The 72,089-nt window shown below is 43.9% G+C and overlaps 2 protein-coding genes across 5 annotated transcripts; one reads left to right on the top strand and one right to left on the bottom strand.

Moving 5' to 3' along the window:
* Window positions 1-40,300: 40,300 nt before the first annotated feature.
* Window positions 40,301-49,921, bottom strand: LOC123157033 (two-component response regulator ORR22). The gene is made up of 6 exons (XM_044575256.1): window positions 49,132-49,921; window positions 48,486-48,638; window positions 47,971-48,360; window positions 47,787-47,863; window positions 40,985-42,055; window positions 40,301-40,800 (listed from the first exon to the last, which is right to left on the bottom strand). Exons 1-6 carry the CDS (start codon window positions 49,289-49,291, stop codon window positions 40,765-40,767), a joined length of 1,887 nt encoding a protein of 628 aa, XP_044431191.1. The 5' UTR covers window positions 49,292-49,921; the 3' UTR covers window positions 40,301-40,764.
* On the top strand, window positions 42,478-47,002 carry LOC123157034 (probable LRR receptor-like serine/threonine-protein kinase At1g63430). 4 transcript variants are annotated; one of them, XM_044575260.1, is made up of 8 exons: window positions 42,478-43,052; window positions 43,263-43,328; window positions 43,438-43,892; window positions 44,927-45,091; window positions 45,215-45,346; window positions 45,436-45,593; window positions 45,684-45,832; window positions 46,702-47,000. In XM_044575260.1, exons 3-7 carry the CDS (start codon window positions 43,859-43,861, stop codon window positions 45,702-45,704), a joined length of 510 nt encoding a protein of 169 aa, XP_044431195.1. In that variant the 5' UTR covers window positions 42,478-43,052; window positions 43,263-43,328; window positions 43,438-43,858; the 3' UTR covers window positions 45,705-45,832; window positions 46,702-47,000. The 4 variants fall into 4 exon arrangements, with proteins under 4 accessions (XP_044431195.1, XP_044431193.1, XP_044431194.1 ...); XM_044575258.1 differs by adding an exon at window positions 45,969-46,033 and having other exon boundaries at window positions 42,478-43,892; window positions 46,702-47,002; XM_044575259.1 differs by having other exon boundaries at window positions 43,263-43,892.
* Window positions 49,922-72,089: the final 22,168 nt, after the last annotated feature.

Below are 72,089 nucleotides of genomic sequence, written 5' to 3'. Positions count from 1 at the left end.
CACCTTTCTAAAATGTTTAAATACTATAAGGTGAAAAAAAACATCAAAACAATTAGTTATACTCCTAATATATTTTACCAAATACTAAACTATTTTTATTCCGAGGTAAAACTTCTTAGAACAGTGGATTATTTTGACACACTATTTTTGGGGCTATTCTCATATTTTACTAAACCAAAAAAATAAAGTGCAACTAAAATAAAACAGAAAATAAATAAAAAGAAAAGGGCAAAACAAAATCACATACCCCCCCGGCCAAATTGGGCCAAACGGCCCAGCCGGCCAGCCCAACTGGACCCAACCGGCCACCCCCCCACTCCCCTTACCCACCCCGAGCCGAACCCTAGCCGGTTCCATCCCCACTCGCCCCCACTTCCCTCCCCCACGATCCCCTCGCTCTTCCCCCTCCCCCTCGATCCAGATCGGGCGCCCCTGGCGCCGATCGAACCAACCTCGCCGCCGCTTGGACCCCGCGCTCCCCGACACCGGCACCAGTTCCCAGCGCCGCCCCGCTGCCGCTGTGGCTCACGACCTCGACACGCCGAGCCTCGTCACCGTCACCTCACCGCCTCGACCCCGACGCCACCGCCGCGTGGAGCTCGCCGTCGTCCGCCCCGTCCTCTCCCTCACCGGACAGCGCCGTCCCCGCCTCTCCCCGCGACAACGGTCCTCCCCGAGCACGCGTTTGCACCACTACAGGGCTGGTGAGCCCCTCCGTCGATCCCCCTCCTCCTTCGCATGGATCCGTCGCCGTTGACGCCGTACGTCGCCGTGGCCGAGCTCACTAGAGCTCGTGCTCACCCATCCGCCCACGCCCATGGACGCGCTCCCGCATGCTCCGGCTGCCCCGCTCGTCTGCCATGTGCGCGACGCCCTCCGCTGGCTCCACCCGTCGCTGACTCCTCCGTGCTCACCGCCGTTCACCTTGCCCCGCTCCTGCAACCCCCCTGCACCGTTGACGTCGCCATGTCCGTGGCCAACTCCGGCGCTCTGGCCGCCCCGCTCTCCTCCTCTCGCACGCGGCCTTGCCGCGCTGAACGCCCGTCTCCGCCTTCCGTGGAGCCGCCCTCCGTTCCCTTGGCCGGCGTCGTGGGCGCCGGCGGCCACGCCGGCGGCCTCGCCACGCCCGTGGCTTGCGCCCCCCTGCCTGTCGATCTGGGCACTCGCCCAGTCGGGCGCCGACGCCGAGCGCCCGCACCCACGACAACCGCAGCGCCCGCAAACCCACTAGGCCCCCTGGGCCAATGACAAGGGCCCCCCACCCCCTGAATGTATTTAGAAAAATAAAAATAAAAATAAAAATAAAAATAAAAATAAAAATAATTAATTAATTAATTAGAGAAATAATTTACTTAATTAATTTTGTTTAATTAAACTAAACAACTAACTAGACTAATTAAACATTAGTTGTCTATTTAACCGGTTAGTTAATTAGTATGATAGTGGGGCCCACCCTTAATTAATTCTAATTAGATTAAATTAAATTTGGATAATTAACATGTGTCCCTGACAAGTGGGACCCACTGGTCAGGTTGACCAGTCAACTCTGTTGACTGCTGATGTCAGCATGACATCATGCTGATGTCATTAAATCATTTTCGAATTAATTAAATAATTAATTAAATCCCAGAAATTAATAAAATCTTTAGAAAATCATATCTTTTAATCCGTAACTCGGATTAAAATATTTTCAACATGAAAGTTGCTCAGAACGACAAGACGAATCCGGTTACACCCTCCGTTCGTCCGCCACACACTCCTAGCATAGCGAACCTGGAACTTTTCCCCTCCAGTTCGTTTGTCCGAAAATGCTAAACCTGGGGAAACATTTCCGGATGTTATCCCCCTTCGCCGATAACGTGTAGCACCACGTTAGAACACGTCTAGCTTTGCTTGTTGTCCTGTTATGCACTTGTTTGCTATGTATTTACTGTTTCTTCCCCCTCTTCTCTCCGGTGGACCCCATGACGATGCTGATGCCCCTGTGGTCGACTACGTCACCGACGACCCCTCCTTGCCAGAGCAACCAGGCAAGCCCCCCCCCCTGATCACCAGATATCGCCTATTCTTCTCTATACTGCTTGCATTAGAGTAGTATAGCATGTTACTGTTCGGTTACTCCTATTCTGTTGTATAGCCTGTCATTGTTGCTACAATCATTGATACCCTACCCGCAATCTTAAATGCTTAGTATAGGATGCTAGTTTATCATCATTGGCCCTACATTCTTGTCAGTCTGCCTTGCTACACTATCGGGCCGTGATCACTCGGGAGGTGATCACGGGTATATACATATATACATACTATACAGATGGTGACTAAAGTCGGGTCAGCTCGATGAGTACCCGCAAGTGATTCTGATGAGGGGGCTGAAAGGACAGGTGGCTCCATCCCGGTAGAGGTGGGCCTGGGTTCCCGACGGCCCCCGACTGTTACTTTGTGGCGGAGCGACAGGGCAGGTTGAGACCACCTAGGAGACAGGTGGGCCTGGCCCTGTTCAATGTTCGCGGATACTTAACATGCTTAACGAGATCTTGGTATTTGATCTGAGTCTGGCTACTGGCCTATACGCACTAACCAACTACGCGGGAACAATTATGGGCACTCGACGTCGTGGTATCAGCCGAAGCCTTCTTGACGTCAGCGACTGAGCGGCGCGCGCCGGGTTGGACTGCGTTAACGCAACTTCCTTTGTAACGGAGGTTGCTAGGTCTGCTCACCGGCCGCATACGCAACGTGCAGGTGTGCAATGGGCGATGGGCCCAGACCCCTGCACGCATAGGATTTAGACCGGCGTGCTGACCTCTCTGTTGTGCCTAGGTGGGGCTGCGACGTGTTGATCTTCCGAGGCCGGGCATGACCCAGGAAAGTGTGTCCGGCCAAATGGGATCGAGTGTGTTGGGTTATGTGGTGCACCCCTGCAGGGAAGTTAATCTATTCGAATAGCCGTGATCTTCGGTAATAGGACGACTTGGAGTTGTACCTTGACCTTATGACAACTAGAACCGGATACTTAATAAAACACACCCTTCCAAGTTCCACAGACAACCCGGTGATCGCTTTTCCACAGGGCGACGAGGGGAGGATCGCCGGGTAGGATTATGCTATGCGATGCTACTTGGAGATGCTACTTGGAGGACTTCAATCTACTCTCTTCTACATGCTGCAAGACGGAGGCTGCCAGAAGCGTAGTCTTCGATAGGACTAGCTATCCCCCTCTTATTCTGGCATTCTGCAGTTCAGTCCACTGATATGGCCTCCTTACACATATACCCATGCATATGTAGTGTAGTTCCTTGCTTGCGAGTACTTTGGATGAGTACTCATGGTTGCTTTCTCCCCCCTTTTTCCCCCTTTCCTTTCTTTCTGGTTGTCGCAACCAGATGTTGGAGTCTAGGAGCCAGACGCCGCCATCGACGACGACTCCTACTACACCAGAGGTGCCTACTACTACGTGCAGCCCGCTGACGATGACCAGGAGTAGTTAGGAGGATCCCAGGCAGGAGGCCTGCGCCTCTTTCGATCTGTATCCCAGTTTGTGCTAGCCATCTCATGGCAACTTGTTTACTTATGTCTGTACTCAGATATTGTTGCTTCCGCCGACTCGTCTATGATCGAGCACTTGTATTCGAGCCCTCGAGGCCCCTGGCTTGTATTATGATGCTTGTATGACTTATTTATATTTTAGAGTTGTGTTGTGATATCTTCCCGTGAGTCCCTGATCTTGATCGTACATGTTTGCGTGCATGATTAGTGTACGGTCAAATCGGGGGCGTCACATCTTTGCTCTACTAGTCGGGGTGAAGATACCCCGAACAAGCCCATCAAAGGATTACTTTCCATAGTAACAAGTGACAATAAATTTCAGCACACTATATAAATTTTTCCTTACCAATTTCCACTTACCAAAGGCGCTTCACTCCCCAGCAACGGCACGAGAAAAGAGTCTTGATGACCCACTAGTATAGGGGATCTATCAAAGTCCTTTTGATAAGTAAGAGTGTCAAACCCAACGAGGAGCAGAAGGAAATGACAAGCGGTTTTCAGTAAGGTATTCTCTGCAAGCACTGAAATTATCGGTAACAGATAGTTTTGTGATAAGGTAATTTGTAATGGGAAACAAGCAACAAAAGTAAACAAGTTGTAGCAAGGTGGCCCAATCCTTTTTTTAGCAAAGGACAAGCCTGGACAAACTCTTATATAAAGGAGAACACTCCCGAGGACACATGAGAATTATCGTCAAGCTAGTTTTCATCACGCTCATATGATTCGCGTTCGTTAATTTGACAATTTGATATGTGGGTGGACCGGTGCTTGGGTGCTGCCCTTCCTTGGACAAGCATCCCATTTATGATTAACTACTCTTTCAAGCATCCACAACTACGAAAGAAGAATTAAGGTAAACCTAACCATAGCATGAAACATATGGATCCAAATCAGCCCCTTACAAAGCAACACGTAAACTAGGGTTTAAGCTTCTATCACTCTAGCAACCCATAATATACTTATTACTTCCCAATGCCTTCCCCTAGGCCCAAATAATGGTGAAGTGTCATGTAGTCGATGTTCACATGACACCACTAGAGGAAAGAGAACATACATATTATCAAAATATCGAATGAATACCAAATTCACATGACTACTTATAGAAAGACTTCTCCCATGTCCTCAGGAACAAACGTAACTACTCACAAATCATATTCATGTTCATAATCAAAGGGGTATTAATATGCATTAAGGATCTGAACATATAATCTTCCACTGAATAAACCAACTAGCATCACTACAAGGAGTAATCAACACTACTAGCAACCCACGGGTACAAATCTGAGGTTTTGAGACAAAGATCGGATACAAGAGATAAACTAGGGTTTGATAGGAGATGGTGCTGGTGAAGATGTTGATGGAGATTGACCCCCTCCTGATGAGAGGATCGATCGTGCTGATGATGGTGATGATTCCCCCCTCCCGGAGGGATGTTTCCCCGGCAGAACAGCTCCGCCGGAGCCCTATATTGGTTCCGCCAAAGTTCCACCTCGAGACGGCGGAGCTTCGTCCCGAAAGCTCTTCTGATTTTTTCTAGGGCGAAAGACTTCATATAGCAAAATATGGGCACCGGAGGCCTGCCAGGGGACCCACGAGAGAGGGGGGCGCGCCCAGGGGGTAGGGCGTGCCCCCACCCTCGTGGCCAGGGTGTGGGGCCCCTCTGGTTGATTCTTTCGCCAATATTTTTTATTAACTCCAAAACGTGCCTCCGTGAAGTTTCGGGACTTTTGGAGTTGTGCAGAATAGGTCTCTGATATTTGCTCCTTTTCCGGCCCAGAATTCCAGTTGTCGGCATTCTCCCTCTTCATCTAAACCTTGTAAAATAAGAGAGAAAGCATAAGTATTGTGACAGAATGTGTAATAATAGCCCATAATGCAATAAATATCAATATCAAAGCATGATGCAAAATGGACGTATCAGGTATCCCCATACCTCGTTCAATCTCGTTACCGGCAAGTCTCTTTACTCGTTCCGTAACGCATGATCCCGTGACTAACTGCTTAGTCACATTGAGCTCATTATGATGATGCATTACCTAGTGGGCCCAGAGATACCTCTCCGTCATATGGAGTGACAAATCCCAGTCTTGATTCGTGCCAACCCAACAGACACTTTCGGAGATACCTGTAGTGTACCTTTATAGCCACCGAGTTACATTGTGACGTTTGGTACAACCAAAGCATTCCTACGGTATCTGGGAGTTGCACAATCTCACGGTCTAAGGAAATGATACTTGACATTAGAAAGCTCTTAGCAAACGAACTACACTATCTTGTGTTATGCTTAGGATTGGATCTTGTCCATCACATCATTCTCCTAATGATGTGATCCCGTTATCAATGACATCCAATGCCCATGGTCAGGAATCCACAACCATCTATTGATCAACGAGCTAGTCAACTAGAGGCTCACTAGGGACATGTTGTGGTCTATGTATTCACACATGTATTACGATTTCCAGTTAATACAATTATAGCATGAACAATAGACAATTATCGACAAGGAAATATAATAATAACCATTTTATTATTGCCTCTAGGGCATATTTCCAATAGTTAGCACCTTTAGGATCGACAAAACCTTTTGGTTGCATCATATACAACTCTTATTTAAGAAATCCATTAAGGAATGCAGTTTTGACATCCATTTGCCAGATTTCATAATCATAAAATGCGGTAATTGCTAACATGGTTCGGATAGACTTAAGCATCCCTACGGGTGAGAAAGTCTCATTGTAGTGAACTCCTTGAACTTGTCGAAAACCTTTTGCAACAAGTCGAGCTTTATAGATAGTAACATTACCATCAGCGTCAGTCTCCTTCTTGAAGATCCATTTATTCTCTATGGGTCGCCGACCATCAGGCAGATCCACCAAAGTCCACACTTTGTTCTCATACATGGATCATATCTCAGATTTCATGGCCTCAAGCCATTTATCAGAACCTGGGCTCATCATAGCTTCTTCATAATTCGTAGGTTCATCATGGTCAAGTAACATGACCTCCAGAATAGGATTACCGTACCACTCTGGTGTGAATCGTGCTCTATTTGACCTACGAGGTTCTGTAGCAACTTGATCTCGAGTTTCATGATCTTTATCATTAGCTTTTTCTCTAGTTGGTGTAGGCATCACGGGAACAAATTTATCGTATGAGCTACTTTCCAAATTGAGAGTAGGTACAATTACCTCATCAAGATCTACTTTCCTCCCACTCACTTCTTTCGAGAGAAACTCCTTCTCTAGAAAGGTTCCGTTCTTAGCAACAAGAATCTTGCCTTCAGACTTGTGGTAGAAGGTGTACCCAATTTTTTACTTAGAGTATCCTATGAAGACGCACTTCTCCGATTTGGGTTCGAGTTTATCAGGCTGAAGCCTTTTAACACAAGCATCACATCCCCAAACTTTAAGAAACAACAACTTAGGTTTGTTGCCAAACCATAGTTCATACTGTATCGTCTGAACGGACTTTGACAATGCCCTGTTTAACGTGAATGCAGCTGTCTCTAATGCATGACCCCAAAACGATAGTGGTAAATCGGTAAGAGACATCATAGATCGTACCATATCTAATAATGTGCGGTTACGATGTTCGGAGACACCATTACGATGTGGTGTTCCAGGTGGCGTGAGCTGTGAAACTATTCCACTTTGTTTTAAATGAAGGCCAAACTCATAACTAAAATATCTCCTCCACGATCAGTTCGTAGAAACTTTATTTCTTGTTATGATGATTCTCCACTTCACTCTGAAATTCTTTGAACTTTTTAAATGTTTTAGACTTGTGTTTCATTAAGTAGATATACCCATATCTGCAAATCATCCGTGAAGGTCAGAAAATAACGATACCCGCCACGAGCCTCAACACTCATCGGACCGCATACATGAGTATGTATTATTTTCAATAATTCATTAGCTTGTTCCATTGTTCCGAAGAACAAAGTTTTAGTGATCTTACCCATAAGGCACGGTTCGCAAGTATCAAATGATTCATAATCAAGTGATTCCAAAAGTCCATCTTTATGGAGTTTCTTCATGCACTTTACACCGATATGACCCAAATGGCAGTGCCACAAATAAGTTGCACTATCATTATCAACTTTGCATCTTTTGGCATCAATATTATGAATATGTGTATCACCACGACCAAGATTCAACAGAAATAGACCACTCTTCAAGGGTGTATGACCATAAAAGATATTACTCATATAAATAGACAACCATTATTTCTGATTTAAAAGAATAACCGTCTCGCACTAAACAAGATGTAGATATAATGTTCATGCTCAACGCTGGCACCAAATAACAATTATTCAGGTCTAAAACTAATCCCGAAGGTAGATGTAGAGGTAGCATGCCGGCGACGATGACATCGACCTTGGAACCATTCCCGACGCGCATTGTCACCTCGTTCTTAGCCAATCTTTGTTTGATCCCTAGTCCCTGCTTCGAGTTACAAATATGAGCAACCGAACCGATACCAAGTACCCAGGCACTACTACGAGAATTAGTCCGGTACACATCAATAACATGTATATCAAATATACCTTTGTTCACATTGCCATCCTTCTTATCACCTCGTTCTTAGCCAATCTTTGTTTGATCCCTAGTCCCTGCTTCGAGTTACAAATATGAGCAACCGAACCGATACCAAGTACCCAGGCACTACTACGAGAATTAGTCCGGTACACATCAATAACATGTATATCAAATATACCTTTGTTCACATGTATATCAAATATACCCAGGCACTACCACTTGGGGCAGTTTCGCATCAAGTGACCAGTCCCTTTGCAGTAGAAGCACTCAGTTTCAAGCTTGGGTCCAGCTTTGGGTTTCTGGGAGTGACAACTTGCTTGTCATTCTTCTTGAAGTTCCCCTTCTTACCATTGCCCTTCTTCTTGAAACTAGTGGTCTTGTTAACCATCAACACTTGATGCTCCTTCTTGATTTCTACCTCCGCGGCCTTTAGCATTGCAAAGAGCTCTGGAATAGTCTTTTCCATCCATTGCATATTGTAGTTCATCATGAAGCCTTTGTAGCTTGGTGGCAGTGATTGAAGAACTTTGTCAAGGACACGATCATCTGGAAGATTAACTCCCAGCTGAGTCAAGTGATTATGGTACACAGACATTCTGAGTATGTGCTCACTAACAGAACTATTTTCCTCCATCTTGCAGCTATAGAACTTGTTGGAGACTTCTATCTCTCAACTCGGGCATTTGCTTGAAATATTAACTTCAACTCCTAGAACATCTCATATGGTCCATGACATTCAAAATGTCTTTGAAGTTCCGATTCTAAGCCGTAAAGCATGGCACACTGAACTAATGAGTAGTCATCAGATCGAGCTTGCCAAACGTTCACAACATCAGCTTCTGCTCCTGCAGCAGGCCTTTCACCCAGCGATGCATCAAGGACATAATTCTTCTGTGTAGCAATGAGGGTAATCCTCAAGTTACGGACCCAGTCCATGTAGTTGCTATCATCATCTTTCAACTTAGCTTTCTCTAGGAACACATTAAAATTCAAGGGAACGGTAGCACAGGCCATTGATCTACAACATAGATTTGCAAAAAAAACTATGAGGACTAAGTTCAGGATAAATTAAGTTCAATTAATCATATTACTTAAGAACTCCCACTTAGATAGACATCCCTCAAGTCATCTAAATGATATGTGATCCAAATCAACTAAACCATGTCCGATCATCACGTGAGATGGAGTAGTCATCAATGGTGAACATCTCTATGTTGATCATATCCACTATATGATTCAAGTTCGATCTTTCAGTCTCCAGTGTTCCGAGGCCATATCTGTATATGCTAGGCTCGTCAAGTTTAATCCGAGTATTCCGCATGTGCAAAACTGACTTGCACCAATTGTATTTGAACATAGAGCTTATCACACCCGATCATCACGTGGTGTCTCAGCATGAAGAACTTTCACAACGGTGCATACTCAGGGAGAACACTTATACCTTGAAATTTTTAGTAAGGGATCATCTTATAATGCTACCGCCGTACTAAGGAAAATAAGATGCATATAGATAAACATCACATGCAATCAAAATATGTGACATGATATGGCCATCATCATCTTGTGCTTTTGATCTCTATCACCAAAGCAACGTCATGATCTCCATCTCACCGGCTTGACACCTTGATCTCCATCGTAGCGTCGTGGTCGTATCGCCAACTATTGCTTCTACGACTATCGCTACCGCTTAGGGATAAAGTAAAACAATTACATGGCGTTTGTATTTCATACAGTAAAGCGACAACCATATGGCTCCTGCCAGTTGCAGATAACTTTTACAAAACATGATCATCTCATACAACAACATATATCACATCATGTCCTGACCATATCACATCACAACATGCCCTGCAAAAACAAGTTAGACGTCCTCTACTTTGTTATCGCAAGTTTTACGTAGCTGCTACGGGCTTCTAGCATGAATTGTACTTACCTATGGCACAAAAAACCACAATGGTGATTTATCAAGTTTGTTGTTTTAACCTTCACAAGGACCGGCCGCAGTCAAATACGATTCAACTAAAGTTGGAGAAACAAACACCCGCTAGCCACCTTTATGTAAAACTAGTTGCATGTCTGTCGGTGGAACTAGTCTCATGAACATGGTCATGTAAGGTTGGTCCGGGCCGCTTCATCCAACAATACCGCCGAATCAAAATAAGATGTTGGTGGTAAGCAGTATGGCGATCAGCGCCCACAACTCTTTGTGTTCTACTCGTGCATATCATCTACGCGTAGACCTGGCTTGGATGCCACTATAGGGAAATGTAGCATACAATTTCAAAAAAAATTCTACGCTCACGCAAGATCTATCAAGGAGATGCATAGCAACGAGAGGGGGAGAGTGTGTCCATGTACCCTGGTAGACCAAAAGTGGAACCATTAGCTTAACACGGTTGATGTAGTCGAACGTCTTCTCGATTCAACCGATCAAGCACCGAATGTACGGCACCTTCGAGTTCTGCACACGTTCAGCGCGATGACGTCCCTCAAGCTCTTGATCCAGCAGAAGGGTCGAAGGAGTAGATGAGTTCCGTCAGCACGATGGTGTGGTGACGGTGATGGTGATGTGATCCATGCAGGGCTTCGCCTAAGCACTACGACAATATGACCGGAGGAGTAAACGGTGGAGGAGGGCACTGCACATGGTTAAGAACAATTGATGTGCCTTGAGGTGCCCCCTGCCCCCGTATATAAAGGAGGGAGAGGGGAGGAGGCCGTCCTAGGGCGCGCCCCATGGGGGGTTGTCCTACTAGGACTCCTAGTCCTATTCGGCCCCCCTTCCTTCTAAAGGAGGGGGAAAGAGGGAAGGAGAGGGAGAGGGAGAAGGAAAGGGGGGCCGCGCCGCCTCCCCTTGTCCAATTCGGACACCCCATGGGGGGGGGCACCCCCTTGTGGGCTGCCTTGCCTCTCCCCTCTTGCCCATGGTGCCCATTACTTCCCCCGGGGGTTCCGGTAACCCCTCGGTACTTCGATAAATACCCAAAACACTCTGAAACCATTCCGGTGTCCGAATATCACCTTCCAATATATCAATCTTTACCTCTCGACCATTTTGAGACTCCTCGTCATGTTCGTGATCTCTTCTGGGACTCCAAATAACCTTCGGTCACCAAAACACATAACTCATATAATACATATCGTCATCGAATGTTAAGCATGCAGACCCAACGGGTTCGAGAACTATGTAGACATGACCGAGACACCTCTCCGGTCAATAACCAATAGCGGAACCTAGATGCTCATATTGGTTCCCACATATTCTACAAAGATCTTTATTGGTCGAACCGCAATGTCAACATACGTTATTCCCTTTGTCTTCGGTATGTTACTTGCCCGATATTTGATCGTCGGTATCTTCATACCTAGTTCAATCTCGTTACCGGCAAGTCTATTTACTCTTTCCATAATGCATCATCCCACAACTAACTCATTAGTCACAGGCTTCATATGATGTGCATTATCGAGAGGGCCCTGAGATACCTCTTCGATACTCGGAGTGACAAATCCTAATCTCGATCTATGCCAACCCAACAAACACCTTAGGAGATACCTGTAGAGCATCTTTAAAATCACCTAGTTACCTTGTGATGTTCGATAGCACACAACATATTCCTCCGGTGTCCGGGAGTTGCATAATCACATAGCCGGAGGAATATGTATTTGACATGAAGAAAGCAGTAGCAATAAAACTGAACGATCATTATACTAAGCTAATGGATGGGTATTGTCCATCACATCATTCCACTAATGATGTGATCCCGTTCATCAAATGACAACTCATGTCCATGGCTAGGAAACCTAACCATCTTTGATCAACGAGCTAGTCTAGTAGAGGCATACTAGGGACACAGTGTTTTGTCTATGTATTCACACATGTATCAAGTTTCCGGTTAATACAATTCTAGCATGAATAATAAACATTTATCATGAATAAGGAAATATAAAATGACAACTTTATTATTGCCTCTAAGGAATATTTCCTTCATACAATTTACCATTGTATTGGGTGTGTTGGGGACACAAGAGACTCTTTGTTATTTGGTTGCAGGGTTGTTTGAGAGAGACCATCTTCATCCTATGGCTCCCACGGATTGATAAACCTTAGGTCATCCACTTGAGGGAAATTTTCTACTGTCCTACAAAACTCTGTGCTTGGAGGCCCAACACAAGTCTACAAGAAGAAGGTTGCGTAGTAGACATCAAGAACCCGCTCCAATCCTTTTCCACTCGAACCCCAATCCATTCGAGGGCTAATGATGAGGACATGTACCTAGGGTAGGTTCCTAGGCATGGCCTACATACCCTACCCAAGGACACCGCATATAAGAATCCAAGGCCCACAAGGTTATGAAGGAGTCGCCGAATGGGATACCTGCAACTTACAAGTCACTCAGAGGAGGGATTCACTCGGTGGTCTCACGAAAACTCAACTGTCTCTGCTCACTTGGAGTACCAAGCATCACTCGACCACAGAAGGCTTAGAATCACCCAAAGATGGCAACAGTCAGGCGATCAGTTCGCCATCACAAAGAACATCTAATGATGGCATTACCTGTAACTCTTGTATCCTTTAACCTCTCTATTGAACCCTTGGGTGACGGGGCATTCATGAGGGGCCAGCGGACTCTATATAAGCCGCTCCCCTACCCCTGCACAAGGGTTCGCACCACTTGTAACATCACACCCCAGAAAAGAAATCTCCCGTAGCACCGAGACGTAGGGTCTTTACCTCTTCCAAGAGGGGCCTGAACTCGTAAATCTGAGTGTACAACCACACCGTAGCCCGACTCTGCCCTCTCATGCGTACCCCTATATTATAGTGTCAGATCCGTTCCCACAACAAACCACGCAACACCATGTTAGCAGTACCTACACACAAGATAACAAATACTTCCACTCAACACGAACAAGGGGTTGTCAATCCCTTGGCCGTCACTTGCAAGATTAAATTGTATGGTGATAGATAGATAGATCGCACAAAAATGCAAAATAATATAAATACAGAAAAAGTTCAGCAAGGTATTTTTCATTTTAATGCGATAGAAGATATACCCGGGGCCATAATTTTCACTAGAGGTCTCTCTCTTGAAAATAGTATACGGTGGGTAAACAAATTACTGTTGGGCAATTGATAAAAAAGCAAATAATCATGACGATATGCAAGGCAATGATCATGTATATATGCATCACGTCTGAGACAAGTAGACCAAAATAATTCTGCATCTACTACTATTACTCCACACATTGACCGCTATCCAACATGCATCTATAGTATTAAGTTCGTAAAGAACGGACTAATGCCTTAAGCAAGATGACATGATGTAGGCAAAGTAAACCCATGCATGAATAAATCCCATCTTTTTGCCCTTAATATCAATGATACATATGTGTCGTGTCCCCTTCTCTCACTGGGATTGAGCAAAGCAAGATCGAACACACTACAAAACACCTTTCCAATTGCAAGGAAAATCAATCTAGTTGGACAAACCAAATCAATAGATCAGAGAAAAATATGAACCTATAATAATCACACATGAAAGAGTTCAGAGAAAACTCAAATAATATTGATGGATAAATCTGATCATAAACTTACAATTCATTGGAACCCAACAAACACACAGCAAAAAGTCATTACATCAAATAGATCTCCAAGAACATCAAGCAGAACATTGTATTGAAGATCAGAGAGAGAGAGAAGAAGCCATCTAGCTACTAGCTATGGACCCGTAGGTCTGAGGTAAACTACTCAAGCATCATCGGAAGGGTAGCAAGGTTGATGTAGAGCCCCTCCGTGATCGATTCCCCCTCCGATAGAGTACCGGAGAAGGCCTCCTGATGGGATCTCACGAGAATAGAAACTTGTGGCGACGGAAAAAGTATTTCAAGGATCTACGATGCCAAGGGAATATTTGAGAACTTATTGAGGCAGAATTAGGTAGGAGGTGCCACGAGGGACCCACAAGCTTGGGGGGCACCCCCCTGGGGCGTGCCTCCCAAGCTTTTCGCTCCCTCATGACTCTTCAGGTCTTGTTCCAAACCTTCTTGGGTCTCTTCTGGTCCAAAAAAATTAATCCATCTCCTCCTCTCACCGTCAACTATGTCAGTTGGGCTTTCTAGGGTCTCTTCTGGATAAAAAAATATTAAAAAAGGGGAGGATTCCATCTCCTCCTCTCACCGTTGACTATGTCAGCTGGGCCTTCCCTGCGTCGGTCGGTGGAGCTCGAGCTCGCTAGCGTGCAATCCAGCAGCAGCTCCCCTGCGCCGACTAGGACATGAGCTCCGTCGTGCCCCACTTCGAGCAGCTCACCTGGAGCATGGTCGCCGGTGCCGCTACTCGTGCCCACGTGTTGCCTGCACGACAGCTGCTTCCCGCGGCCGGCGCCATTGCTCGCACCCACGCGCGACCGATGCGTGTACTACTGCTCGCGGCCGGCGCCGCTGCTCGCACCCACGTGACACGACTGCTGCTGCTTGTGGCCGACGCCAATGTTCGTGCCCACGCGCGGCAGGCTTGACTGATGCTGCTCGCTGATACGTCTCCAACGTATCTATAATTTATGAAGTATTCATGCCATGTTTACAACAATTTTATATGGTTTTGGTATGATTTAATTGGAACTAACCCGGACTGACACTGTTTCCAGCAGAACTACCGTGGTGTCATTTTTTGTGCAGAAATAAAAGTTCTCGGAATGGGCTGAAAATTTACGGTGATTTTTATGGACCAAAAGAGACCCCCAATGCACAAGAGGTGGACCAGAAGCTTCACAAGGAAGTCACAAGCTAGGGGGGCGCCCACCCAAAGGGCACGCCTAGGCGGCTTGTCGCTGCCTCATGGATCCTTTGACGTGAGACCGGCGCCAAAATTACTTATAAATACCAAAAACCTCGAAAAGAAACCTTGATCGAAAGTTCCGCCACCACAAGCCTTTGTAGCCACGAAAAATCAATCTAGACCCTCTCCGGCACCCTATCGGAGGGGTCCATCATCACCGAAGGCCATGGAGGAGGAAGCCGGAAGAGGCCATCATCACCATGGAGGCCAAGGACCAGAGGGAGAACCTCTCCCCATCTGGGGGGAGGCCATGGAGGAGGAAGCACAAGGGGGAGGCTCTCTCCCCCTCTCTCCCGGTGGCGCCGGAGTACCGCCGGGGGAACCATCGCCGTGGTGATCGTCTTCATCAACATCACCATCTTCATCACCATCCTCATCTCTTTTAAGCGGTCCACTCTCCCGCACCCACTGTAATCCCCTACTTGAACATGGTGCTTTATGCTACATATTATGATCCAATGATGTGTTGCCATCCTATGATGTTTTGAGTAGATTTCTTTTGTCCTTTGGGTTGATTGATGATCTAGATTGGCTTGAGTTGTATGTTTTATTTTGGTGCTGTCCTATGGTTCCTTATGTGCCGCGCACACGTGAATGATTCCCGCTGTAGGGTGTTTCAATATGTTCATGATTCGCTTATAGTGGGTTGCTAGATTGATAGAAGCTTAAACCCGAGTAAGGGGGTTGTTGCGTATTAGATAAAGGGGACTTAATACAGGTTGTGTTTTACCTTAATGATCTTTAGTAGTTGCGGATGATTGCTAGAGTTCCAATTGTAAGTGCATATAATCAAAGTAGAGGAAGTACGTTAGCTTATGCCTCTCCCTCATATAAAATTGCGATAATGATTACCGATCTTGTTAACAATTGCCTAGGACAATTCTGCACTCCTACCCATCATTATTCCACACTCGCTATTTATAATATATACTAACTTTATGTTAACAACACCTATTTTCACATTTTAGTTTTCTGATATCATGCAAAGGTATCCTCTTCATACCCACAACGTAGTTTTATTTCTCTTTGCTAGATGGAAGCAAACGTTCGGTGTATGTAGAGTCATATCAGTGGCAGATGGGACTTGAGAGAATATTGATCTTACCTTTATCTCCTTGTCGGTTCGACACTCCATACTTATCACTTCCACCTTTGGGAATTGCTACGATGATTCCTTGCACTTGGGGATTATCAAGCTCTTTTCTGGCGCCGTTGCCAAGGAGCAATATCGTGGGGTTGTGATAACCCACAAGTATAGGGGATCGCAACAGTTTTCGAGGGTAGAGTATTCAACCGAAATTTATTGATTCGACACAAGGGGAGCCAAAGAATATTCTCAAGTATTAGCAGTTGAGTTGTCAATTCAACCAGACCTGGATAACTTAGTATCTGCAGCAAAGTATTTAGTAGCAAAATAGTATGATAGTAAAAGTAACAGTAGCAAGAGTAACGATAGCAGTTTTGTAGTAATTGTAACAATAGCAACGGAAAAGTAAATAAGCAAAGCACAATATGTGAAAAACTCGTAGGCATTGGATCAGTGATGGATAATTATATCAGATGTGATTCCTCATGTAATAGTTATAACATAGGGTGACACAGAACTAGCTCCAGTTCATCAATGTAATGTAGGCATGTATTCCGAATATAGTCATACGTGCTTATGGAAAAGAACTTGCATGAAATCTTTTGTCCTACCCTCCTGTGGCAGCGGGGTCCTAGTGGAAACTAAGGGATATTAAGGTCTCCTTTTAATAGAGTACCAGACCAAAGCATTAGCACTTAGCGAATACATGAACTCCTCAAACTACGGTCATCACCAAGAAGTATCCTGATTATTGTCACTTCGGGGTCGTCAGATCATAACACATAATAGGTGACTATAGACTTGCAAGATAGGATCAAGAACTCACATATATTCATGAAAACATAATAGGTTTAGATCTGAAATCATGGCACTCGGGCCCTAGTGACAAGCATTAAGCATAGCAAAGTCATAGCAACATCAATCTCAGAACATAGTGGATACCAGGGATCAAACCCTAACAAAACTAACTTGATTACATGGTAAATCTCATCCAACCCATCACCGTCCAGCAAGCCTACGATGGAATTACTCACGCACGGCGGTGAGCATCATGAAATTGGTGATGGAGGATGGTTGATGATGATGACGGCGATGAATCCCCCTCTCCAGAGCCCCGCACGGACTCCAGATCAGCCCTCCCGAGAGAGATTAGGGCTTGGCGGCGGCTCCGTATCGTAAAACGCGATGAAACTTTCTCTCTGATTTTTTTCTCCGTGAAAGCAAATATATAGAGTTGGAGTTGAGGTCGGTGGCCATCCAGGGGGCTCACGAGGCAGGGGGGCGCGCCCAGGGGGAGGGGGCATGCCCCCCACCCTCGTGGACAGGGTGTGGGCCCCCTGGCCTTGATTCTTTCGCCAGTATTTTTTATATTTTCCAAAAGTAATCTCCGTGGATTTTCAGGTCATTCCGAGAAGTTTTGTTTCTGCACAAAAATAACACTGTGGCAGTTCTGCTGAAAACAACGTCAGTCCAGGTTAGTTTCCATTCAAATCATACAAGTTAGAGTCCAAAACAAGGGCAAAAGTGTTTGGAAAAGTAGATACATTGGAGACGTATCAACTCCCCCAAGCTTAAACCTTTGCTTGTCAAACTCTGTTTGCTCTCGTTGTTGTAAATATGTAAAGCCGGCATTCAAGTTTTCAGCAAAGATTATAAACTAACCATATTCACAATAACACTTAGGTCTCATGTTTACTCATATCAATGGCATAATCAACTAGCGAGCAATAATAATAAATCTCGGATGACAAACATTTTGTAGAGGTGCTTTTTAATAAGAGGGTGATGACTCAACATAAAAGTAAATAGATAGGCCCTTCGCAGAGGGAAGCAGGGATTTGTAGAGGTGCGAGAGCTCGATTTTAAAATAGAGATGAATAACATTTTGAGCGGTATACTTTCACTGTCAACGCAACAACTATGAGATCTCGATATCTTCCATGCTACATACATTATAGGCGGTTCCCAAACAGAATGGTAAAGTTTATACTCCCCCACCACCAACAAGCATCAATCCATGGCTTGCTCGAAACAACGAGTGCCTCCAACTAGAAATAGCCCTGGGGGAGTTTTGTTTAATTATTTTGATTTGCTTTGATCTTTTTGATCATGGGACTGGGCATCCCGGTTACCAGCCATTTTCTCGTGAATGAGGAGCGGAGTGCACTCCCCTTGAGAAGAACCCACCTAGCATGGAAGATACAGACAACCCTAGTTGAAACATGATCTGCTCGAGCATACAAAACAGAATTTCATTTGAAGGTTTGGAATTTGGCACATACAAATTTACATGGAACGACAGGTAAATACCGCATATAGAAAGGTATGGTGGACTCATATGGAATAACTTTGGGGTTTATGGGGTTTGGATGCACAAGCAGTATTCCCGCTTAGTACAGGTGAAGGCTAGAAAGAGACTGGGAAGCGACCAACTGAGAGAGCGACAACAGTCATGAACATGCATTAAAATTAATCAACACTGAGTACAAGCATGAGTAAGATATAATCCACCATGAACATAAATATCGTGAAGGCTATGTTGATTTTGTTTCAACTACATGTGTGAACATGTGCCAGGTCAAGTCACTCGAATCATTCAAAGGAGGATACCACCCTATCATACCACATCACAACCATTTTAATAGCATGTTGGCACGCAAGGTAAACCATTAGAAACTCCTAGCTAATTAAGCATGGCATAAGCAACTATAATCTCTAATTGTCATTGCAAACATGTTTATTCATAATAGGCTGCATCAGGAATGATGAACTCATCATATCTACAAAAACAGGAGAGGTCGAGTTCATACCAACTTCCCTTATCTCAATCAGTCCATCATATATCGTCATTATTGCCTTTCACTTGCACGACCGAACAGTGTGTATAATAATAGTGCACGTGCATTGGACTAAGCTAGAATCTGCAAGCATTCAATTCAAGAGAGAAGACAAAGTAATATGGGCTCTTGGTTAAATCAACAATCATGCATATTAGAGCCACTAGACATTTTCATTATGGTCTTATCCTCTCGACCCCCAAAGGAAAGAAAAGAAATAAAACTATTTACACGGGAAAGCTCCCAACAAGCAAAAGAAGAACGAGAAATCTTTGTTGGTTTTCTTTTTAATTATTACTACAAGCATGGAAATTAAACTAACTATTTTTTTTCTTAAGGTTTATCAAACATACAAGAAGAAAGCTAGAAAAAGAAAATTAAACTAGCATGGATAATACAATGAAAACGTATGAACACCGACAACTAGAATAAGTGTGTGAACATGAATATAATGTCGATCAGAAATACGTACTCCCCCAAGCTTAGGCTTTTGTCCTAAGTGGGTCTATGGCCATGGGTAGCGGCTACTCTCCCCGGTGTACTGAGGAGTGTCATCAGGGTACCATTGGCTGGCGATCTCTTATGGATCCCACTGATAAGATGATGGACGATAAGGGTCCAGTGGTGGTTCCGGCTCAGGCTCTGGAGATGATGTCTGGCCTTGATGCGTGTACACAGCCGTCGGCAGGACGAGGTAATGGTTGTTCGATCCGGTCATGGAGGAAGTCGGTGAGGCCCGCATTATCAGCCAAAGAATAGAAGTCTTCATAAATCCCGGCTGCTCTCAAGAAATTATCACAAGGCCATTCACACGGCCTTACTTCTGCTATGCGAGGAAGATTATACTTGGACTTTTCTTTCTCCTTAGATTGTTTATCCTTAGAGCCTTGGCTAGAAGAGCCCCTCAATAATCTCCTCATCATTTTTTGAAAATTTCTGAAATTTTTAGTAACTTCAAAATAAAAGAGAATCAAACTCAACAAAACTGATAGCAACTACTCCCACAAGTTCCTAGAGCATATATCATGCATTAGAATTACTTGGGACCTCATAAATTTGACATGCAAGCTCAAGAACAGGGTCACCTAGGAAGCAAAAATTTGCAATGAATAAAGCACTAGAACAAAAACTAATTAGACCATTAGAGGAGTCACATACCAAGGAACAATCTCCCAAAGCGGTTTTGTGAATGGAGCTTTGAGCAAAGAGATCGAAAATCGCAGCAAATTGAGCTAGAACTCGTGCTTGAGCTGGATGGGGATTTTTTTGGAAGGAAGATGGAGTGTGTGAGTGCTGCCATAAGTGGAGGGGGGCCACTAGGGGCCCACGAGATAGGGGGCGCGCCCAGGGGGTGTGGGCGCGCCCTCCACTCTCGTGGCCTGGTGCTTGCCCCTCCTGCAATGATAATACTATTTTTTTGCTTTATTTATTCTCAATAACAGAAAGTAAAAATAGGGTACAGAAGGTTGTGCCTTCTAGTTTCATCCATCTCATGATCATCAAAATGAATCCACTAACAAGGTTGATCAAGTATTGTTAACAAACTCATTCCGAATAGCACGGAACCGGTGAAATTTCTAATAACACTAAGTTACCTCAATGGGGATATGAACATCCCCAACAATAAGAATATCATACTTTTTCTTGACAGTAGGGAGAGGAAATTCAAAACCTCCAATAATGATAGTTGGAACTTTTCCAATTGAATTGATGCTATGAATTTGAGATTGTTTCCTCGGAAAGTGTACCATATGCTCATTACCATTAACATGAAAAGTGACATCGCCTTTGTTGCAATCAATAACAGCCCCTGCAGTATTCAAAAAGGGTCTACCAATGATAATCGACATACTATCGTCCTCGGGAATATCAAGAATAACAAAGTCCATTAAAATAGTAACATTTGCAACCACAACAGGCACATCCTCACAAATGCCAACAGGTATAGCAGTTGATTTATCGGCCATTCGCAAAGATATTTCAATACGTGTCAACTTATTCAATTCAAGTCTACGATATAAAGAGAGAGGCCTAACACTAACACCGGCTCCAAGATCACATAAAGCAGTTTTAACATAGTTTCTTTTAATGGAGCATGGTATAGTTGGTACTCCTGGATCTCCAAGTTTCTTTGGTATTCCACCCTTAAAAGTATAATTAGCAAGCATGGTGGAAATTTCAGCTTCCGGTATCTTTCTTTTATTTTTAATGATATCCTTCATGTATTTAGCATAAGGATTCACTTTAAGCATATCAGTTAAGCGCATACGTAAGAAGATAGGTCTAATCATTTCAGCAAAGCGCTCAAAATCCTCATCATCCTTTTTCTTGGATGGCTTAGGAGGAAAAGGCATGGGTTTATGAACCCATGGTTCTCTTTCTTTACGGTGCTTCCTAGCAACAAAGTCTCTCTTACCATAACGTTTATTCTTTGATTGTCGGTTATCAAGAACAACAACAGGTTCAATTTCTACATCATTGTTATTGCTAGGTTGAGCATCAACATGAACATTATCATTAACATTCTCACTAGGTTCATGTTCATCACATGATTGTGTTTCAGCATCGGAAATAGAAATATCATTGGGATTCTCAGGTGTTTCTATAACAGGTTCACTAGAAGCATGCAAAGTCCTATCATTTTTCTTTTTCTTCTTTTTGGAAGAACTAGGTGCATTTACAATATTTCTCTGAGAATCTTGCTCAATTCTCTTAGGGTGGCCTTCAGGATACAAAGGTTCCTGAGTCATTCTACCAGTTCTAGTAGCCACTCTAACAGCAAAGTCATGTTTATTATTTAATTCATCGAGCAAATCACTTTGAGCTTTAAGTACTTGTTCTGCTTGAGTGGTAACCATAGAAGCATATTTGCTAATGAGTTTAAGTTCACCTTTAACTCTAGCAATATAATCACTCAAGCGTCCAATCATGTAAGCATTACTCTCTAATTCTCTGCCAACATAAGCATTAGAACTTTATTGCCTAGCCATAAAATCATCAAATTCATCTAAACATTGGCTGGAAAATTTAGTAGACGAGATTTCAACTTTATCATATCTATAGAGAGAATTTACCTTTACTACCTGTGTTGGGTTATCAAGACAATGTGTTTCTTCAATAGGTTGTATATTAAGACCATGTATTTCTTCAACAGGAGGTAAATTCTTAACATCTTCAGCTTTAATACCTTTTTCTTTCATAGATTTATTTGCCTCTTGCATATCTTCAGGACTGAGAAATAGAACACCTCTCTTCTTCGGAGTAGGTTTAGGAATAAGCTCAGGGGTTGGCTCAATTGGCTCAGGAAGAGCCCAATTATTTTCATTAGTCAACATATTATTCAATAGCAATTCAGCTTGGTCGATAGTTCTTTCCCTGAAAACACAACCAGCACAACTATCCAATCGGTCCTTGGAAGCATCTATTAGTCCATTATAAAAGATATCAAGTATTTCATTTTTCTTAAGAGGATGATCAGACAAAGCATTAAGTAATTGGAGAAGCCTCTCCAAAGCTTGTGGGAGACTCTCTTCTTCGATTTGCACAAAATTATATATTTCCCTCAAGGCAGCTTGTTTCTTATGAGCAGGGAAATATTTAGCAGAGAGGTAATAAATCATATCCTGGGGACTACGCACTCAACCAGGATCAAGAGAATTAAACCAAGTTTTAGTATCACCCTTTAATGAGAACGGAAATATCTTAAGGATATAATAGTAGCGAGACTTCTCGTCATTAGTGAATAGGGTGGCTATATCATTTAACTTAGTAAGATGTGACACAACAGTTTCAGATTCATAGACATAAAAAGGATCATATTCAACCAAAGTAATTATCTCAGGATCAACAGAGAATTCATAATCCTTATCAGTAACAAAGATAGGTGAAGTAGCAAAAGCAGGGTCATATTTCATTCTAGCATTTAGAGATTGCTGCTTCCATTTAGCTAATAACTTATTAAGATCATATCTATCATTGCAAGCAAGAATAGCTCTAGCAGCTTCTTCATCCATAACATAACCCTCTGGAACAACAGGCATTTCATACTTAGGGGGAGAACCTTCATCATCACTATCTTCAATAATTTCATCAGCAATAATTTCATTCTCTCTAACCCTAGCAAGTTGTTCATCTAGAAATTCACCTAATGCTAAAGTAGTATCAAGCATAGAAGTAGTTTCATCATAAGTATCATGCATAGCAGAAGTGGCATCATCAATAACATGCGACATATCAGAATTCATAACAGTAGCAGGTTTAGGTGTCGCAAGCTTACTCAAAACAGAAGGAGAATCTAGTGCAGAGCTAGATGGTAGTTCCTTACCTCCCCTCGTAGTTGAGGGAAAAATCTTAGTTCCTTCGTCTTTCAAGTTCTTCATAGTGACCAGTAGATATAAATCCCAAGTGACTCAGAGAATAGAGCTATGCTCCCTGGCAACAGTGGCAGAAAATAGTCTTGATAACCCACAAGTATAGTGGATCGCAACAGGTTTCGAGGGTAGAGTATTCAACCCAAATTTATTGATTCGACACAAGGGGAGCCAAAGAATATTCTCAAGTGTTAGCAGTTGAGTTGTCAATTCAACCACACCTGGATAACTTAGTATCTGCAGCAAAGTATTTAGTAGCAAAATAGTATGATAGTAAAGGTAACAGTAGCAAGAGTAACGATAGCAGTTTTGTAGTAATTGTAATAGTAGCAACGGAGAAGTAAATAAGAAAATCACAATATGTGAAAAACTCGTAGGCATTGGATCAGTGATGGATAATTATGTCAGATGTGATTCCTCAGGTAATAGTTATAACATAGGGTGACACAGAACTAGCTCCAGTTCATCAATGTAATGTAGGCATGTATTCCGAATATAGTCATACATGCTTATGGAAAAGAACTTGCATGCCATCTTTTGTCCTACCCTCCCGTGGCAGTGGGGTCCTAGTGGAAACTAAGGGATATTAAGGCCTCCTTTTAGTAGAGTACCGGACCAAAGCATTAGCACTTAGTGAATACATGAACTCCTCAAACTATGGTCATCACTGAGAAGTATCCCGTCACTCCGGGGTTGTCGGATCATAACACATAATAGGTGACTATAGACTTGCAAGATAGGATCAAGAACTCACATATATTCATGAAAACATAATAGGTTCAGATCTGAAATCATGGCACTCGGGCCCTAGTGACAAGCATTAAGCATAGCAAAGTCATAGCAACATCAATCTCAGAACATAGTGGATACTAGGGATCAAACCTTTACAAAACTAACTTGATTACATGATAAATCTCATTCAACCCATCACCGTCCAGCAAGCCTACGATGGAATTACTCACGCACGACGGTGAGCATCATGAAATTGGTGATGGAGGATGGTCGATGATGACGACGGCGATGAATCCCCCTCTCCGGAGCCCCGAACGGACTCCAGATCAGCCCTCCCGAGAGAGATTAGGGCTTGGCGGTGGCTCCGTATCGTAAAACGCGATGAAACTTTCTCTCTGATTTTTTTCTCTGCGAAAGCAAATATATAGAGTTGGAGTTGAGGTCGGTGGCCATCCAGGGGGCCCACGAGGCAGGGGGGCGCGCCCCCACCCTTGTGGACAGGGTGTGGACCCCCTCGCCTTGATTATTTCGCCAGTATTTTTTTATTTTCCAAAAGTAATCTCCGTGGATTTTTAGGTCATTCCGAGAACTTTTGTTTCTGCATAAAAATAACACCATGGCAATTCTGCTGAAAACAGCGTTACTCCGGGTTAGTTTCCATTCAAATCATACAAGTTAGAGTCCAAAACAAGGGCAAAAGTGTTTGGAAAACTAGATATGTTGGAGACGTATTAGGTTGGTATTCTTGTGTGTGCTTGTTTGCTTTCTTCAGTAAGTAGATCTGTAGTTGTGGTTGATTTTTTTTTTGAAAAAAGTAATGCAAAATACCAAAAATATTACTTGCCTCTTATGCCTAAAAACTTTTTCATAAAAGAGAAGTAATTGGAAGGTTGTGCATTGGAGAAGTGACGATCGACCTTGAGCAGCTGTGTTCATGCTCATGGAAACAATGTAGAATTTTTCATGGAAGTTTCTAAAAAAATCCCCTTGTATATATCCATTGTATTATAAAAATAATGTGGCAAGTTTTGGTTTTAGGATGATTAGATTGCTTGTTTGCTATGTGCAGTGCAAAAATAGAAACTTTGGTTGTAGTGCGTGAATTTACATTTTTATTGCTGGGACATCAAAAGTTTCTGGAATTTCTACACAGTATTGCTATACAAATTTTTTAGGCTGTCCTAATGTTTTAGAATTTTTGTAGTTATAGAAGTATACGAAGTTTCTAAATTACTACGGACTGTCATGTTTTTGACAAATTCTGTTTTCTATGTGTTGTTCACTTATTTTGATGAACCTATGGGTAGTATCGGGGGGTATGAACCATGGTGAAGTTGGAATACAGTAGATATAATGCCAATATGAAACTAGAATGAGTTTACAACAGTACCTAAAGGTAGTGATTTGCTTTATTATGCTAATGGATCTCACAAGGGTTTTGCTAGGTATTGTGTGGATTAAGTGTGAGGTGTTATCAATATGAGAAGAATAAGGAGAGGCAAGAGTTCAAGCTTGGGGATGGCCAAGGCACCCCAAGTAAATATTTCAAGGATACTCACGCATCTAATCTTCGGGATGCCCCGGTTGGCATCCCATCTTTCTTCTTCAACAATTATCAGTATATCTCGGTTTTTGTTATGTTCACATGATATGCGTCTTTTGTGTTTTTCTTTTCCTTTGTGCACCTTGCTAGTATGAGATGGTACTTCATTGATTTACAGAATGCTTCATGCGCTTCACTTAAATCTTTTGTGTTTGGCTTTATAGAATGCTCTTTTGTGCTTCACCTAAATCTTTTGAGTATGGCTTTATAGAATGCTCTTTGTGCTTCACTTAAATCTTTTGAGTATGGCCTTATAGAATGCTTCGAGTGCTTCACTTATATATTTTGAGCTTGGATATTGGCCAGTCTATATTAATTGTAGAATGCTCTATGAACTTCAGTTATATATTTTAGAGTATGAATAAATTTATCATCAGAACTGGGTTTGGAAGAGTATCATTAAAATATCATGCCTAGCTAAAGAAGGCATTAAAGAAAAGCGCTTGTTGGGAGACAACCCAATATTTACCCCTACTGTTTTTGTGTATTCTCATGATTATGATACTTTAGTAATCATGTTTTATAGCTTTTGCTTCAATAAAGTGCCAAGTAAGACCTTTGGGATGATCTATGGTGGTAGTTGATTTGATCTTGCTGAAAAACAGAAACTTTTGCGCTCATTGCCAGAATTTAAAAAAAATCACAGAAGCGTGTTTTTATCTTATTTTTTTACACAAGATTGATATACAAATTGCCTACGTTGTCCGGATTTTTCAGAATTTTTGGAATAAAAGAAGTATGGTTGTTGTACAGATCATTACATACTGTTCTATTTCTGACAAATTCTGTTTTCAATGCAAAGTTTGATTGTTTTCTAGTTTCTATGGCTTATATTAATTAATATAAATTGTAGAAATGATATGGTACAGTAGGAATTGTGTGAAATCAATTATTAATCTTATCTTGACATTACCAATGTGAATGATTTGTCTTTGTCATACTAACCCATCTCACGAAGCTCCGCTAAGTTTAGTGTGATTGATGTTCTCAAGTTTTGAGTGAGATGTCGATATGAGGAGAATAAGGAGTGGAAAACCCTAAGCTTGGGGATTCCCAAGGAACCCCAAGGTAATATTCAAGGAAGACTCAAGCTCCTAAGCTTGGGGATGCCCAGGAAGGCATCCCCTCTTTCATCTTCAAAACTATCGGTATACCTTACTCAGAGCTATATTTTTATTCGTCACATGATATGTGTTTTGCTTGGAGCGTATTTTCATTTTATTAGTTGTTTGAATAAAATCATTGGATCTGAAATCTTGAATGAGAGAGAGTCCTCACATGGCTATTTAACTACTTGACTACTCATTGTTCTTCACTTATATCTGTTTGAAGTAGTTTGTCATTTACTCTCATGCTTCACTTATATCCTATGAGTAAATGGTATAATGAATTGAATATCATAAATCTGAAATTATGTATGTTTCATATGCTTATCCCATGGGAGTAATGACTTCTCATATAAGAAGTATAGGTGGTAAAATTTATTGAAAGTTAGAAAACACAACTTTGGTCACTTGAACAATTCATGAAAGAATAAGGAAGGAAGAGAGGTTTCACATATAAATATACTATCTTGGACATCTTCTATGATTATGAGACCCATTAATTATTTTCAAACATGAGAAAATTAGTTGAAGTTGGACAAGGAAGACAACGTAATGAGTTATGTTTGGGTATATTTGTATAGAAGTTATATTGTTATGAATCCCCCAACATGTGGTGCTTGCTTAGGATCTTTTGCTAGCCAAAAATTGGTACTAAAGTAGAGATACTACTTATGCATCCAAAAACCATTAAACCTCGTTTCATGCCATGAGTGTCCACCATATCTACCTATGGATTGAATAAGATCCTTCAAGTAAGTTGTGATCGGTGCAAAAAAGCAATAAAAAATGCTCCTAAATATGTATGGTCTTTTATTGTAAGGGAAAGTAAGTGTTGTACGAACTTGTGATGGTAAAGAAATAAAAGCGACAGACTGCATAATAAAGGTTGCTATCACAAAGGGCAATACAACGTGATGTTCCTTTGCATTAAGGGTTTGCACATCTAAAATTAAAAAAGCGCATGAGAACATCTGCTTCCCTCTACGAAGGGCCTATCTTTTACTTTCATGTATTTACTTTTATGCAAGAGTCAATAGTATTCCTTCTTAGTTCAACCTCAATTACTCTTTAGTTGGCAAGCATCATGTGGTGGGGAAAGATCCAAAACGCATATGGTCATTCAAATATATTTGATCATGAATTATTATTGTTGACAATTATCTATATGATAAGTAAGTTGGGAGGCGAAACATTAAGACCCTATCTTTCTCTGTGTTCGACGGGTGCTATTTATTCTATAAATATGCTTTGAGTGTTAGCAATCATGGAAGACTATATTATAGTTGAGTATGTGGAATTTGCTAAATCAAAGCTCTTACATAGACCCTTCCTAAAAATAAGATGAATTGCAATTGTTTCATGACTAAGAACATGGTTTGTTAGTTTTCAAGAAACTTTATGGTCTATACTTTAACATGTGAATAGCTTGTTACTTGATCAAGTTTTATGAGATTAGCTACTGTTTATGATATATAATGATGCTAGAAAAGGTTATTAGGATTATCATTGGTCAAACTTGTGCACTTGCTAGCATTCACACTTCATAAATTATTTCTTTTATCATTTACCTACTCGAGGAGGAGCAGAAATTAAGCTTGGGGATGCTGATACTTCTCCAACGTATCTATAATTTATGAAGTATTCATGCCATGTTTACAACAATTTTATGTGTTTTCAGTATGATTTGATTGGAACTAACCCGGACTGACGATGTTTTTAGCAGAACTACAGTGGCGTCGTTTTTTGTTCAGAAATAAAAGTTCTAAGAATGGACTGAAAATTTACGGTGATTTTTATGGACCAAAAGAGACACCCGAAGCACAAGAGGTGGACCAGAAGCTTCACGAGGAAGTCACAAGCCAGGGGCCGCGCCCACCCACCCCCAAAGGCGCGCCTAGGCGGCTTGTCGTTGCTTCGTGGACCCCTTGACGTGAGACCGACGCCAAAAAATCCTATAAGTACCAAAAAAACGAAAAGAATCCTAGATCCGAAGTTTTGCCGCCGCAAGCCTCCGTAGCCATAAAAAAATCAATCTAGGCCCTCTCCGACACCCTGCCGGAGGGAGCCATCATCACCGGAGGCCATGGAGGAGGAAGACGGAAGGGGCCATCATCACCATGGAGGCCAAGGAACAGAGGGAGAACCTCTCCCCATCTAGGGGGAGGCCATGGAGGAGGAAGCACAAGGGGGAGACTCTCTCCCGGTGGCACCGGAGTGCTGCCGGGGGAACCATCGCCGCGGTGATCATCTTCATCAACATCACCATCTTCATCACCTTCCTCATCTCTTTTAAGTGGTCCACTCTCCCGCACCCCACTATAATCCCCTACTTGAACATGGTGCTTTATGCCACATATTACAATCCAATGATGTGTTGCCATCCTATGATGTTTTGAGTAGATTTCTTTTGTCCTTTGGGTTGATTGATGATCTAGATTGGTTTGAGTTGTATGTTTTATTTTTGGTGCTGTCCTATGGTGCCTTCCGTGCCGCGCACACGTGAAGGATTCCCGCTGTAGGGTATAGCAACATGTTCATGATTCGCTTATAGTGGGTTGCTAGAGTGACATAAGCTTAAACTCAAGTAAGGGGATTGTTGCGTATGGGATAAAGGGGACTTGATACTTTAATGCTATGGTTGGGTTTTACCTTAATGATCTTTAGCTTATGCCTCTCCCTCATATAAAATTGCAATAATGATTACCGATCTTGTTAACAATTGCCTAGGACAATTCCGCACACCGACCCATCATTATTCCACACTCGTTGTTTATAATATATAGTAATATATTCTAACTTTATGTTAAGAACATCTATTTTCATATTCTAGTTCTCTGATATCATGCAAAGCTATCCTCTTCATACCTACAACGTAGTTTTATTTCTCGTTACTAGATGGAAGCAAACGTTCGGTGTACGTAGAGTCGTATTAGTGGCAGATAGGACTTGAGAGAATATTGATCTTACCTTTAGCTCCTTTTGGGTTCGACACTCCATACTTATCACTTCCACCTTTGGAAATTGCTATGATGATTCCTTGCACTTGGGGATTATCACTCGCGCCCACGAGATACCCGTGCGGCTGCTGCTGCTCGCGCTCGCCGTCGCCGCTGCTACTCACATCTGGCGTCGCTGCTGCTGTGCACTCCAGTTGCCACTGCTGCATATGGCGGGTGGGCAGGGAGTCGCACGACAGAGCTTCGGCACTGCTTGATGTTCTGCCCCACATCAGGCTCCACCGCCGCGGCCGGGCACTGGCGCCGGCAAAAGGTTCACGGTAAACCATTGGAGATGAAGGTCACGAGGACCCGATTGTGTTTTTTAGGGGTCTTTCTGTAAAAGAAATATTTTATCGGATGTGATTTGCTTTTTTATTTGTCACATCACCCTATCCAGCGGGACCCACCTATCATAATCATGCTTAAAATGGCCTAAGCCGCCGATTAGTGTCTTTTGCAAAAAAAAAAGAATAGCCTTGAAATTAGTGGATTTTGGCACAAAATTGTAGAATTGTGATTCCTGCAACCCTAGCCTTTAATGTCGATGTTTTCTGAAATTCACTCTTCAGCGGTTGTAGTACTAGGACAAGATGACCTAGGGGTCTTGGAAGCAATGGCCATCAGCGAGGGGCTCGCTTTAGCTTCTGATTTATACTTGCAGCCAATTTTGGTGGGAACTGATTGTGCTACTACCATTTTTCATCTGAAAGGCCCGTACTATGGTACAAGCATTGCTATTATTCAGGATATTAGGAAGAAAATGGAAGATTTTGACTTGGTTTGCTTCGAACATGAGAAAAGAGATTTGAACTGGGAGGCTTTATGACCTAGCTAGAGCCTCAACTACTTTAGATTATGGCCGCCATGTGTTTTTTTTTGAACGAAAGATGTTTCCTCCAATTTGATTAACGAAACCAAAAGCGAGCACACACACTCAAAAGGGGTTCCGTCTAGTATCCTCAAGTTTCTACCATTGCACCAATAAGAACTACGCAGAAGAAGCTACCATCTACTTCCTGCCGCAAGGGATTACAAAAGAGATGCATCGCTTACATCCATCTTCTACCATAGAGTTATTCTCCCACGAGTTCAAGATTACAGGACGAAAAACAGATAGGAAAGGACTTTTTTCTTCTTCGCTGGTCTCAGCCTTCCAGCCGCTGAATCTCTAGTCTCAACCCCTGCATTGCCTTGTATACCTCACTTGCCACCCGCTCGATTAGTTTTGCTCCCAGCTGTAGTATTTTTTCCTCCGGATTTTTTGGTACAAAATCGACCAATCAACAATCCAATTGCACATGAGTCGAATGAATATCATTGGATCATAATTTTTTCTTGATCTGAAGATAATATCATTTCTGCATTTCCAGAGAGCCTAGAAAGTAGTAGCACTTCCTACCAAGACTAATTTTCTCTCTGGTTTCTTAAAAGTTTTTAGCCATCCCCCCAAATAATCATTGGTATTTAATGGGGTAGTTCTAAGATCTAAGGCACATTTAACCAGGCTCTAGACCAACCTGGCTGCAGAACACTCAAAGAATAAATGATCTATGTTTTCATCTTTCCCACAATACACATATTCCTTTGCCCCTCTCCATCCTTTTCTGAGCAAATTATCTTTGGTCAAAATGCTTCTTCTGGTCATCAGCCAGAAGAACATTTTAATTTTTGATGGGATTTTAATTTTCCACAAGAACTTATGTGGGAATCCAACCCCTTCATTGATCAGAAAGGAATACAGAGATTTAACTGAAAACTTTCTATTTTTAGTAAGCATCCACAAGGGTTGATCTTTTCCCCCATGCATTCTAACTTCCTCACATCTTTGTTTCAAACTATTCCAGAGTTCTGTTGTATCTCTAGTCAAAGCTCTTCTAAAGCTAAACCCTTGCCATCCTCTATTCACAGCTTCTGCAACCGAAATGTTGTGATCAAAGCTGATATTATATAGTCTAGGATACAGATCTTTTAGAGGTCTGGATCCTACCCACCAATCTTCCCAGAATCTAGTTTCATATCCATCCCCAATTATTTTCTTCAAATGTTGGAAGTATATCTTTTTGACCTCCATCAGGCTGCTCCAAAACTGAGAATCCCCAGGTTTGTTTTCCAGTCCAGACAAACACTTGTTCTGGATGTATTTATTTTCCAAAATATTCACCCATGTCCCTGATTCAGTTTCCAATTTCCATAACCATTTAGCTAACAAGGCTTTATTCATGATCTCTAAATTGATAATTCCTAAACCTCCCTGTTCTTTTGGCAGACAACATGTTTTCCAATTAACCAAATGAAATTTCTTTTTATTTTCATCTTCTTGCCACATCAATCTGGCTCTGAAGAAATCAGCTTTTTTCCTTATCCCAACCGGTAGAGGATAAAAAGACATCATGAAAAGTGGTATGTTGGTTAGGCAAGCCTGTACTAAAGTTACTCTCCCAGCCATATTAGCAGCCTACCCTGCCAACATGCACACCTTTTCTCAAATTTTTTGTGACGCCCTTCCAAAATTTATTACCGAACCTAACATCAGCCACTGGCAGTCCTAGGTACTTAATTGGTATTTTTCCCACCTCACATGTAAAGATCTCCTGGTATATCTCAGTCTTGTTGACTGCCTCCCCAAATAAGAAGATTTCACTCTTATGAAAGTTAATGGTTAGTCCAGACATCTGTTCAAAGGCTGTTAAAATGAATTTTAAGTTTTTTGCACTTTCCTCATCATCTCTTAGTGGGAAAATTGTATCATCTGCATATTGCAGCATGTTTACTTCACAATTATTCAGACGAGCACCCCTTTCACAAATCCCTCCTTCATAGCTTTGTCTAATATTATGGCTAAAGCATCTGTAGCAATATCAAAAAGCAGGGGTGACAAGGAATCTCCTTGTCTTAGTCCTTTAAAAGTTTTGAAGTATGGTCCAGTAACATCATTTGCTTTGACTCCAACATGTCCCCCCACCATGGTGTGCATCACCAAGTCACACCATTGATCAGGAAAGTTTTTGAGTTTCATCATTTTATATACAAATGACCACTTGATTTTGTCATATGCTTTTTCAAAATCAACCTTGAAGAGTAAGGCACTCTATTTCTTTTTATGTATTGTGTTTAAAGCTTCATGTAACACCACCACACCTTCCATAATGTACCTCCCTTTTATATATGTTGTCTGATTTGGAGAAATTATTGGTCTGGTGACCTTACTAAGCCTATTCATTAGGACTTCAGTTATTATTTTAAAGCTCACATTTAGTAGGCATACAGGTCTGAACTTCTATATTTATCTGGCATCTTTAACTTTAAGGACTAAAGTAATAATCCCATAGTTCAACCTAGAGATATCTAAGTTTCTAGAGTGAAAATCATCTAGCAATCCTTTAAGCTCCCATTTAATTAGTTCCTAGAAGTTTTGGTAAAACTCAATGGGTAAGCCATCTGGCCCTGAGCTTTTATTTTTCTCCATGCTAAACACTACTTCATGTAGTTCTTGCATGCTAAAAGGCTCAACCAAGGCTCTAGCTTGCTCTTCTGTGATGCCAGTGCATCTTGAATGTTTAGATTGACAGTAGAGATTTTAGGTTGGCCAAACAGATCTTTATAAAATTTAGTAATATATTTGATCAGTTCCTCATCCCCCTCTATCTATCCCTCATCTTGACTTAGGGAAAATATTTTATTTTTTTTCTCCTTCTACCATTTACTTTGGCATGATAGTATTTGGTATTATTATCTCCATCTTTAATTTCTCTGTCTTTATATCTTTGTAGCCATTTCATCTCCTCCTGTCTTTATATCTTTGTAGCCATTTCATCTCCTCCTGTTTCACTAATCTCCCCAATTGGGCTCTCAATTCTTTTTGATCAGTCCTATCACCAGCAGATAGCCCTTGTATTTCTACTCTTTTATCTATCTCATCTAATTTGCAATAGATGTCTTTTTTCAACTTTCTGCATAATGCATCTGAATTCAGTATCCATCCCCTCACTTCTTCTCTAAAAGTCCTTAGTTTCATTTGCCATCTCTCTATATTATTTCCTGTTACTTGGACATTCCACACTTTATACACAATCCTTAGAGCCTTCTTTCAGCATCCAGGAGTTCTCAAATCTGAATATTGGATTAGCATTTATCTTTTCCCCAGAATCCACTATTAGTGGTGTATGGTTAGACAATTCCCTTTCCAAAGCTTGCACAATAGTTAAAGGATAATGTTCTTCCCAATCAGGACATATAAGAACTCTATCTATTTTTTCATAGGTAGGATCACATTGATTATTAGCCCAAGTATATTTTCTTCCTCCCAATGGAAGCTCCCTCAACCCAGCTTGTTCAATAATAGCATTGAAAACAAAACTCCAATGGTCATTGCCAGTGGGTTTGTTTTTCTCATCACTTTTTCTGATAATATTGAAATCACCCCCTATCATCATTCGTAAGGAGGAGTTATTCTAATAAACTCTGGACAATTCAGCCAAATAAGCATTTTTGCCACTAACTTGACCATCCCCATATACCACTATGAGGTTCCAATCAAATTTTACTTTTTTTATCAAATATCAGGATTCTTATAAAATATATCCCAATTTCCACATTAATCAAAATTGTCACGATTAATCCTCACAAGAACCCCCCTAGATCTCCCCCTTGCTTGGGACCATTTCCATTCAAAGTTTCTCCCCCCACACAAATTGTGTAGTTCTATTTTGGAGAAATCCTTTTTAATAGTTTCCTGGATGCCAATAAAATCTAGTTTTTCTATTGTTAATCTTCTCTCTAATAAAATTTTTCTTACTACCATGTCCAATACCTCTCACATTCCAGAACATCCCTCTCATTTTTTAATTATTTTTTACTTTTTATGTGTTTTCTTTTTTCCTCCACTCATACTAGTTGTCTTCCCATAGGAGAATCCTGGTGAGTTCGAGCTAGTCTTTTTTGTCTTAACAAAGAAAATTTTAAGATGTGTAAAATGATCCATCTCAAGCTCAGCATAAGAATGATCTTCATCAGAACATAGTTCCTTAATATCAAAATCCCCAATATCTATGAGATTATTTCCATCTTGTTGTTCCTCTCCTTTTTCTTTTGACAAATGTGTTTGATAACCCACAAGTGTAGGGGATAATTGTAGCCTCTTTCGATAAGTAAGAGTGTCGAACCCAACGAGGAGCTAAAGGTAGTATTCTCTCAAGTCCTATCTGCCACTGATACGACTCTACGCACGCTTAGTGTTCGCTTTACCTAGAACAAGTATGAAACTAGAAGTACTATGTAGGTGTTGTTGGACAGGTTTGCAAGATAATAAAGAGCACATAAATATAAACTAGGGGCTGTTTAGATAAATACACAATAAAGTTAGTTTTAGTAGAGAGCTTTTTGTCACGAGAAAGTTATTTGTCCCTAGGCAATCGATAACTAGACCGGTAATCACTATTGCAATTTTATTTGAGGGAGAGGCATAAGCTAACATACTTTCTCTTCTTGGATCATATGCACTTATGATTGGAACTCTAGCAAGCATCCGCAACTACTAAAGATCATTAAGGTAAAACCCAACCATAGCATTAAAGTATCAAGTCCCCTTTATCCCATACACAAACAACCTACTTACTCGGGTATGTGCTTCTGTCACTCACGGCACCCACCATAAGCAAATCATGAACATATTGCAAACCCTACAGCAGGAATCCCTCACACTTGCACGACACGGAGGGCACAATAGGACAACACCAATAATAAAACATGCAATTCAAACCACTCACGATCATCAATTAACTCATAGGACAAAACGGATCTACTCAAACATCATAGGATAGCCATACATCATTGGGAAATAATATATAGCGTTGAACACCATGTTTAAGTAGAGATTACAGCGGGTAAAAGAGGGGTTACACCGCTGCATAGAGGGGGGGGGGAGAGTTGGTGATGAGGGCGGTGAAGTTGTTGGTGTAGATCGCGGTGATGATGATGGCCCTTGGTAGCGTTCCGGCGCCACCGGAAGCAAGGGGGAGAGAGTCCCCCTTCTTCTTCTTCTTCTTCCTTGACCTTCTCCCTAGATGAGAGAGCCCCTCCGAGATTGGATATGTCTCTCTGTCTCTCTCTGTTTCTGCGTTCCCAGATTCTGTCCTTTCACCGTTTTTTTATATCCGGAGATCTGTAACTCCGATTGGGTTGACACTTTCGCCCAGATTGTTCTCCGAAAATTAGCTTTCTTGCGGCAAAAGAAGAGCGTCAACCGCCTTACGGGGTGCCCACGAGGGTCTGGGGCGCACCCCCCTACCTCGTGGCCCCCTCGGGCACCGTCTCGCATTGATTCTTCTTCCCAAAAATCACAAATATTCCAAAAATATTCTCCATCCGTTTTTATCCCGTTTGGACTCCGTTTAATATGGGGTTTTTGAGAAACATAAAACATGCAACAAACAGGAACTGGCACTGGGCACTGGATCAATATGTTAGTCCCAAAAATAGTATAAAAAGTTGCCAAAAGTATATGAAAGTTGAATAATATTTGCATGGAACAATCAAAAATTATAGATACGACGGAGACGTATCAGTGTTGTAACTAGAATTCTTTCTACATTGTTACATTTTGGCTATAATATCTAGGTTGGTTTCAATCATATTGATTGAACATCCTAAATCAATTCCAATTTTATTTGCCATGAACAGTAAAGAAGCATCATTGCAATTTAGATCAAGATTCTTACCATAATTATCCTTGGCAACAGCTCTTTCTTTGGCTAGTTCCTCAATCTTAGCATCTTGCTTGTCTGCCAACACATCTTCTTATCTGCTCTTCCAGCATAGTGTCACTAGCTTCTGCGTCATTATTCCCTGTTTTTACTCCCACTTTTGTTCCAAAGGACATTGACTCCTGACTAGCATTATAATCCATAGCCTCATTGTAGTTGTTGAGTTCATCATCCTTTCTATCACTATTTAGATTCTTCAGTTCCTCCTCGGTCATATCTTCCAGATCTTTTTCACTAGTTTCCCACATCTCAATTTTCTCAACGCATCTATCAATCACCCCTTACTGTTTGTTGATAAGCTCCAATAGATTTTTCTTATCTTGCTCTAGCTCCATGATTCTTTTCTCCTCTTTCAACCTGAGAGCTTTTTGTCTTAACTTGTCCTCTTCCAGATCTATCACTTTTTTCATGATTATTCAAATTTGACTCCACTTTTTTCCTAGCCTCTATCTCCAGGTTTTGTTCTTTTTGCCTCATTATAATCTCCTCATTCTTCTTCTTCAGCTCCTCAAACTGGGCCAATCCTAAGCTTCCCAGTGAAATCATCTCTTTAGTTCCTATAGCATCATCACCATCTCCTTTGTGTCTTTTCCTCATTTCCCCTTCACTAGTGTCTGCATCTGTTCCCTCAATCACCTGTCTCTTATGCTCTCCATACCATTCCATTTCCACCACACTCTCTAGATCTGGTATAATCATGTAGATCATCATCTCTTTGTCAGTGATCTCTGTGTATGATGGTATTTTCTCATAGTCCCCGATCCCCACCTTAGCTCTGAACTTATCCTTAGTGATTGTGTTCATATCAATTTCTAGCACTGGTCCAAGAGTTGCAGCCACCTCACACATCCCAAAAAAATGTCTGAAACACTCAGGAACTTTCCCAAACTGAACCCAAACTGTATGAAGTTTACCAATAGCATGTGAGTCAAAGCTCCACCCCCTCACATTGATAACAGCCTCTGATCCTAGTAATGTGAAGTCTTTGCACTTGTTCAATTCCATTAATCTCCCTTTGTTTGGAAATCTGACTAAAAAGGCATTTTCTCCATGTTTTTTGCATCTCCATTGCCAGTTCCAGTTGAACATATAATGCATTTTGTCCATCAACTATGTTTCATTAATCTCTCCAGACATCACTGTAACTATTGCCATTGGGTTTGGATTTTCCACTTCCAGAGCTTCTTTGGCACTCTGGACCAGCAGCACTCCATGCCCCCTAGCTGCATATCCCACAAACTTGGGAACATGTTTTATCTGCTTCAACCAGTTACAATCATCGGTAATGTGATTCTTTTTTCCACAAACCACATAGTGTCCAAGAGTGCAGTCTTTTATCATGTGGCTTATATCTTTGCACTTATTACAGAACACACTATTCATTCCTCCACTTCCTGGTCTTCCACCCTCCTGAGTATTCCTGATGTTATATTGCTCTCTGTCATTGGCATTGAAACCTCTCTGCCCCTGTGTTCCTCCTCCACTATTTGTCATCAGATTCTCTCTCCCCTGCTTCACTTGATTTCTGGGCTCTGAAGTTGTCTTGCTTCCATCACTAACTCTGAGTTCAGCACCTCCCTGAGTCTGGCCAGCACTAGTCCCATCTCTTATGTTAGCCTTATTGCCAGGAAGGAGGTTACCTTGTGAGATCTGCGCTAGAAGAGCATTGAACAACACATGTTGTTGTTGCATCAAATCCTGACCCCCTTTTCTTTGTAAGCCAGTGAGATCCTCTTGACCAGCTATTGTCTCCCCCTCCTTCCCTTTGTTCTTGTTGATTGCTTGATCTCCCTCCTCAGTTCCTCCTCTAGGGATTGGATCTTGCCTTGTTTACCATCTGTCTTGATTTCTCCAGTTCTCTCTTCCTCGAGCAAGCTCTCTTCTCTCCTCCCAATGTGTCTGATTTCTGTGGTAGTTCTCCCCCTCTTCTTTTCTCATGTGCTGCCAACCATCTCTCTCCCCTCTGTTGAATCTTCCACCTCCTCCTCCAAATCTTCCTCCAAACCTATCCATGTCTCTATCTCCCCCCAGTGGCGCACTAGTAAACCCTAGTTTCGGCTCCCCTTCCTCTCTGCCCTTTATATAGGGTTCAAGACTGAAGGTTAAATGGGAGAAGGAACTAGAAAGCGCATTGTCATTTCCCGTTTTCTCCTCACCTGGGCCTGAATGATCTCTAAACGGGCTCAAATCCACGGCCCAATTTTCCAGAGTGTCATGAGGCTCTTTTTTACAAGTTATTTTTTTGTGGCTTCACTGTCAATGACAGTATTGATTTCATAGTTAGAAACAACCAAGATATCGACATCTAACCCCATCTCAGACCAAAAGTCTGGTATCTCATTTTTCCCTTTCGTTTTCTGTATGACCATTTTACCATCCATAATATCTCCATTACTTTTAGTAATATTATCAAATTTTCCAATCACTTTTTTCCTCATTTCATCTGATACTCTTTTTTTAAGTTTTTGTTTATCCACACATTTCCCATCATCATCTAGCTTTTTCTTCCTATTGCCTTTGCTATGACTAGTAGCCATTTTGCTATGACTAGTAGCCATTTCTCTTTGGCATGAATTTAGAAAATATTTCTGAGATATGGTAAGTTTACCTCTTGGATCTGGTGAGTCGCCTTCCTCCTCACCAGACTCCTCCCCGGCCAGCAGCCAGAAGTGGCCGCCAGCAGGGGAGAAGCCTAGGGCTTCGCCGCAAACCTGGCCGCCTCCTCAAGACACGGCGACCCACGGAGGAAACGTGGGGACCTGCGCAGGGTGTAGATCTTTCCCTTCATCTTCTTCTCCCTCCGCTGCTTTTCCATCGCCCTCTGAGTCGAGCTTGCTCCCAGATCTCCCTGCGCCACATCCGACTCCTCCTCGGTGTCTTTGATCTGGATCGGTACCCAGCAGGTCCCTGGGGTGGGGATGGCCATCACAGCTCCCACCACGAACTCCTCTGGTCCGGTCGGGAAGCGGCGACGTGAGCGGAACGGCCACCACTTCTGCTTCTGCGCTTGGTTGTCTCCCTCTGTTTCCTCCATGGCCCAGACCAGGGCGGCCATGGAGCTCACCGGCGCACCATACAGGATAGTCATTCCGTTGGGAGTGAGCCGCTCGTCCTCCTCCACCGACAGGTTACTGAAGACGGATTTTGCCGCCCTCCGCATCTCCTTCCTGGTCGAGAACCAGGAGACGACCTCTCGCGCCCTCTCCAGCTTCGCGTCGTCTCCGCTCGCGAGCTCCATCTTCATCCTCCAGTCTGCCATCTTCGCCGGAATCGCTCCTCTCACGCGTTGGATGTGGATGCGGTGGGGTGTGGTGGTTGGGGAATTCTGGCTTCGGGTGTGTCGACTCGCCTTCGGAGGTGCCCCCCCCCCCGACGCATTCATGGTGGTCGCTCACCTCGAAATCCACGCCGCCGCTACCAATTTCCAACTCCACCGCGTCTCCAACCCGAGCAACGTGACACGGCATCCAAACTACCGGACTCCATGAAATTTCCTCCCGAGCACGCAATCTCCGACTGTCAACAATCCTATCATCTTCATCTAGCAACAGAATCCTCTGAATCTCACCTTGGATAAGGAGAGATCCCCTCTGGTAGCATAGCAATCCCGCTGCCAAGAGATTCGAGATGTACAGCTCTCCTCGCTCCGATCATCAGCCTCTAGGGGCTCGCCGTCGCGCGAGCTCTCATCCCCGTGGAGGCCGTCGTCGCCCGCCGCGCCGCCTCTCTGATCGCCTTTCTGTTCGCCGCTCAGGTTGCGTGTCACGCGAACCATCCTGGCCGCCATGTGTGGCTGATCAATCCTCCTGATTTCTTATGTATTGAACGACTTGTGGTGTTTGAATAAAATGGAGTGTTTGATCCTAAAAAAACATACAACAAATGTACAAGACTTCTTAAACCAGCCTTAGACAGTCACATATGCTCACGTGGACGTTTGTACTTATCTCAAAAAAAAAAAGTGGACGCTTGTACAGGACAGTCTCCTCCTGCCTCTGGAGCTCATCCCGGGCGCCGCTCACCAGCACCCACACCTCGCAGATCTTCTCGACGGCGCTTTCAGTTTCAGAGGTCGACAGCGGTTGACGCCCGCGACGTGGGTGGGCGCCATCCTTCCAGTGGTGATCGTCTCTTTCGCCGGTGGTGATCGTGGAGGTACTCCTTCCTTCCGCGGGCTTTCACCCTAGGCACGACGGCTCCGTTCAGATATATGGTCTGGTCGCAGGTTGGCTCCGAAGGCGATCATCTATCCTCCTGAGGCATCCCCCGTAGGCCAGGCTCTCTTTGCAGGTCGGATGTCTGCGGAGGTTGCCATATGAAGCAACTGACTGGGAAAGAGGTAGCTAGCTAGAGGGGGAGCATCGTCATGACATGCGGGTTCTCCTGTGTTGAAATCAGAAAATGGGTTCAGAAAAATCACCATTGAGATTCTAGGATTGTACGTACTAGGCTACTGGGCTTAATTAGTTCAGTACAAATGATTTGAAAGGAAATATGGACTAACAGAAATAGTGAAATTTTGAGCGGAAAAAGGCCATAAAAGTTAAAGCATAATTGAGGTTCTTACCACTTTTATTATGGAATTGAGTAGGCCGTCAAAGTTGCAGCTGCTATTATTTAACGCACCCTGACCCTGCAGCTTTGAAATTCCAAAATCATACACATCAGTCTGTTCAGGCACAATAGCACCATCATAGCTAAAATCTCCATTGTTCAGTCTTTGGTCTTGTCTCGTGCCATTCATTCTATGTCTAGAGTTGCTTGCAACTCCAAACTGCAAGTATTTCGAATGTCTGTCGGTATCATGAGGAGGGAGCAGCATTGTACTACCAGAAGAACTAGCTCCACACCTGCCACTGCTGGCTGCTATGAGGCTCTCAGAAGGGCAAGCACCAACAGTCATTCTTTCTGAAAATATCCCCTTTTGGTCCATCCCTTGTTCTTCAGCGACAAAGCTAGCATCCAGCTTTGTCGCGACAGCGCCGTGGAACGAGATGTGCAACGGTAACTTGTCAACAGAAAATCCATCACCAATTGGAAGAGCACCCTGCTGAGACCTTTCAAGCAATCCTGAACTCGCAGTTTGTATTCCTATTGATGGATGGGCTCCAACTTTGACATGTGGAGTGCACTCCAAAAGATCTTCTGGTGGCAGTGAACTGCCTGTAATTCTCTGGAATGTGCCAGGCATAGTGTTGGCCAGAGCACCCCCGGAAAAGACAGAGCACAGATCACTGGTTTCTTGATGGATCCACTCCTGCTGGAGCCGGGGCTGCCCAAGCGACGATGCGGTCAAGCCTTGCGTTAGATCTGCGTGTTGATTGTCTTGTAAGCTCACAATGTGAAACTTATTTGTGTCGCCAGCGCAGTGGCTTACTTCGCCATTGTTGCCAGCACAGTGAATTCCCTTGGGAGAAGCAAGGTCCTGAAGCCCAAATGCTGCTGCACCAGCACCACTCACCAGTCCATGTGGATTAAAAGATGGAGGAGCAGCAGAAGGGGCAAAGGGTTGATGATAACTATGAAGTCCTTCATATGCTCCCATGTGCATAAAGGGGTCTCTGCCTCCAAAGGCAGCGGCAATGCTGGCTTGTTGTGATGCCACAGCACTTAGCCGTCTGAGGTATAGCCTGTACTTCTGCATTGGCACATATATAGTCAATCGCAGATCCCAATTGCATACGTTTCATGCATGAGATATATAATCATAAGAGTTCTAGAAAATAAGATCTACTCCCTCTGTTTTATATTAACATCTGACGAATTTTCTTAACTACAATGAACTTGTACAGCTGTACTACCGAAATACTCCTACTGCATTAAACTTGTACAGCAGTACATCTTTCCCTACTAATAAAGCACGGAGTGCTTCTGGTCGTACGTCGTCGTCACTTTTGCAAAAAAAACCCTCCGTTTTTGAGTATTCAACCCGCAGTCCCTTTTTAAGCTGCTATCTCAGAAAACGTTTCGTTATTACAAAAAGAACCCTGCCGTTTTGAGAATTCAACCCGCGGTCCCCCTGGAAAGAAAAAAAACTAGCCACACGAACGATCCATGAACCCCAATCTCATCCACCTCCAGCGCCGCCACGCCCTGCAATGCCGCCGCGCGCCGCCGGACTCCGCCGGAACTCGACCCGCCGTCGCGCCGCCGCTCAAGCCCAGCTTCTGGATCGGGTCAACGCGGTGGCTCGAGCGGCTGGGGGCGGCGCGGTGGCTCGAGCCAAGGCGGCGGCTGGAGATTGCAAGGGCCGGATTCATGAGCGGCAGGGGCTGGGGAGGCATATCCAGAGGCGGGCGGCGAGGCGGGGGTCGCCGGTGACGACGACGAAGGCCGGATCGTGGATTCCCGGGCGAAAGGAGACAGGGAGGTGAGGGGAAGGAGAAGGAAGAAAGGAGGGATGGTGCGGCGACCTAGGCAGGAGCTCGCCGGAGCCGGGCGACGACGGACGACCGCGGGAGACAGGAGGATCCGACGCCGTTGCTACTGCCTCCCTGGTATTCCTCCTCTCACATCTCTCGCCTTGACGTCATCTGTTGCGCCGCCCAGGCCTCGACTCCACATCACCGGCATCTCCAACTCAGTACTCCTGCCACTGCACCCAGCGGCTCGTCGCCATGACCGGATCCGGCAAGGTTCCTCCAATACCCACCCTCTCCCTCATGCCACACATGCTATTTTACTTGGAAAAGCCATTGCTCACGTTTTGGATTTTGGCACTGCTCTGTTGTCGTGCTTCGCTTCAGTTCTTTGTTGGAGGAACTTTAATTGTTTTGTTTCGATTCTTCTTCGATCTTAGCTCTCAGGTCTCAATATATGCATTACAATATGTTTGTTGTCTGTAGGGATGGAGTGAAGAAATTGGATTGGGGTCATGGAATAAATCATACGAGGATGCAACTCATGTTCTTGTAGGCAGTCATTCAGATTTCTTAACTCTGTAGCAAAATCAGCTGCCACAGTTCTGTGTTGCCGGCCATAGAAACCTTTCATGTATCCCCTCTTGTCGCTTCTCTGCAGCGGCATCTCAGTGCCATGGTGGCGGCGCTCCTGCCCCAACGACCGTAACTGCTCCTCACGATCTGTTGTGTCTCGGCAGTCCCAGCCACTCCTCCCTAGCGAACTTGTGCTCTTCCTTTGGCTTGCCTTCCAGAGGATCTGCACCGCTTCAGTTATAATCAGCAGGGGCCTGACGTCCAACCTCGGCCTTCATGTTGGTTATTGTAGCCTTTATGTATACCTCTGTCAGATCGCTCACTATTTTGATAGGAATTCGCTGCCCGGTGATGGTTTGTTCCTTCCTGACGGATTGTCGCACACGTTTACATGATTCGGGTGCGCACATAGGCAAGCAAGGCCGCCGTGGTTCAGGCATCTGTTAGTTATCGAAAAAATCTAACCACCGCAGGAGAGGAGGAGCTGCAGATTCGTAGTGTACGTGATGTCCCTACCAGATTGCTACAACATTCATGCAGGTACGCTTCTTGCAGCTTGTTCAGATTTATTTGATGTCCAATGCTATATTATGTGCATCTCTTATTTCGCTACGTTGTTCTTTGATGAAGTTGTGCTTATTTTGCATTGTAGTTCAGGCAATGTTTAGATAAAATATGTCCCTAGATTACATAGTATGCATGCCCTCTGTTACTTGCTGAATGTCTCTTGGGTAACTAAAAATGTTCAGAATAAGCTAAATTTTAGAAATTCTTCATGGATTATGATTGGCAGTTATATGCCACCAGATTTCAAGACTGCTGCTTGAACAGTTTGTTATCCATGAAGCTTAGAAGTGTTAGACGGACTAAATTTGCTATCATTTGCGACCATTTTTTCCCTAAGGCCATCAGATCCACTGACACACTTTGCTACCCTAAGGGAGTCATGTTACAGTTTTTGTGGTCAATCACCCACCAGTCACCACAAATGCAAATGGTTAGTTTATTACAATACAGATTTACTGCTGTTTATTTGTATATGAGATTTTCTCAGTTTCACTTCTCACATGATATTTACAGCTTAATCAATTCTCAATCGACCTGCTTTGGTTGTACTTTTTTATTTGCTTTGTTCAGATTTATTTGATGTCCAATGCTATATTATGTGCATCTCTGAAGAATAATACGGAAACTGATTGTGGTTAGTATGTCCTGCAAGATTGCTTTAAAAATGCCTCAATGCAGCCTTCTGATTCATATATATGATGCATTTAGTTCCTTCTCCATTTATTATACACTGTACTGTTTTGACATGCCCAATTATCAAGTACAATCATTTTAAGATATATTACTATACCCCCCCCCCCCCTTCTAAAAAGGTATATTGCTATAATGTAGTAGGGCGCTCATTTGATTCACTAAACAAACTTTAGACAATTGGTTGAGCTTCGGCATATCTGCACCTATGTTAGAATTGGATCAAACTCCTACGTTTACTAATACAAATTTTGCCCAAACAAATTGATTATTTTGTCTAACATATATTGTTGCTAATGCGTTCATGCTTTCCTCAGATTCTGATATGCTGAAAAGTTTGCCAAAGTTGAGTCGCCGGGAACTTAAAGTAGCGCGTGAGGATTTTAGCACCATAATTGGCTCAACTCCGGAGATTGTAGTCTACAAAGGAACAATGAAGGATGGACCTGAGGTTTTTGTCATATCATTATGTGCCTTTGAAGGTCATTGGACTAGCGAGCATGAGCTCTTTTACCAAAACAATGTAGTTCGTTTGTCTAAAATTGTGACTCAGAAACACCTTTTAACTCAAATAATAAATAAATAAAATGGGATGAACATTGTAGGTTATGATCTGGCAAGGTTGAGTCATGAGAACATAGCAAAGTTTCTGGGCTATTGCAGAGAGAGTGACCCATTCTCGAGGATGTTACTCTTTGAGTACGCATCAAATGGGACCCTGTACGAGCACCTACACCGTAAGTCTATCTCTTCAATTTCGTTACGACAGAAATATTTTGCATATTCTGTGCATTGTAATTTGATCTCATTTGTTTTCTTCCTTTAGATGGAGAAGAGGCCCAATTCTCTTTGCTCAAACCAATGAAAATAGCCATCAGCATCGCCCAAGGTTTAAGGTATCTGCACACCGAGTCGCAGCCGCCTTTCGCTATATCAGAGCTGAACTCCAATTCAGTATACGTTATAGAAGATTCTACCCCCAAGGTACTTGCATGGCTTTTCTGTACAAACTGAACTTTGAAATCCACTTCAGACAATTGTTCATGACTTGACAGAAATCATTCTTATGAGCAGGCTGACGACGTTGTCTACTGAAGCCCCACCAGCGACGCGACGGGAGAGCTCCGGCCTGTACGTGGGTGTGGGAAGACAGATCCGCATCGCCAGCCTACACAAGGCCATGTCAACGCCTCGACGCAGGGTTCATCATCCGTCTTCGTCGGGTAAGCAAAGCGATCCACCTTTCCTCTTTCTCATCAGATCCATTTTATTGTGATATTGCATTTAAGTCAACCAATTTTTATGATTCTTTCGGTGTTAAAGAAAATGGATTTTTACCTGAATAAATTTCGTGTATAGATATGTAGAGGATGAACTCAACAAGCGGATCTTTCAAGGTTAATTAGCCAAGTGGATCTTTCAAGGTTAATTAGCTTTGCACATTTTATTAAATAGATGCAGTGGCATAGCACCTTCAATATCATGCTTGCACTCACATGTTTTCCAACAGCACCATGAATGCTGCCCAGAATTGCCATGCCTTCCGCTTTCGCTATAAGTTCCTATGCTGCTCCCTGCCCCCTCCTCTTGTCACGTGTGTTGTTTCCCTTGTCATCAGTGAGCTCTAGAAAACACAACTGCAAGGTACAGAATAGTTGCCACTTAGTTAGCATTTTAGTTAATAGTGTAGACATGTTAGTAACACTATAATGTTGGACAATAAATGAATTCGACAACATCCGAACGAACTTATCTTGCTTCCAAGAATAGTAAAATCATCTTTAATAATTTCCCTGATTTTGCTTATATTCATGTTTCTTAACATGTTTAGAATGTTGTTTTCTCCAAAATGCAGCGTTTACCTTCCATTTGGAGCATAGGATGCATTTTTTCATCATTTGCTGATTGAAAAAACCATTTTTCTGATAAAACGCAATCCATCAGTTAAGACTTAATTAATTGCCTTCTAGACACACCTTCAAATATATAAAAGTTCTCTGATAAGGTAGTCGTGCGAAGACTGTATTTTTGGTTTACATTGTTAATGTTTTCAGTGACCACAAATTTGACTTTCTTTTTTGCTTCTTTTCAGCTTTCAGGTTCTAAATGAGAAGGTAAGGATGTACTTGAGCTGCATGAGAAGACCCAGTTCCATTATCTCAGAAGCCAGAAGTTTCCCATTTAATATCTTTGGTTCTAAAATTTGTTTAAGAAAATGGCCATTTTGCTATTAGCACCACGATTATGTGTCAATTGTAGATTCTTAATTGTTTAGAATTATTTTATATGTTTGATTCCTTCGGTTCATATTTATTCAACAACAAAATATTTTCAAGATTGGTCCGTTTGAGGATCAAACTTCGAACATGTGAATTGATGTGGCATCAAGCTAAGTCCGTTGATACATTGCTATCCTTTTTTGCTTTGCACAATTAATCTTGTCACTAGAGATGTATGTAAATCCTCTAGCTTTGCTTATTTTATCTTTTTATTTCAGCTTATAGAATATCGTGCCATGCGTTCACAAATTACATGGTCATGTGGGTGGATTATTTCTCCCGTTGCAACGCACGGGCATTGTTTCCTAGTACTACTAATTTATGTCAGATCTAATCTACTAGTCTACACGGTTGGGGAAGGAATAACATAAGCAAGCAGCTGTTTATATTAGATCAGTCTTGCTATATCCGTGAGATCTTACGTTGAAATCCGTGCAAATTTTTTCTTCTGTTTTTTCTTTTTCTCTTTTGCATGTTATGTCACTTGACTAAGACTTGGTTAAATCTCGGTCGACTTAGACCTAGCCACACCCATATTAGATATCTCCTTCAGGTTTTCTGAAAGATTCAGTATAACTGAATTGAATGTTCCATGCATATGTTTTGTTTCCAAACCACTGTGCTCTGCAACTAACAGGTGTGTCGATACTAATAAATACAATAAGGGGATAAGGAATCTGTAGTCTGTAAATAAGGACACATTTTCAAAAAAAAAATGCTCAAAAGTTGGCCCTCTTAATTTGACACAGGAAAACAAGGACACTTTGCAGAAAAATTTCCCCAAAAGTTCTGCGGAAGTTTTTCTCTCTGTGCATCACATGCTCATGAATCATGAATGGAAGAGATAACACTCGAATAGTGAAAGGTGACGATGGAAGTAAATGCCATGGCACCGTACCTGCAGATGACTCGCGACATTTTCCCTGGTGAGCTTCTCGACGTTCATAAGCTCGAGTACTCTTTTAGGTACAGCCTCTGCACCAATCAGCAAGAGAGAAAGGACACAAGCATAAATGGGTCTGCAAGAACATTTAACAGAAAGCAAAAGGCAACGTGGTGACTGGTGAGGTGTTTTTTCTTACTGTCGATCCCGAGCTGGTTGACGGCAGCGACGAACTTCCGGTGCAGCTCCACTGACCACACCACCCTCGGCTTCTTCGAGGCCGCGGCGTTGTCGTTGTCCTCGCCTTCGTCTTCCTCCTCGTTGTGCAGTTCCTTCCTCTTCTTGCTGGCCCTGTTGCTCTGGTCAGACGACCTGTCACAGGTCGCCTGGCCGAGCCGGTGGTACGAGTCCCTACTGATCTCCTTGCAGAAATCAAGATTGTTCGGCTCACGGTTGCTGAATTTTCTCCTCACAACGTGCTGCCACACGTTCCGGAGCTCTTCGATGCGAACCGGTTTTAGGAGATAGTCACAGGCACCATGAGTTATCCCCTTGAGCACAGATTTAGTCTCTCCGTTCACCGATAACACTGCATGAGTTGAATGGTACGTACTTCATTAGCACCCATCCATATTTTAACGTAACACATGGGACTTCATTAGCATTACTCAACAACAAGAAGTGCCATGATTATAGAGGAACTTGTGGACTTACTGATGACGGGGAGGTCCATTTCAAGCCCCACGAGCTCGAGGAGCTTGAAGCCGTCCATGTCGGACATGTGGACGTCGCTGATCACCAGATCAAACATGTTCTTGTTCTCCCTTAACAGCCTCAGTGCAGTAGCAGCCTGGTTGGTGGTTGTTACTGTTAAAGAGACAGCAAGCAGGTGCTCTTATATCAGTTTACAGTTGTTGAAACTTGAAAGCAGAGGATGCATATAAGCTAACATATATATTACATTTATGTCTATGATATTGCAAGAGTGTTAAAACATCTGTAAAATTTATGTCTGTGATATGCATTTCAGAACATGGCAGATTGTTTTATACTCTGCATGTGACAGCCCTTGCAGTTTCAGAAGCATTTTAGATTGTTTTATACTAGTAGTAATTACTAGTTCACTATATAGTACTGTACAATGCAAATAGCAGAGCAAACTCTTTGGAACAGCATAAACAACATCAGATGACTGATAAGTGAAACTAGAATTAACTAGCTGCAGGTAATATGGCTGCAAGGGTTGTCACATGCATATGACGACCCCGCAAAAAAAAAAACTGCAGGTAATATGGCTTACAACACAATGAAGTTTCTTATTTAAAAGAAAGAAGAGAATGAAGTGCAAGCAGGCACTGACCATGATACTGGCAGCGCCGGAGGAGGACCTCCAGAACCTTGAGGCACACGGGGTCGTCATCGACGGCGAGGACCCGCATGCCGACGGGGAACTGATCCCTCTCCCTCTCCCTCTCCATCAACCCCTTCCTGCCCTCCATCATCATGTCGTCCAAAAGCATCCCAACCTCTCCCAATTCAGAGCAACTAGTACAATGGAAGCACCTCCTACCTAACCCTATAGGCAGCAACTCCCAATTGACCCAATCCCGAGCAAGAACGAGGCCTAGGCGAGCACAACCGAGCCAACCCTGAGAAGCTAATGGCGGGTAAGGAACCTAGAACACAACGCACCACCTGAACACAACAGAGGGGAAAGCTAGAGCCCCAAACAACCTAGAACCGAAATTACTCCGGGAAGAAGAAAATATCAGAGACGGGAGGAGAGGATCAGGTGGATTTGGATTCCGGCACACCGGCGGTGACGAGATGGGAGGAGAGGCAAGAAGTTGAGAAAGCAAAAGGCCAGAGGACCAAGCGGGACAGAGGAAAAAAGAAAGGCAGAGACAGACAGTGACACTCTGGGTGACCAAGGGAGCAAGCAAGCCCTGCCCGTGCTCTCAGCTCAGCTCAGCAAGCAACCGAGGCAGGCAAAGGGAGAAGATGACGAGGAGGAGGAGGAGGAGGAGGAGGAGGAAGCAACCAAACCACCGCAGGAGCAGCACCAGCAGCAGCAGCACGCTTGGTGAGGTGGGGAGGGTGTTGTTTGGGGAGGTGGAAGGGGCGAGCAGTGCAGAGCGAGATGGCGATGGAAAGCAAAGTTTTGGACTGTTGGTGGCTGATTTTATAGGGGGTCAGTCAGAGTGGGAGTGGTGACAACTGACAAGACTTGCAAATGATGCAAGACTACGAGAGCAGCCGTCGGACCCACACAGGCCACAATCTTCCAATGGCATGGCAGTTGGGGGAGCTTGCTTGCCATGGTTGTTTTTCACTCATGGTGATCTCTTTTTTTTTTAGAATCATTCATGCTGCTGAACTGAAAGCAAAAAATGCAAAATGATGATGAGAGAGAGAGAGAGAGAGAGAAGAATATCGAATATTAACTATGTGAACAGTAAATTCAAAAACAAATACTAGAAAATTCAAAAAAGTCTTTTTTTGTCAACCAAAATAATCAATTGCGCGACGTCCCGGCAACATTTCATGGTGTTCAGACATCTGAGGAGCTCTTGCAACAAAGCAAAATATGGTCTTAACAATGCGTTTTTTAAACTTTCTCACATGCCTGATTTTTTTTACTGAGGGCTATTCAAATGTCCAAACGCCATCAAATTTGACATTGACATTATACACTCGAGCAACATGCATGCCAAAAAGTTTGAATATTTTGCTGTTTTTTTATTTTATTAATGTCCATGCTCGAGAGCTGAATCGCTGCATCGGAAGAGTTCTCTGTAACACTAAGCTCCCCATTTTAAAGAGCACACATTAAATTGAGGTCTCCAATTAGACTTGGGTCACCCGTTTTTGACCGGGTCAACAATTTCTTAAAGCTTTCTCATTCAATTCTTATACAATATACGCTATGCTTCCTAATTTTTAAGGCCTCATAGTTAATTAAGGTAATAAATTTATAATTGGGTCAACCAATTTTGACCAGGTCAACACTTTCTCAAGCTCACCGATTCAATTATTTTAATTCACTATGTTCCCTATTTTAAAGCCTTTTCATTCAATTGAGGTACTCAATTTTGGATTTGCTTTACAATTTGACTGGGCCAACGATTTTTTAAATCAATCAGCAGCAACTGGCCTATAAAGACATATCAATCCCGCGCACCATCCCACCATCTAAAAAAAAAAGCATCACCATGTGATATTGTAGCACCAATATAATAGTACATGCGATCACCGACATAGAAATTTCGCCACGTAAATATAAGTTGGTCAGCGGATAACACAGAATCACACCATGAAAACCCCACCAAATAAGAGTGTTTTAGATGAAAGTAAAACGCGCTCTATCATCTCCCCCACCCGCCAAACTAAGCATTCCATCAGTTCGAAATTATAAGGGGTACTAGTTTTGTACAAAGTCAAATTTCTTTAGCTTTGAGCAAGTTTAGAGCAAAAATATCGACATCCACAATATTAAACAAAAAAGTATGGAAATTCATTTCATGATGAATTAAAAAATACCGATTTGATATTACTGATTTTGATATATTTATCTACAAATTTGATCAAACTTAAAATATTTGACTTTTCAAAAAAGTAATACATCTTACATTTTAGAACTGAGTTATTTTTTTTAAAGAAACCCACAACCACAACGGCGTAGCAAAGTGCGTCCAACCCCTTCTAGTATATACTACTCCTATCCAGTGGTCATGGGGAAAAGTAGATTGAAGGTGCTCTCCGCTCACTGAGTGCTATTTTGGGCTCAACACAATATGGTACTGCACTTTGTCTGGCTGAAAGCGTCAAACTAATCTTGTTAGATGCATGGAAAGCACTCCGTTGCTGTCGTGTGATGCACACAAATGAAACTACTATAAGGAACGCCTCAATGTTTAATAATAATTATCTAACTATTAAAAAACATATTTAAAAACTCTAAGGCATCATAATTGATTGCCATTACTTATGGGTGGGGCAAGCTCTTCTATTCTCGTTCATGGTTTCTCCATTACCCAGTTGATCTTCCTCCCGCAACTCTAGCATAGTCATCATATCGGTCCGACTACCATAATAAGCAGGGGGGGGGGGGGGGCAAAGAAAATTAAGCACCTTTGAGGGGATCAAACGGCAACAATCTTCTTAATTTAAGCTCTCATTTTTTCTCCTTCAGTAAATATGCTACGGCTGGGGCAGTGGACCCCCTCAGCATTGCACGTAGCTCTGCCACTGATAACCGCTACTGTATCAGTTCTGGTAAAAAAAGACACTCTAACAGAGTAGTGTAGGGCCTCAAGTTGTCAGAATTTATGAAGTGTCCTTCATATCTGGCCCCCCCAGTCGCCATATTTAGTCTCTAGGAAAGCCCTGATGTTTTATTTTTCAAGTGGATCTCGCTTAACATTCACGAATATATTTAAAGTTCACGAATATTTTTAAGTTTATGTATATTTTAAAATTTCCTAACTTTATTCAAAATTATGAATATATTTTTGAAATGTATGATTTAAAAGACAACAATGGTTTCAAATTTACAAAAATTCAAAAATTTAAGATTTCTTTGAATATTTGTGAACATCTTCTGATTTAACAAACTTTTCAGATAAAAAAAGGTATCTGGCTTTTCATAAGCGAGCGAGTGGAGCAGGTTGTAAGCTGAGAGAGCGAGAGCTTCATGGGCCAACCCATGTGAAGTTATAGCAACAATTACATGGTTTCAGCGTGGAATAGAAGCTTCTAAGGTGATTAGAAAATGAGCTCCTCAGGGGCTCACACAACAATCCGAAACACGTAAAAACATCACAACCACGGTCGAGCAACTTCACTCTCTCATCAGAGCAAATACCGTCTCTAACAATGGTCAATCACAATATACAAACGAAAAAATATTATCAAAACATAACTAAAACTCAAGCCAACGCATGTAAAAGGAAATAAAACAACCGACCGCAACAATCTGCTAAAGAGGGGGGAAATGCCATTAGTAAAGAAGGGCACGGTGAAGCGCGCATTAGGCTCCGGTCAGGTATGAAAACAGAGAGAATACCGAACTAACCCCTTGACTCTAGGTCCCTCAAAGAAAATACCCGTGATTATGGAAATTCCATTTGGATTTGGACGGCCGTGTCAATGCAAGGACTATGGACGGTTTAAAAATAGACTTATTTGAGACCGGATTCACAGATCCTCATGCACCACATTCATTTTTCGAAGAACAAAAGGCTGATCAGCCAGAGTCAAAGAAAGCCTGATCACATTCACTTTCAAAGAACAAAAGGCTGATCATGCATCACTCTCATTTAATCGCCTGTCGCTGCGGAGAGATCGGACGCACCCTTAAATCAATCAGAATATGGTGCTGCACCTTGTCTGGCTGAAAACGTCAAACTAATCTTGTTGGGTGTCTTGAAAGCACTCCGTTGATGTCTAACTACTAAAAACCATATTCAAAAACCCTAAGGCATCATAATTGATTTTCGTCACTGGTGGGTGGGGCAAGCTGTTCTATTCTCTTTCTTTATTTTGCGGGTCAAGCTCTTCTATTCCTTTTTTTAGGGAAACCTCCAATTTATTCATCTTCAATTATGGTTGTACAACAAACAACAAAAATAATAAAAAATATATCTAGATCCGAAAACCATCTAGCGATGACTACAAACACTGAAGCGAGCCGAAGGCGAGCCGCCGTCAACGCCCCTCCCTCGCCGGAGCCGGGCAAAACTTGTTGTAGTACAGTGGGAAGTCATCGCGCTAAGGCCCCATAGGATCAACGCACCAGAACAACAACCTCCACCGTTAAAGAGTAGCATAGATTGAAAGGATCCAACCTAAAGACACACAAACGTAGACGAACTACAACTAAATCCGAGCAAATCCACCAAATACATATCCGCTGAAGACACATCTCCACACGACCACCAACTATGCTAGACGCACCACCACAACGCGGGCTAGGCAGAAGAACCTTATTTCATCCTGAGGGAGCCGCCGCCGTCTCGTCTTCCTGATCAGAACACAAATTCTAAACAGACACAAAAAAGACAACTAAAAAACAAAACAGGAGCCCTCCCACTGGCAAAGACCAAAATCCACCATGGCTCCATGGCCTAAGGCCATGGCAGACGGGGTAGATCCGTGGCGGTAGGCAGGAGGCGAGCAACCCTAGCCGCCCTCTGACTTGCTGGAGCGCCATTTATGGTTTCTCCATTACACATGTGATCTCACTCCCGCAACTCTAGCAGAGTTGTCATATCGGTTCGATTGCCATAATAACAGCTAATGTATCAATTTTGGTCAAAAAAGACACTCTGGCAGAGTCGTCGTAGGGCCTCAAGTTGTCATAATTTATGGAGCGCCCTTCGTATCTGGCCTCCCAGTCGCCATATTTAGTGTATCTGGGAGAGCCCTGATGTTTTTTCTTCTAGTGGATTCCTTTTATCATTCGTGAAAATTTAAAGTTCACGAATATTTTTTAAGATTGTGTATATTTTAAAATTTCCTAACTTTATTCAAAATTATGAATATATTTTGAAATGTATGATTTAAAAAAATAATGTTTTAAAATTACAAAAATAAAAATTAAGTTATTTCTAAAAAAACTATGAACATCTTTTGATTTCACAAACTTTTTTAAATAAAAAAAGGTAGCTAGCTTTCACAAGTGAGCGAGTGGAGCAGGTTGTAAGCTGAGAGAGCGAGAGCTTCATGGGCGACCCATGTGAAGTTATAGCAACAAATGCATGGTTTCAGCGTTGAATAGGAGCTTCTAAGGTGATTAGAAAACGAGCCTCCGAGGGGCTCACACAACAACCATCGACTAACATTAAGGCCGAAACATGTAAAAACATCACAACCACGCTGTGAAGTGTGAACAACTTCACTCTCTCCTCAGAGCAAATACCGTCTCTAACAACGGTCCATCACGATACACAAACGAAAAGTTACCATCAAAACATAATGAAAATTCAAACCAACATAGAGAAAAGCAAAATAAAACAACCGACCACAACAATCTACTAGAAAGAAAAAAAAACATCCCGTTCGTGAAGAACAGCGCGGGCGAAAGCGCGCATTAGCCTGTAGTTAGGTATGAAAACAAAGACAATACTAAATTAACTCCTTGATCTGGGTCCCACAAATTGATGAAAATGCCCTTAACTCTTGAGATTCCATTTGGATTTGGACGGTCGTGTCACTGCAAGGACTCTGGACGGTTCATAAGAACAGACTTATCTGAGACTGGATTCAGAGATCATCATGCACCACATTCATTTTTCGAAGAACAAAAGGCTGATCAGCTAGCGCCAGGCAAACAAAGCCTGATCCCATCACAACTTTCATTTAATCGCCTGCTCGCTGCGGAGCGATCGAACATTCATCCCGAACGGGCTTGCGCATTCGTACGCTACGCACGTAATCTCCGGCTAATTAAGATGGGAATCTCTTGGCAGCAAGCGGAACGGCAATTAAGCTCGACGCAGCAGCTGGTACTTCCTACGTACTCTAGTCTACCGTGGTACGAGCAGAGCACAATACATAATGGAATCCTTACTATAACAGTAATAATCCTAATTAAACTGGTCGTACATGCTGATTTGATGTTGCATATGCCACGGTCTTATACTGTTTAAAAGTCCACAGTTCGTACGTAGTACGTGCCCGCTGCAAGCCCATCGAGACTCTGCAGTCAGTCGTAAATGTCTCGGTCGTACTTGGCGATATTGTGACAGTAGTAGTACAAAGATATCGTGGTGTCAGTTCGAAAACAAAATAAGATATTGAGGGGTTTGTGTTTTGGTAATGCTAAATATCTGACGTCAGATTTTGAGCTTGGCAAATCAAACGATTTTTTATGACAATTTATGTTAGCACGAGGATGACAATTTTAGTTTGCAGGCACAATTTTTACTACAACAAAAGAGCCGAGACAAATTTGCCATACTTGCCAACTAAACTTGATATTATCCCCGTGTTGTCCTCCACCTCAAGTTGATCTTGCTGCCGGTGACAACGTTAGCAACATCGAGGAAGCCTATCGGTACCGCTGGGGCCAAGCTAACCTCGGTCGTGTATTGTGGGTGGAATCCGTCTTCAACGGAGACGAAGGAGCTGCCATAATTTGAGTCATTGACGACCCATGCAGATTGAAATGCAAAACTGAAATCTTATTTGAGCCATCACATATTGAAATACAAAAAGGTCTTTATACACCCATAGTTCTACAATATAGTCAATTAATTTTAGCTTCTTTATATAGAAATAATTACCACCGACATTTGAAAGGAAAAAAGGAGGGAGTATATTACTTTCACGACCATGGAATTAGAGGAAATTCATGCTTTGTCGCGCCATTATTCAGTTCTGGCATTGATTTATTTTTCTGCAAAGGGCTAGTATGGCAATTCATATTCCACACATACTACGGAGGCGGTCGAGCAAACGTGGACACCTGCGGGATCTATTGGGCCAGCCATGTAGGAAGGCCCTTCCAATTTTGCGAAGGTTCCGTTCAAAAAAATATTTCCTTTTTTTCTCTACCAATTTTCATTCTTTTTCCATTTCCATTTTTAATTTTCCTGTTCATCTGTATATTTTTTAATCCATGATTCTCTAAAAGAATGAATGTTTTCTGAAATTCAGGAACATAATTTAAATCCATGAAAATTATTTAAATATTCATAAAAATTTCTACAAAATTGTGACAAATTCTCATAAAAACTTGAAAAATATTTCATATCTGTGAACATTTTAAATCTTTGAAGGCATCTTCAAATTCTTGCTCATTTTTGGAACTCATGATAATCTGTTTAAAATTTTGAGCATTTTCTTAGAATTCATGAATATATTTTTTAATATTCATGACTGGTTTAAAAGTTTATGAACTTGTTCAATTCACAAATATCAATAATAATTATTAATATCTTCCCAAAAAAATATTCCTGGGTATTTTTTTAAAATCAAGTATTTTAATATTGAAACTAGAATAAATAAATAAATTTGCCAAAAAATCTAGATGAAAAAGTATCGCCAACGCAATATGGACATATCGCTACATGGGAGGCAGGCCCACGCGTTTGATGGCAATCCTACATATTTTTAGAAAATATGAAAAATATTTTAATAGAAAATAGGCCAAAATAAAAAAAGTTGTCTGAAAAACTACCAAGGAAAAAAAATCAAGAACACAATACTCCCATGGCACTACATGGGCGACACCTGAGTGCGTGTTTGACATGTTACACGCTGGACAAGAGCACTCAGACACGGCCCTCAGACACGCTTATTACAAACAGTTGTTTAAATCTGATTTTATCTATGCTGGGTTGGACTTTAATTGTGCTGGGCGCATTGTTGTGTTTTCTTTCGTTCTGTTTTTTTCATTGTTATATGGAGAATTTGTCTCCTGAGGTAGGTGAAATTGTTCAGTGTTTGGCTGTAACATTGTTACACATTTTACTCTCGGTGGCGACCAGTAATGATTGCGTTGAGCTTTATTGTAGCCCGCAAAGTACCGATAATAGGTCAGCCCACCGGCCACCAGCGACCCTCAAAACCCCGACGCACCAAGAGCCAACATTCCTTGGGAGCTTTGAATATTAGAAGAATTTCCAAATTCATTAACATTTTTTAAATCCAAAAATATTTTTACATTTTGTGAACATTTTATAATCCATGAGCATTTTCAAATTTCATGGACAATTTTCTAAATTTGTGAAGATTTTTTGGAATTCATGTGTTTCATATTTGTGAACATTTTTTTAAATTTATGAACATTGCCGCTCTCTGAGGCCTCTATTCATAGGGAGCTTAGTAGAGGCAACACACATCAGGCTGATTTTTACCAAAAGAGAGAATGCCGGTTCCGTTACTATGCGGGACCATGACCCGACCAGACTTTTACAAGTGTGGTCCACTTCGAGGGAAAAAAATATTGGAGCTCTCCTACGCCTTTATTCATAGGGAGCTTAGTAGAAACAATACCCACAAAAAAGCTTAGTAGAAACAACACCCATCAGACAGGTAGGGATGCAGAGCGGCGCCCGATCCGCCCCGCTCCATAGTCAAAACTGACAAAGTTTAGTTTTAGTGGCCTCACCCAGATTTAGTTCAGTTTGACCTACGTATCTTCCTATTTTTATGAGACTATGCGGGACGCCCGTTTGCATCCCTACTTACAGTCGGGGTCCTCCTCGAGGGAAGAAATCTTGGAGCTCTCCTAGGCCTCTATTTCTATGTAGCTTAGTAACTGTACTGTAAGGATGTATCGATGCAAAAGTAAAAAATAGCAATCAGCGTATATTTTTTATATAATTATGTATATATATGTTTTTCAAACATATATACTATCCCACACCTCAGGACAAACTAAGGTGGTGTTTGTTTCTTTAGTCCTAGGACTTTTTCTAGTCCTTGAGACTTTTAAAAAAAGACTTTCAAGGAGGTGCTTCTAAGGACTTTTAGCAAAAAGTCTTAAAAAAGTCTCACCCTATTTGGTTTGCTAGGGACTTTTTCTAGTCCCTACATCAAAAAGTCCCTCGAAACAAACACCCTCTAAGATCAGTGGGTGTCATGGCAGCGATGATGCATGGACCAACACATGTGCACTTGCATATATGACCACCAAAGCAATCGACACTCACGCACATTTCCAATTCAACCAACCACTCATGGCGCACACCAGATGGAGCCCAACTGTGTTTGTTCAAGCTTGTTTGCTTCCGCCTATCCATCATGCATACTCGTGGGCAGTTAATTAAAATCTGGGCCTCCGGCTACTACTCTGACAAGGTGTAGTTACGCCGGCCGGTTTCGATGTGTCCGGCCATCGGCTAGCTGCTAGCAGATACTCCAATGGCGCGCGCGTCCACAGAGCGCAATCATGCGCGATCGATAGGATTTATCGCGCAGAGCGTACGAATTTATGCATCGACGGATCCGGCGGATCTTCGCGTGAATGTCTGAAGTTAATAGCCGAGTACATGAACGGATCAATGGAAGCGGGCGGGCATGCAGGCGAACAAATGTTGGTCGGAGTGGCCGGCTGCCTGCCTCGGGCGCCTAAACATAATGCATGATCTTGCTACGGAGCAACGGATCGGATCGATGGATCGGGCCTGCACGATATGGATCTCATCGCCTGCACGCACCATATGCAGCGCAGCAGGCAGGTCCGGCCGCTAAGCACTGTTCATTAGGGCGTCGAGAGAGAGAGGGAGCTGGTTACTGCATAGAGAGAGATGGCTTCTGCATGGAGATAGAGATCCAGTGCGCGTGTACGTACACAGTACGCACGTGTACAGTACTGTATACGCGGCAACGTGACATTCCCCGTATATACTACTCCCTTTTTCCTAAATATAAGTCTTTGTAGAGATTTCATTATGAACCACATACGGATGTATATAGATGCATTTTAGAGTATAGATTTGCTCATTTTGCTCCGTATGTAGTTTATAATGAAATCTCTACAAAGACTTATATTTAGTAACGGAGGAAGTAGTACTTTCCCGTGCAAGCATGAAGCATGAAGCATGTGTACTGCCCCGTATGTATAGTATGCGCGCGGTCTAACCCGCTCGTACGTGTACGTGCGTGCTCCATCGAGGTGGATGGATGGTATTAGTAGACGTACCTACACGCGGTACAGGCGGTTTTGTTGAGGGAGCCTCAGGCCCAGATCGTCAGAGAGGTGGGTTTTGGGGCCATCGCGGAGGTCGGGGAGGAGGCCGTGGGAGGTATCGCCGACCGCCCCCGCCTAAGGCAGTTGTTGATCACACGGGGTCAGCGATAGAGCCCCATCATGCGCCCACTGAACTTCCTCCTCAGGCGATGGAGGTGGTGACTGCTTTGGCCAGTGCGGAGATTCCAGAGGATGGGACTATGACCGAGGATACCGGCAGGACTGATGCTGATAGGCCGTCCAAATATGCGCGCAAAAAGGAAAAGATGCTTTGCTATCGTTGTGGGGAAAAGGGCCATTTCATTGCTGAGTGCGTGGCGGAGCTATGTGAGACATGCGGCAAGACGGATCATCCCTCCAGTGAGTGCCCGTTCTTGCGTGACCAGGCACCGTCTCTGACTGTGTATGGAGTCTACTGTGCTGAGCTTATGATTTTTGAATCACCGGCCGCGAGAGAGATTCCGGATGAGACCCCGAGCTTGACCACAGGGGTTGTGAAGGCTACCCAGGGAGAGGTGACTGAGGCTCAGATCGTGCAGAGGCTTCAGGAGTTGGCTCCGGGGGACTTTCGGTGGGAGTTGGTGGTTCTCGAGGATAAGGTTTATAAGGTCGAGTTCCCCACAGTAGATGACTTGCAGCGGTTGTTGCGCTTTGGTTTGTGTAGAGTTCCTGGCACTTCGGGCATTCTAGAGTTCCATGAGTGGAAGAAGGTGGAGCCTAAGGGAAAGCCGCTTACTCAGGTCTGGTTGCGGTTTATAGGCGCTCCATCTAAGCCTTTACAGGATGTTCGAGTGGTGGCCAGTTTGGGTACGTTGGTTGGGAAAACGGAGAGAGTTGATATGACCTTCACTCGGGCTCACGGGGTAGCCCGGCTTTTAGTCAGTGTTCTGGATATTGAGTTCGTGCCTGATGTGGTCAACTGGACCTATAGGGGCGAGGTGTTCCCCCTAGATATTGAGTTTGAGGACACAGATCTGTTTGCACAGGCGGTTAATGGAAATGATGTTGATATGCATGAGGGTGATGGAGATGCGGGAGCTAATGGGCCACAGACCGAGGAGCCGACACGACAGGGGTCGAACGGGTCTCGCCCAGATGCTCAGTTGCCCGGGGAGGGTACCGGGGTTCAGCCGACAGCATCGCCTTCGATGCCGATGACCTCGTTGCGGTTCGGGTCCTTTGAGCCAGCATCAGCGCCACCTAGACTTTGGAGTGACCGGGTGGAGTCTGATGATTTGGTTGAGCACATGCTACCTCCGTTGGAGTTTGAGGGGGCTGGCGGTTCTGGATACTTGGTGAGGGCCTCTCCGGCGAGGACTCTGGTTGGAGTTGGGGGGGGGGAGCCAGAGGGCGCTGCTCTTTCCTTTCCTCCTCTGGTGGTCGAGGCGCCGGTGGGGATTGCTACTTGTGAGCTGGCGGTGGGGGGCGGGGGGCCAGGGCAGGACGCCTTGACGTCTCCCCGCCATATCCCGACGCCGATGACGTCGGTCACGTTGGGGTCGGCCAACGCCGGGGGAGGGAGCCCGAGGCAGGTGGCCTCGGTGCCTGCTACTCCGGTGGAGGCGGCTACACTTGCGCCATCTGTTGCGTTGGAGGAGGGGCTGGGGCAGGAGGCCCTGGTTCCTCCTTCTTCCTCGGTGGTCTGGAGGACCGCTTCTCCTTCGCCGACAGCTCTTCAGTCTGCACAAGCGGACGGGGAGGGTGGAGGGCACGGGCAGGTGGCCCCCGTCATCCCCTCTCTGTCCGCACCGGTGACAGTGGTCCCCGGAGTGGGGCACCTGTCTCTGGGGCTTGGGAGCCTGCAGTCGCCTCCTATGGTAACCTCGGCTGACCCTTTGAGGGACACAGCGCCAGGTTTTACTAGGGAGGAGGTTGTTGCTTTTGGCGGGATCCCGGACCCCGTCTCGACAGGGAGACGGATGAGTGCTCGTATCCACGAGCTCCCGGAGGTGGATGATATGCAGCAGCGGTGCGCTATGAGGGCGGCCAAACTTCACGAGGCTGCATCATCTTCTGGTATGTCCGTCAACATATCTAACTCTTTATTGCATTTTTCTAATGAGGAAATTATAAATAATGCAAACCAGTTAGGAGTTTCACTAGGCGCAACGGATAATGAGGTCACTAATTCGGTCAATGATTTGTTAGATTTGGAGGCGGAACGTGTCTTAGACACTATTCGTAATCTTGCAGCGGTTAAACCAATGAATGATGATGAGATTGATGCGTTAGGGGTTAGAGTGCTCGATAACCTGTGTGCGGATCTAGCACCCCTTACTCATGACTCTGACGAAGATGATGTACCCCTAGAGAATGAGGAGAATGAGGATAGTAATATATGCGAAACCGGTTATGGGGACCGGGCGACTGAGCCTAGTATACCTAAGCGTAAGTGGAAACGGAAGATTTATCCCGACTCCGCAGTTCGTAGGAGTGCTAGGATTCGAGTTACTAAAAAATTCCATGATGAACTATGAGAGGAATTTTTTGGAATAGCAGAGGTCTGAAGGACTTGGCTAAAAGAAGATTCCTAGCTGAGGCAGCTCTAGAGCTGAGGTTAGATTTTGTTGCTCTATCGGAGACGGGTAGAGATAACTTTGCGCCACAGTTTCTCTCTTCTCTTGTGGGTGGTATTGATTTCGATTGGCATTGCCTCCCTCCGCGAGGAAGATCGGGTGGTATCTTACTCGGTGTGAGATGCGATTCGCTTGAAGTCCGAAGTGTCGTGATGGGAGTCTTCGCGGTGAAGTTTCGAGTCAGGTCTAGGGTGGATGGGTTTAACTGGGCTTTGGTGGCGGTTTATGGTGCCGCACAGCCTGGGCTTAAAGCGGAGTTCCTGGCGGACCTTGTTCGAATCTGTGGGTCAGAACAGCTTCCAATTTTAGTTGGAGGTGATTTCAATATCATAAGGAGGAGAGAGGAGAAGAACAATGATAACTTTGACGGCAGATGGTCGTTTATGTTCAATACCATTATTGAAAGCTTGGATCTGAGAGAGATAGAGCTTTCTGGTAGAAAGTTCACTTGGGCTAATGCTCTACCAAACCCAACATATGAAAAACTTGATCGGGTACTTGCGAGCGTGGAGTGGGAACAAAAATTCCCTCTGGTTACGGTGCAAGCTCTTTCGAGGGGAATATCCGATCACACCCCATTGTTCGTGGACTCAGGAGAGCCAAACCATGTGGGTAACAAGAATACCTTCTCCTTCGAGATGTCTTGGTTTGAACGGGAGGGATTCTTGGACTTGATCGCCAGGGAATGGGTTAGAGGTGTAGGAGGCAACAATGCGATAGAGCGTTGGCAGAATAAGATTAGACATTTAAGAAGTTTCTTACGGGGTTGGACTAAGCACCTCAGTGGTGTATATAAGATTGAAAAGGATAGACTCCTTACTCTTATACAGGCCCTGGACATACAGGCCGAAGTTAATATCTTATCGCCAGCTCAGCTTCAGGTTAAAACTGAGGCGGAGAAGAGGTTGAAAGAACTGCTTCGCGAAGAAGAATTGAAGTGGGCTTTGCGTGCTAAAGTCCGCAAAGTGGTCCAAGGGGATGCGAATACTCAGTTCTTCCATTTGATAGCTAACGGCAAGCACAGAAAGAAGCGTATCTTTCAGCTTGAGCAAGACGAGGGCACTATTTTAGGTCAGGATAACCTAAAAACATACATTACTGAATATTATAAGCAGTTATTTGGACCTCCGGAGGATAATTGTGTGTCCCTCGATGAGTCCAGGACTGAGGACGTGCCTCAGCTATCAGCTGCTGATAATGATATTTTGGTTGCCCCGTTTTCGGAGAAGGAGGTTTTTGATGCTATTGCACAGATGAAAAACAATAAGGCTCCCGGACCGGATGGATTCCCGGCGGAGTTCTATAAAAAGTGCTGGCACATTATTAAGGGGGATTTACTACCTATGTTCCATGATCTGTTCTCTGGCCAGCTTCAATTATTTCACTTGAATTTTGGGACTATCACACTGCTTCCTAAGAAGACGGATGCTTTGAGAATTGAGCAATTCAGGCCGATCTGTCTTCTCAATGTTAGTTTCAAAATTTTCACCAAGGTCGGGACTAACAGACTCACACAGATTGCGCATTCTGTGGTGCAACAGTCCCAAACTGCTTTCATGCCGGACAGAAATATCCTTGAAGGGGTGGTCGTCCTGCATGAAACTCTCCATGAAATCCATTCCAAAAAATTAGATGGAGTAATTTTTAAGGTGGATTTCGAGAAAGCGTACGATAAGGTCAAATGGCCATTCCTCCAACAGTCATTGCGTATGAAAGGGTTTGATGAAGCCTGGCGCCGCCAGGTTGAATCATTTACGCAAAAAGGTAGTGTGGGAATTAAAGTTAATGATGACATAGGTCATTACTTCCAGACACATAAAGGCCTCAGACAAGGAGATCCGATGTCCCCTATCTTATTTAACATTGTGGTGGATATGTTAGCAATCTTGATAGGAAGGGCTAAGGAAAATGGTCAAATAGGTGGACTGGTACCTCATCTGATTGATGGAGGTGTATCCATCCTTCAGTACGCTGATGATACAATCATCTTCATGGAGCATGACTTGGCCAAGGCTAGAAATATGAAGCTTCTGTTATGCCTTTTCGAACAATTGACCGGGTTAAAGATTAACTTTCATAAGAGCGAGCTGTTCTGTTTTGGTAGGGCCAAAGATGAACAGGATGCTTATAGGCAATTGTTTGGGTGCGAGTTGGGAGAGTTACCATTCTCATACCTGGGGATTCCAATCCACCATCGTAGGCTGACAAACAGAGAGTGGAAGTGCATCGAGGACCGATTTGAGAAGAAACTGAGCTGCTGGAAGGGTAAGCTCATGTCATACGGAGGACGATTAATCCTGATTAATTCGGTGCTTACGAGTATGCCAATGTTTCTCCTATCGTTCTTTGAGGTTCCAGTTGGTGTTAGGAAGCGACTGGACTTCTATAGATCGCGTTTCTTTTGGCAGGGTGATGAGCTTAAAAGAAAATATCGGCTTGCTAAATGGGATATTATCTGTAGACCGAAAGACCAAGGGGGTCTAGGTATTGAGAATCTGGAAATTAAGAATAAATGCCTTCTTAGCAAGTGGCTGTGGAAGCTCTCATCGGAGACTGATGCTATGTGGGCTCAAATCCTTCGCAGCAAATACCTCCAGACAAAAACTCTGTCCCAGGTTATAGTCAGGCCGACCGATTCGCCTTTCTGGAAAGGCCTGATGAAAGTCAAACAGGCCTTATTTAATAGGACGAAGTTTGTTATTGGAAACGGCTCGAGTACACGTTTCTGGGAGGATACTTGGCTCGGCGACACACCCCTGGCCATCCAATATCCGTCTTTATACCGCATAGTTCAACGACGTGAGGTATTCGTCGCATCGGTCTTTCAAACCACCCCCCTTAATATACAGTTCCGTCGAACGCTAGCGGGCAATCGTTGGGAAGAATGGCTCCATCTAGTTAGGAGACTGATGGATGTCCAGCTTTCACAACAACCCGATGAATTACGCTGGAAATTGAGTAAGTCTGGAGTTTTCACGGTTAAATCAATGTATATTGATGTTATCAATTTGAACTCCATTCCTACATCTAAAAATGTTTGGGACGTCAAAGTTCCTTTGAAAATAAAAGTGTTTATGTGGTTTGTCCATAAACAAGTTATTTTAACTAAGGATAATTTGATAAAGCGTAATTGGACAGGACCTACTAGGTGTAGTTTCTGCGATCGGGATGAGACTATCAAACACCTCTTTTTTGATTGCCCGTTGGCCAAGGTACTTTGGCAGACAGTCCACATTGCCTTTAATATCACTCCACCGAATTCTGTTAATGCGTTATTTGGGACTTGGCTTAATGGGATTGAGCCTGGCTTAGCGAGACATATTCGGGTTGGAGTTTGTGCTTTGCTGTGGACTCTCTGGACTTGCAGAAATGATTTGGTCTTTAACAGATTATCATGTATACATTTTTTGCAGGTCATTTTCCGATCTACGGCACTGATCCGTTCGTGGTCGCTACTCACCCAGACGGCGGCCAGGGAGCATTTGGTTACTGGGTCTTTCCGCTGGGAGATGGTAGCTCGGGATATCTTCAACCGGTTTGGATGGCGGTCATGTAATAGGATAGGTATTTAGTTTCTCTATCTACTTTGGGCCAGCCGGTTGTGACATCTTGTCTTGGCTAGTGGGTGTTTCTAGCCTTTTTTTTAGGCTCTATGTGAGCTTTCTGTACTTTTTTATTACTTTTGGCGACCTTTCAAACCATGTAGATACTTATCTATTTGGCTAATAAGATGGCCGTATGCATCTTTCTGATGCAGAGGCCGGGTATTCCCCTTTTCCAAAAAAAAAAACCTACACGCGGTACGTACAGTCGGCAAATAATCAGTCGTACACATCGACCAACATACTACACGTTAACCTGATCCTGCATGTGTATGAAATGTATACTGCATGCAACTATATATACATGCGTGTGTGTTTACGTATACGAACGCTCTGTCTCGTGCACGCGCACACGCCGGCACCGCGTATACGGTGCAGAGTCATTGGTGGCACCGCGTGTGATCTGCACGTACGATGCATGCACTGTACACACACTTCACGCTTGGCGCTCAGCTCAGCCGTATGTACTGTATATATATCGGACGGGTATCGGACAACTTAAGCAAGGTGGTATCGATCGGCCATCGGACGTACGTACATCTACAAGAATCACCACTCTACTGTTCCTAGTACTTTTCACTGTAGTTTTTTCACTGCGAAAGAAGGAGAGAATGCATGCTCGTCGATCAGATCTACCTACGTACGTACATACGCTGGCCAGCCGCCAATAAATTCGCTGCCACGAAAGTAAACGTGCTCTTGATCAGGGCCCAAATGATGGATCGTGCGAGTGCGACACGCATGCGTACCGTAAATATTGGGAGGGTTTACACGCACAGTCGAATACTCTATGTACGTGTGTGTGCATGTCAGCCGGAGTGAATGCACGCTGCAAACGGCATCTCCACTTGCTTGGGTATACTACGTGTGGGCCGGGAGCATCACTATACTATACAGTACTGGTATAGTACGTACTTGTGCAGGGCCCTGTGTACTCTGGATCCCACCCGTGCGTATCATATAGCTTTAGGTTTTAGGTCTCTAATAGATTAGGTTTTGCTGCTCGGCATCTTGGCTTGGGCAAGGGCGATGGCGGATTCGCATAATAAAGTTTTAGAATCTTCCCCGACACGGGCGTTCTGCTCTTTGGTGGGTGATGGATTTGCGTGATGGTATATTCAATTGGGGATGGTGTGGCGGCGGCAGCATCTCTATGATGAACTTGTGTCCTTGGGCTTCATAGTTGCGACGATGTTCGCTGTAGCATCAGCGTGGAGCATGTAATGTTGTTCATGAGTGGGTGTTGATGGTTTTGTTCGTCGGCGGCAGCCAGAAGATGGTGGATTCATGGTTGATGGTTGGCGGGTTCAGATTTCCTCCCCTGACATCATCACAGGGAGGTGCCGGATATATAGTTCAATGGCATGTTCGGATTGCTGCTCCGGCCAGATTCTTTCAACGGTAATGGGTTCGCCTTTAGCAAGCTACTTTGGAGGTCCAAAATGCTGGAAATCAATGGTGGAGCCGCGCTGAGCTCGGGTGAAGCGGTGATATGTCCTCTTTTCCTTCGGTGGCCGCGATGTTGGTGCCAGAGGCGGGTGACGGAAGTTGGCATCAAGTTCAGGTGATTCTTGGGTCTTGGTTGTAATTTTCTTTTTTGGTTGTGGTTGTTTGGCTGAAGCTTATGTTTTGTTGTCTTTCCAAAAAAAATCAGGCCGGTGTCTACGTGACATATGCTCTATTCTTCATTATACAAATGAGACATGTATTACCTTAAGAAAAAGGCCGCATAAACGACGTGTCCATGGACTGCCTACATGGCCCATGTCGAGCGAGCGATCGACTGAGATTTCATTCTCATACCTAGCTTTCACTTGATTTAATTTCAACGAAAAAATTGTAGTCCTTGGTAACTTGCTTTGTTGCCAAATAGAAGGGCACTCTCTTTCTTTTCTGTTTCTTTGTTTAATTTTGCATTGTACAAGAGTTAATCTACCACGGGATCGTAGAGGCTAAACCCTAGAAGCTAGCCTATGATTATAATTGTTGTTGTCCTACGGACTAAGCCCTCCGATTTATATAGACATCGGAGGAGGCTAGGGGTTACGCAGAGTCGGTTACAGAGAAAGAAATCTACATATCCAAATATCCAAGCTTGCCTTCCACGCAAAGGAGAGGTCCACCCGGACACGGGACGAAGTCTTCAATCTTGTATCTTCATAGTCCAACAGTCCGGCACAAGTACATAGTCCGGCTGTCCGAGGACCCCCTAATCCAGGACTCCCTCAGTAGCCCCTGAACCAGGCGTCAATGACGATGAGTCCGGCACGCAGTTTGTCTTCGGCATTGCAAGGCGGGTTCCTTCTCCGAACACTCCACAGAAGATTTTGAACACAAGAATCGTGTCCGGCTCTGCAAAACAAATTCCACATACCACCGTAGAGAGCACAATATTCCACAAATCTAATCTGCTGACAACTTTTCACAGCGTGACATCGCGCCACGGCCCGGTCTTTATTCGAACCGTTTTTCTCAACCTGCTACTGCACATATTGCGAGGCGGTTTAATTGGCACGTCTTGTCGAAGCAGAGATCGTGTCCCCTTATCACGGAATTCTCATCAATACGGGTGTGGGTAACCCAACCGTGCCATCAACACGGCACTTGGGGAACAAGCGAGTTTATAGGGCAAGTGGGGAGACACATGGTTTCTACCGTCTTTATAAAGAGATAAGGATTCCTTTTTTTCACCCACGCCTTCTTCTTTCTCTGCTTATCCATTCTCCCTCGCTCGAGCTCCAGCGTCCAAGTTCTCACCTTCTCCGCAAAGCCATTCCAAGCATGTTTGGAGCGGGAGGCAAGTGGATGGCCTCCTCTGTTAAGGAGGAGGACATCACGAAGCTCCGGGAGGCCGGATACCTGTCCGCGAACATCGTGCACCGGCTTCCGGCTGAAGGGCAAATTGTCCCTACCCCGGAACCCCAGGAGAGGGTAGTGTTCCTCTCTCACTTCGTCCGCAGACTGGGATTCCCCCTGCACCCATTCGTCCGCGAACTTATGTTCTATTATGGGTTGGACTTCCATGATCTGGCCCCCAATTTCATCCTCAATATCTCGGCGTTTATCGTCGTGTGCGAGGCCTTCCTCCGCATTACGCCCCACTTCGGCCTATGGACGAAGACCTTCAATGTGAAGCCAAAGGTGGTGGTTGGCCAGCAAGCAGAGTGCGGAGGCGCCATGGTGGGCAAGATGCCCAATGTCACTTGGCCCAAAGGATCCTTTGTGGAGATCGTGAAGGGGTGGCAATCAGAGTGGTTCTACATCACTGAGCCACGCGACACCAACTGGCGGCGACCCCCGAATTTCGATCCGGCATCCCCATGCGGCTCACCTCCTGGAAAGAGAAGGGCTTAGCCTGGGGCTCATCGGTGGAGCTGACCGGACTTCAGACCTCCATAAAAAATATGATACGCAAGAAAATAAGCTTGTCAACGTGGTCCAGGTCATGCTCATCCGCCGAATCCTTCCGTGTCAGAGACGGGCTTATAATATGTGGGAGTTCGACCCGGACGAACACCAAACGCTGCGAGAGCTCTTCGACATGACGCACGAAGACGTCTGGAAGGTGTTGTTCAAGGCCGCCGAGGTACCACCGTCCATAGCCGAAGATCGCGGACTCAGCGCAAAGCGGCCCGCCAATCCGGTAAGTTTTTATATTTTGCAAGAGGTGCCTTTCCCCAACATATTTTGCGGGAGGAATCTAAGCCTCCATGCCAATTTAACAGGACTGGGTAGCGATAGCGTTGCAGATTGACTGTCCAGCTCCACTACCCGAAGATCCAGCATCATCCCTCTTAACGAAGATGTTGTTTCTGGCGCCCTATGAGGTGCCGGAGAAGAAGGCCAAGAAGAAAGCCGCGGGACCAGGAAAGGTCTCTAGCGTAAGGTTGTATCGGACTCATTGTCCGAAGACACAGAGGCGCTCTCCTCCAATGAAGACGAGGAGGAGGTAGAAGAAATCCCTCCCCCCGCAACCGGGAGGGGGGAGAAGAAAAGGAAGGCCTCCCCGTCTGGGGAGGCCGAAGGGTCCAAGAAGGGAAAGACCTTCCCTCCGGGCCACTCCACCACAGCCGCCTACAGTGACGAGGAGTGGCTGCCCAGGGACAAGCCCCTGGCCAAGTCGTAAGTATCCAGACACTATAATACTTCCGGTATGCTTTGATTTATTGCTTCTTATCATGCCGAATATGCATATGTAGTCTGGCCAAGTCCCACATCGGGGTATCCTCCTCGGATGGGTCTTTGGGCCAGTCGGCGATGAACAGCGATTCACTCCCGACGGCCACCTCCCCCCGGCCCACTGACGACACTGAGGTGTTGTCTCAGAGGATACCGGACCAAGAAGAGACAATTCTGGAGACGCCCACAGGCGAAATCCCCGCCACCGGGCAACTAGGGGGGGGAGGCCCCCATGGACTCCGATAATGGGGGCTGCCACAAGTCAGGCCCCCAGCCAGATACTGCGCCAGAACCCCCAGTGGTTCCGGATTCAGGCAGGCAGCCTCTCACTAAGGGGGGCGAGCCGCCTATGCCGATTACCTCTGTCCACCCAGAGGCATCGAACAATTTGCTGGAAGTGCTTCGCGGCGCTTCCATTGACGAAGAGCACCACACCATTATGAGTACGGTGATCGAGAAGGTCCGGTCCGCCAAAAGCGGATTGACCGAAGCCTGCGCTAGCCTCCTAACAGGCTTTGAGGTAAGTAATAAATTATAAGAAAATATCACAGTATATACAGTAGCCCCTGATTCTCTGTTTGGTGTTCGGAAAGAAAGGCCGAACAGAGGATCAAATAACATCCGCAGGAGTCTAACATAATATGTCTATGTGAATAAGCAGGCGTCGCTGCTGGCCGCTGCCGCTCGTACTGCGGAGGTCTCCGGACTGAAGCGGGACCTGGAGCGGACCGAGGAAGAGATCAGCCTCGTGAAGAGGCAGCTCGAGGAAAACAAAGGTACACAATACCCCGTCTGTATATATATAAATGAAAAATTGTTGCTGCTAATAGAAGCGTCATGGACTTTAATAGGGGCCACAACCGAAGTGGCGGCCCTTAAGAAGGCGCTGACCGAGGCCGAAGACAAAGCGGCCAAGGAACACGCTGAACGCGAGAAACAAGAGGCCCGGGTTGACGAGGTCCAGCAAGAGCTCCAGGATTTCGTCAAAAAATACGAGTCCTTGGAGCGTGACTCTAAGACGCAAGAGTCCGAGCTTGCAAAGGCCCTCCAGAGAGCACAGGATGCCAAGGCCGAAGCCCAAAAGGCCCTCCAGGAGGTTCAAGCGGCCAAGAAGATTGCGGCGGGTAAGGCATTCAATATGCAAAGCAAGCATGTGAAGGAGAGTTTCCTTTTACATACCCGAATTTGGAGCTTTCCAGGGGCATTCGCAGATCTACCACGCAGCATATCTGGTGCCGCAGAGTTCTACCGACCTGAAGAAGGGAGCTCGACGGAGAAGTTGTTCTGGTCCCAGTATATTGGGGCCGAACATCCGATGCCCTTGAGCGACCAGCTGAAGCAACTGGTCGAACTTCACAAGGCGGCCGAACTGGCCATGAAGGACCTCATAGTTCGGATGTGGCCTGCCGAGCCCCTGCCTAGTAGCTACTTTGGCCTGGTAAAGCGTCTTGTGAATGTTTGCTCATGGCTTGAAGTCATAAAGCGGTCAGTTTGCATTGAAGGTGCGCGCATGGCCTTCGCCCGTGCGAAAGTGCACTGGGCGAAGATGGATGTCGAGAAGCTGGTGACGGAGGGGCCGCCGAAGGGCAAGGAGCACCGCCACCCCAAAAAGTATGATGACAGTGTCCTGAAGGGTTCCCGCCTTGTGGCGGATCTATGTGCTAAGGATGTAATATTTGAATGAATGTACTCATTTGATCCTGTAATATGAAAACAAGTTCATTTGCGCTATATAACACTTGTTGATTTAAAATTTTACCTTCTGTGCAGCTGTTTATAAAATTTGAGAGTTGGCCAGTCGTTGGCTTCTGCCCCCATGTAACTAGTACCGGGGTGTTCGGGATAAATCTAAACACTCTTTATCTAAATTTTTGGTCCTTTAAGGAGGTTTTTAGCGCAACGAACAAGGCAATCAGACTATACAGCTTTATCACTCCCACTTAGCCATAGAAGTCTATAATTTTAAATTTTGGTGTAGCCCCTGGTATTCGGAAGGCCGAACTTGGGGCGCTATACATGCCTAAATCGGACAAGGCCGATTCCTCGCCCAAAGCGGAAAAAATCTTTAAGGATTTGAGACCTCTCGAAAAGCGACCAGCTCTCGCAGCATCATGACAGTCAGTTTTTGACTTTCTCTACTAAGGTGCTCGTCCGGAAGAACCGGGACATAATCGCAGTAGTTCTCCCTGTGCCACCTTAGCCGATGTAGCGAAACGTAAGGCAGCAAAACATGGGAGCCGGGCAAACCCAACTGTTGACCCAA

Source organism: Triticum aestivum, chromosome 7B (assembly GCF_018294505.1).
Source record: "Triticum aestivum cultivar Chinese Spring chromosome 7B, IWGSC CS RefSeq v2.1, whole genome shotgun sequence".
NCBI classification, from domain to species: domain Eukaryota; kingdom Viridiplantae; phylum Streptophyta; class Magnoliopsida; order Poales; family Poaceae; genus Triticum; species Triticum aestivum.
Note: the sequence above shows the minus strand (reverse complement) of the source record. Positions and strands in the feature narration are given on the sequence as shown.

Excerpts from the sequence above, each read along its gene's own strand:
- LOC123157033 (XM_044575256.1), bottom strand. The coding sequence starts at position 49,291 with ATGCTTTTGGACGACATGATGATGGAGGGCAGGAAGGGGTTGATGGAG. Across the intron at positions 48,361-48,485 it reads AATGGACCTCCCCGTCATCA|TGTTATCGGTGAACGGAGAG; the intron begins GTAAGTCCACAA and ends CAACTCATGCAG. Across the intron at positions 40,801-40,984 it reads TCAATTCCATAATAAAAGTG|GAGAACCCGCATGTCATGAC; the intron begins GTAAGAACCTCA and ends ATTTCAACACAG.
- LOC123157034 (XM_044575258.1), top strand. The coding sequence starts at position 43,859 with ATGTCCCTACCAGATTGCTACAACATTCATGCAG. Across the intron at positions 43,893-44,926 it reads TTGCTACAACATTCATGCAG|ATTCTGATATGCTGAAAAGT; the intron begins GTACGCTTCTTG and ends TGCTTTCCTCAG. Across the intron at positions 45,092-45,214 it reads ATCATTATGTGCCTTTGAAG|GTTATGATCTGGCAAGGTTG; the intron begins GTCATTGGACTA and ends TGAACATTGTAG.